The sequence below is a fragment of the Macadamia integrifolia genome, chromosome 5, assembly GCF_013358625.1.
Source record: "Macadamia integrifolia cultivar HAES 741 chromosome 5, SCU_Mint_v3, whole genome shotgun sequence".
Classification (NCBI taxonomy): domain Eukaryota; kingdom Viridiplantae; phylum Streptophyta; class Magnoliopsida; order Proteales; family Proteaceae; genus Macadamia; species Macadamia integrifolia.
The window spans coordinates 39,205,951-39,276,508 of record NC_056561.1 but is presented as its reverse complement, the minus strand read 5'-3'; the positions used below and the strand labels follow the sequence as shown (position 1 = coordinate 39,276,508).

General features: G+C 38.4%; 5 protein-coding genes across 12 annotated transcripts in view; 2 read left to right on the top strand and 3 right to left on the bottom strand.

Moving 5' to 3' along the window:
• Positions 1-3,554, bottom strand: part of LOC122079387 (protein kinase PVPK-1-like) — a 4,330-nt gene extending 776 nt beyond the window's left edge. The window contains exons 1-4 of one of the 3 annotated variants that reach the window (XM_042645807.1): positions 3,138-3,554; positions 2,853-2,909; positions 1,482-2,745; positions 1-283 (exon numbers count right to left, since the gene is read on the bottom strand). The exon at positions 1-283 is cut by the window's left edge and continues 776 nt beyond it. In XM_042645807.1, coding sequence (XP_042501741.1) covers positions 1-283; positions 1,482-2,698 — 1,500 coding nt within the window. In that variant the 5' untranslated portion in view covers positions 2,699-2,745; positions 2,853-2,909; positions 3,138-3,554. The remainder of the gene's footprint in view (positions 284-1,481; positions 2,746-2,852; positions 2,910-3,137) is intronic. The other 2 variants (XM_042645806.1, XM_042645808.1) reach the window with 2 other exon arrangements.
• Positions 3,555-5,114: 1,560 nt separating this feature from the next.
• On the top strand, positions 5,115-6,557 carry LOC122080230 (RNA-binding protein 1-like). Its single transcript, XM_042647170.1, has 4 exons — positions 5,115-5,386; positions 5,966-6,006; positions 6,102-6,265; positions 6,372-6,557. Exons 1-4 carry the CDS (start codon positions 5,268-5,270, stop codon positions 6,540-6,542), a joined length of 495 nt encoding a protein of 164 aa, XP_042503104.1. The 5' UTR covers positions 5,115-5,267; the 3' UTR covers positions 6,543-6,557.
• A 13,115-nt stretch (positions 6,558-19,672) lies between these two features.
• On the bottom strand, positions 19,673-26,790 carry LOC122078734 (aminopeptidase P1-like). The gene is made up of 7 exons (XM_042644836.1): positions 26,542-26,790; positions 26,187-26,250; positions 22,081-22,220; positions 21,196-21,480; positions 20,954-21,076; positions 20,517-20,822; positions 19,673-19,840 (listed from the first exon to the last, which is right to left on the bottom strand). The coding sequence occupies exons 1-7, from the start codon at positions 26,632-26,634 to the stop codon at positions 19,688-19,690; spliced, it is 1,164 nt and encodes a 387-aa protein (XP_042500770.1). The 5' UTR covers positions 26,635-26,790; the 3' UTR covers positions 19,673-19,687.
• Positions 26,791-33,748: 6,958 nt separating this feature from the next.
• Positions 33,749-53,634, top strand: LOC122079537 (aspartokinase 2, chloroplastic-like). Of its 3 annotated transcripts, none has more exons than XM_042646081.1 (14): positions 33,749-33,958; positions 34,299-34,928; positions 35,012-35,094; positions 35,204-35,244; positions 39,106-39,260; positions 44,671-44,820; positions 44,953-45,048; positions 45,222-45,338; positions 48,050-48,169; positions 48,258-48,350; positions 48,447-48,569; positions 52,456-52,572; positions 53,082-53,144; positions 53,252-53,634. In XM_042646081.1, exons 2-14 carry the CDS (start codon positions 34,524-34,526, stop codon positions 53,396-53,398), a joined length of 1,710 nt encoding a protein of 569 aa, XP_042502015.1. In that variant the 5' UTR covers positions 33,749-33,958; positions 34,299-34,523; the 3' UTR covers positions 53,399-53,634. The 3 variants fall into 3 exon arrangements, with proteins under 3 accessions (XP_042502015.1, XP_042502016.1, XP_042502013.1); XM_042646082.1 differs by lacking the exon at positions 33,749-33,958 and adding an exon at positions 33,965-34,122 and having other exon boundaries at positions 48,447-48,563; XM_042646079.1 differs by lacking the exon at positions 33,749-33,958 and adding an exon at positions 33,965-34,122.
• A 1,372-nt stretch (positions 53,635-55,006) lies between these two features.
• LOC122079441 (auxin response factor 2A-like) lies at positions 55,007-61,245 on the bottom strand. 4 transcript variants are annotated; one of them, XM_042645921.1, is made up of 15 exons: positions 60,750-61,245; positions 60,521-60,633; positions 60,188-60,283; positions 60,021-60,077; positions 59,763-59,918; positions 59,578-59,662; positions 58,876-58,966; positions 58,617-58,781; positions 58,232-58,351; positions 58,048-58,123; positions 57,777-57,948; positions 56,690-57,636; positions 56,049-56,239; positions 55,710-55,923; positions 55,007-55,410 (listed from the first exon to the last, which is right to left on the bottom strand). In XM_042645921.1, the coding sequence occupies exons 1-14, from the start codon at positions 60,904-60,906 to the stop codon at positions 55,743-55,745; spliced, it is 2,607 nt and encodes an 868-aa protein (XP_042501855.1). In that variant the 5' UTR covers positions 60,907-61,245; the 3' UTR covers positions 55,007-55,410; positions 55,710-55,742. The 4 variants fall into 4 exon arrangements, with proteins under 4 accessions (XP_042501855.1, XP_042501856.1, XP_042501857.1 ...); XM_042645922.1 differs by having other exon boundaries at positions 55,714-55,923; XM_042645923.1 differs by having other exon boundaries at positions 55,722-55,923.
• Between the last annotated feature and the right edge of the window lie 9,313 nt (positions 61,246-70,558).

Genomic DNA, 70,558 nt, shown 5'->3' with positions numbered 1-70,558 from the left:
TGGTACAAAACATGCTGGTTGTATGCAAGATGGCTGAATTATGCAAGTTGGTTCAATGCAAGAAGGCTGAGCACAGTAACCAGAGTTCTTTCCTGAGTTCATCTCTGTGTTTGAGGACTTCACAAGAGTTGGGCAAACTGCACATCTTAGAGAAAGATCAAAATCTGAAAGCATAATATGGCCATCATCCCTCACTAAAACATTCTCTGGTTTAAGGTCTCTGTAAATGATCCCAAGCATGTGAAGGTACTCCAAAGCTAGGAGAACCTCTGCCACAAAAAATCTGCATGATCATGATTGCAAGATTAGAAAACTCAATGAAAGCCAATACTGCCTCTTCTACTCTATCCTTCAAAAATAAATTTCCATGTTGTAACAAATAACCATTGCTTGTGACAGCAAAAAAGCATGAAATTGTGCAGGTTCAACTAAATAAAGATTTTGCTTTTCTTTAGGCAATATACACATTCATCATACAGCTGCAATGTACCAATTAGGAACATGACTGTTTAGTGATGCTTGCCTCAAAGGGGTCAAAAAGAAAAGGTGAATGTTAAGAATGAAAAGGATAAAAGCAGATCCAAGGGCAAAGTTCCAGAAAATTTTATTCTTCTACAAACTGGAATTTACGACTTTGCACGTAAAAAGTCTAATCAGGTATCACCACGGATCACTGATAAAGGAACCGAAATTCAATCAACATATCAAAATAAGGTGTTGATATCCCATATTGGGTTTAAGTATCAGAGATAGAGGAAGATGACATGGAGGAAGATGATATGGGACTACTATTTATAGCCTTTACAGAAGTAAGAAGTAAGCAATGTACGGATTTTTGGAACATATTCTAACTATGGGAGGAACAGCAGGAGTTTTGTAAGGGTTTCTAGTGTGAACTTGAATGAAATTAACAATGTTTGGAGATTCCATAACATGGACTAAACCCAAGTTAACAGGCACAAACAGGAAGCAATTTAAAAGAATTAACAAAAAGGTAACTGAAACCAGGCAATTAGAAGGAACTCAGAAGAAAAGGTAGTGGATACTTGTCAGAAATTATTTTTTTAGACGAAGTTTTGCCCCTAGCAAAGGGAAGAACAAGGTAAAGATTGTACCAGCTTCATATCTTGCATAAATTTCAAAATCGTACGTATTTTATGATATAAATTGGCACGAAGGATCCAAATTAGCAGTTATAGAGGTTCTAATTATATTACCATCACATTTCCTCAGGGCCTTGGTGGCAGAAAGTTATTCTTCCTTTTCCATCACATGTGAATACAGATGAAGGACCTTCAAGATTAGCGAAACTCATAGGCACTGGATAGAATTGATTCAGATTTACGTGTTTGTAATACACTCCTCTTCAGCAGAGAACCCTTAAAGCAATGACCACTTTTATTTGTTTCAAGAGATTTCTGTTACTTTACCAGCAATAAGATAAAATTATTATAATGAAATGACAAGACTTTGAATTATACCTAGCTGCATGCTCCGGAAAATATTTCCCTGGTTGTCTCTGCCGAAGTGCATGCAGGTCACCTCCAGGACAGAACTCCATGACCAAGCAGGAAAATTTTTCCGTCTCAAAGTGTGAATATAAAGTGGGGAGGAAAGGATGATCCAGGGACTGCAATATCTCTCTTTCTGTTTGAGCTCGCAGAAGCTTCTTCCTACTCACTAGTGCTGCTTTATCCATAACTTTCATGGCAAAATAACTTCTAGTCCCGCTCAACTCTGACAGGTAAACGCTGCCTATATCTCCACAGCCCAACTTCCTCAAAAGCCTGAAGTGGTTCAACCCCAACACCCCATCACGAGCTCGAAGCCGAACAGCTTGAATTGCTTCCCATCTCGTATCGTTTGCTTTGTGGGGTTTATTCATTCCACTGTTGAAACTACTTGAGCTGCTTTCCTCACTAACATCACTACCCGTGCTGCCTCTGTATATACTCGTCTTCCTACTCTCCATAATATCACAAGAGTTACTAACTTTGGCGCTTCCAGTAGATTTCTCCATACTGCTGACACAGTCGCTAATTTCCGTGGCTGCAGAACTGTCCTTGGCATCTGGGTTTTGAGTCGCAGTGTGGAAACTATAATCAGGACTTGGGCAGTAAGCGGTGGGTGATTGAGATGTTAATGATAGGTCCTGTTGCTCCATACTTAGTTTACTAGGAGCCGAAACAAATTCTGTTGGATTCGACGAACAATTACACGGGGAACTCTCAAGATCGTCAATTGGGTCTTTGACGCACGGTTCTGGCTCCGTGGAAGATTCAGTGAATACCTTCCCGGGAGAAGTTGTTTTCACCGTTCCGGTAAGAACATCGTTTAGGGCGACGACTGCATGTTGCTCCTTGTTGAATCTGAGAGATTTCTTCAAAGAAACAGATAACTCTTCCTTTGACGCCTCGTGACGCGGAGCCGTGGGATGGGCAAGAGTGGTCATGCCATAAATAGAAGAGACCCACTCGTCGGTGGACTGCTTTGAAGAACGTGGTGGAGGTTGAACACGGCGAGGATTGCCAGATAAACCTGTAGCAGAAGCCGAATCGTGAGGCTTCGACAAAGAACCTATTCTACCTCCAACCGATTCTCTTGAGCAGTTGGGAGCACGCACGGCCACACCGTAATTGAATTTGCCTTTGAGATGTTCCGGGCGAATGGTGGTCGATACATCCGATGTCGTAGCCATCAATCGCAGTAAACTGTCTTCCGACCGGAGGTCTCAATAAACGGATTCTGCTGGGGCAAAACCATTCCAACGCAAGAATTCAGATCAAGCACATCAAATCAAATCAAATATTCTCCCCAAAATTCAATTCTATGAAATCGGAGAGAGTCGTTACAGTGGCCACCGATTCGGACAGTGAAGTAAAATCCCGCAGATTACGGAACCGAAAAATCTCCAACCAAAACAAGACAAGATTTAGACAGGAAGATCCACAAGAACAATTAAGTGAAAATAGAAGCAGAAATTCTCAGTCAAAGAAGAAGACCAAAAAAACTACAGGATAAAGAAAGGAAAAGTAACAGTGAGGGAGGAATTAAAGCTACATTCATATAAGAAAAACTTTTAAGAAAACCGAGGATAACAAAGAAGCTTAGGAAGGAAAGAAAATAAGAAAGATTACCTAATCACAAAACGCACAGAGCGCGATCTTACATGACTAGAAAAGCAATGACGGAGGTTTTGGTAATCTTTTCCTACCTCGGATCCAATCTAAGGAAGAAGAAAGGGAGCTTCGCAGGTCCTGAAATATCTGTTATTCCATCGTTTATCGTCTCGAAGTTGAGACTTGAGAAGAAGCCAAACTGAAGCTCGCAACCAAAGCAACTCGTCTTTTTCTTGAATATTCCCTTCTTCCTCTTCTTCTTCTTCTTCTTCTTCTTCTCAGTAATCTAATCCACACTTTTCATACTCTTCTTGTTCCGCCCCCTTCCACTTCACTTCTCAATTGCAGAGAGAGAGATGTTTTAATGGAGGTTACAAGAACCACGGGACGGTAAAACAGCAGAATTCCAGCTCTTTCTCGTTCCTCCGTTTCTTTTCCGAGGGATGGACTGGTAGAAACCAAATCTACGATGCTTAAACGGTCGGGATTATAGTTAGAAAGATTCTGATTCAACAGTTTTGATTTGATTGGGATTATAGTTTTTCACTAAATAATAATAATCAGATCCACATGAGGACTACGAGTATCCCAAAGTAATTTATCTTTTTCTTTTTTCTGGGGTTATCGGGGAGTGGAGGTGGGTCACATGCGTGCACGTGAACAGGAAGGCGTGCATGTGGACTGCTGTCATGGGTTGGCGCAATATATTAACTTTACACTTTCACTGTATACCATTATTTTGGAATCTTCATTCTATTATGATTCAGATTGAATGAACCAAAATGATAAAAACATGTATAATCTTGGTCTCGTGACTCTCGTCCCAAATATCTTAGATAGAGTCAATTAGGGCAAAGATCCATGTAGTCAAACTCATTTAGCTTAGTTTTCGCTTCATTTTTTTTCAGTTCTGCACTAATGTTTGTTTCCTTTTTCATGTTTTGCATCTTTTAAGGTTAATATGAGACATTCCTGATTAGTCTCATATGAAGAGAAGAAGTGAACCAAACAAAACTAAATAAGTTAGATCGACCCCAATCAATCCATATTTGGGAGGATAAAAACAGAACTCAATGTATACATGGCAGATTATACTGGTTTGGTGAAGATAATCAATCACCCAATCTTGTAGATGATTAAAGGTTATAATAAAGGTAGACAACCCAGATGGGTGATACTAGTTTGTAGTGATTAAAGGGAGACAAGCAGGGACTTTAAATATCCCATCCTTAGAGGAGGTCGATAGAAGTATAAAAAAAATGATCTAATCAGGTTGTAATATGGATTAAGGTATGAAATAAAAACATGTCGGATGGTTTCTTTATGCTCACTATATAAAAAATAAGAGTCATCAATAGATATCAACTGTTTACAAAAAGTAAAAAGAAGAAATGGCACTAACTACAGCTAGACAATAAACCTAAAAAAACACAAAATGGCCTTTAGACCTAAAAAACGAGCCATTGGCAAAACCTATCACGTCTCGCTTCTGATTCTAAAGCTGCAGCAAAAAACCTTCAAATTTGATGGTAGATAAAGCAGAGGATATAAGATTACTTCATGAATCACAGCAATGCTCAAAAAAATCAAGAAATACAATAGGCCTCGAATATAACCCTGTTCAAGTTGATCATAGGTTTTAAACATATTAGATATCTAATAAAGCTCAACTCATATGGAACAAGATGAGACATCTGACTTGTCTATCCAGCTCTGCTTAGGGTGTCAAAATCCAATCCGAATCCGTTGATCCAAATCAAAACCGAACCTTTTACAAATTGAAGCTGACCGGTTTGATTAAAAATTGAAAACAGCTGAAATCGAAAACTGATAAACCTAAAACCAAACCGAACCAAAATAGATTACGGTTTCTATTTGGACTGATGTATCTCAAAAATCGATTCGGACCGACCGAAACTTCAGGCTTTGGGGTCGGGGACCCATTTTTCCCATATAATATATATATATATATATATATATGTGATTTTGTTAGCTAGGGCATCGTTCGGTCCTCTATGTATTTTCTCATCTTCGATTTCGAAGCTGTCTTCTCTCTTTCTCAATATCAGTTTCAGTCTTACAGTTCCGTCGCCATTAAAACTTAGGGATTATCTGCTCTGCAACACAGCTCTTTGACTGGCCAAAACGATGGCCACAGATTCGAAGGCTATGGATGCTTCCCTCGACGAAGAAACTAACGAAGTTCAAACCTCTGAGCACACTGAGGACACCAAGTCTCAACCTCAAATAGGAAGAGCTAGTCCTGGGTAATTCATTCTCTCTCTATCTCTCTCTCTCTCTCTCTGTTCCTTCACCCTTCCGCTTCTCTCTTCTTTGTCTTTGATCTGCTAGTGTATTTTCTTTAAATTTTTGTTGATAACAGAAGAAATGTTTTTTCTTGATTAAAGCTCATTTTACCATCTCCCTCTTCTTTGGGTACTGCTCATTTTGCGATATTTGGCGCTTTTTAAATGATTCATCTTGAATTCACTTGACGATGAAAGAAACACCCATTTTTCCTTTTAATTTTTTTTCTTCTCAATTTTATGTTTCTTGTATGCGAGAACCCATTTTTATTCTTCCCTTGTAACTGGAGATATTTCTTGGAAATGTCGTAACTCATCTTATTGGGGAGCCCATCTCTCCAAGTTTGCTTTTGGCTTCTGTTTGATAACCGAAGTTATTTCCTGTAGTTCATTTTTCCTTCTGATGATTTTTATCATTACTGATCTTATTTTCCCTTTTAAACCTTATTCACATGGTCAGCTTTTCTGGTTTGACCTTTGGAGATCTTAGTATTACGTGCCATTGCTCTGTTTCTAATTTTGTTACATCTGTATTTGCAGAAAGATTTTCATTGGGGGTTTAGCAAAGGAGACAACTTCTGGTTGGTTATTGACCTTATGCTTTAATTTCATTTTACCACCATTTTGGTCTCACACTCCTGATTTTGTTTTCATTTGTAATTGAGTGTTCCTACAGAACAATTCACCACGTATTTTGGTAAGTATGGTGAAATTACGGATTCCGTCGTAATGAAAGATCGGAGAACAGGGCATCCTCGTGGGTTTGGATTTGTGACTTATGCAAATCCTTCTGTAGTAGATGAAGTTATTCAAGAAACTCATATTATCAACGGGAAACAAGTACGTATTACTTTTGTTTCAAACATCTGGTTCGGTTATTGTTGTTGTATATTTCAGTTGCTTCATCTTCAATTGTCTGCTTTGGTGCCTATGATGGAAAATTTAGGTTGAAATCAAGCGGACAATACCAAAAGGAGCCATTGACTCAAAGGATTCTAGGACAAAGAAGATCTTTGTTGGTGGACTTCCTACAACTGTGACAGAAGGTGTGTTTCTATTTTACTTGTCTCAGTTCCTTTTTTTCTACTTATGGGACTTTGTTAGCAGAGTTCAATAATAGGAATCATGTTCATAGACTGAGTGCTACAGACCTTCCCCCCAACCCCCCCCACCCTAATGTAGGGATAGATTTGGCAACCAAACCAGACCCAAGACTGCAGGATTTTATAAACCAGAGAACAACCAATAATCACCCAAAATTAGGCAGCAAACAACAGTCCAGAAGTAAGAGTCAAACAGTCCTTGTAAACCAGAATTTTCAAACCCAGAATTTGGAATTTCTGAAATAGAGATTACACCAAACAAATAGACTAACCAGTAGCAGGTATAAAGTACTAGATAAGCCACAATCAGAAGCAAATACCATAGGAGCAGGTAAGTCGAACCAGATCTGAAATCTGGTCGGCCAAAAGTATTTAACACCTCAGATCAGACAAACCCATGGTTTGATTGGTCCCAAATTAAGGTCAAACCTCCCTCTTAATAAACCCAACAATCAATCAAAAGGGGAGGGTCATTGGCTGGCTGGATCTTCAGAACAATATAGGGGCAGCAGGAGAGAAACTTGAGATTTTAAGAACCAGAAATCAAAAGCAGTTCAGATTCCTTACCTAGTTTGGAGAACCTTGCAATTAACTTGGAAAAGAAAGAAAGAATAGTTGAAGAGACCTCTTTAGACTTCACGCCCCAAAGAGTCAATTGGATCAAATACCAATTCCTTCAGCCTTGATCAAACACAAGACAACTCTTCATGAAGAAGACAATAGCAACAACCATTATTTTTTTATCAAAATCATTCTAGGCTTTTAGGAGCGTCCTCTTATTTATTTATAATGTTAATGGGGGAGGGAATTACAAAATAGAAGGCTCCTCAAAAAGGAAACCAAATATTCTCCTAATACAATAGTTATTAAAAACTGAAATTAGAAACTAGTTGAAAAAGGAAACTAACTACTAATGACTTAACTCAATTAATAACTTGACTCATAAGGAAACAAATATAACTCAAATCAAACCTAACTAAAAAGGAAACTAATGAAAATGGAACCCGTATTCAATCTTAGACCCCCACTTTTAGACCCATAAAAGTGGTTTATTACACTCAAAATACGTGGGATCAAAAGCCCAACATGTATGGAACCCAACCCTAAGCTTATTCCTAATAAAACAAGTCTATTTTGGTAATTAATCTGCATCAACTCTCCCCATCTTGAAAAAATTCGTCCTTGAATTTTGCAGTGATAAGGAGGAAACATGTGCATAGCAGCTTTAACCATTCCCAAACAAAATTCTGGTTGCTTGTAAACTTTTGGAAGGTAGTCTTCAAGGTGTGGAGCTTTCTCTTTAAAGAACCATGATGGTATAACAAACTCTATATGCTCAACCTCTGAATCAATACCAACTGTGAATGTCGTGTGCATAGAGTCGTCAATGTTGGTAACCTTCTTATCAAGGATTGGAACAAACGCTTCATTTTCATCATGAATCTCAAAGACTTGTTGTGGAGTTCTTTCAATAACTACCTCATCTTCCACATCTTTAGTCTTGTCTATTATGCTCTCTTCAATGTAGAATCCTTCACTGGAGTCTTCTTCCATGCTTTCAGTCTTGTCTACTATGCTCTCTTCAATGTAGAACTCTTCAGTTGAATTTTCCATCTCTTGACCTTCTGTCTTTGAAGCTTCAAGAACCATCTCTTCAATGTGAACCTTGACTTCAAGTTCTTTTGGTTTGAATAGAGGTATTTTCGCTTCACATAAAGGAGTTGTGGCTCTTGGGGGTATTGAAGTGTTAGGTTTAGTGGCTGAAAAATTCTTCTTGACCTCCCTAGCTTGGTAACCAAACCTTCTACTTGGCTGTGCCATAAGTTCCTCTGCTCGAAGAGCCTTGTCAAAGCAATCTCTCATTGTATACACATCAACAACACCAACAACACCAATTTCCCTATTGATTTCAGCTCGTAATCCCAGTCGAAACTGAGAGAGTAATTGTCTCTCATTCTTCCTAATGCCTGTGCAAGAATAAAGTGCATCAAACTTATTCATATACTCCACCACAGTCATATTTCCTTGACGAAGAGAGTTCAGCTGGTCTTGTTTACGAGCGCTGAAATTACGTGGCAAGTACTTATCAGATAGTTCTTGTTTCATCTCTTCCCATGTAGTAGGTTCTCTACCACGGTCCTCCAGTTCATACTCATAGGTTCTCCACCAATCACGGGCAGCCTCAACTAGCTTAGCACGAGCTAGTTTCATCTTCCATTCCTCAGATAACTCATAATAGTCAAAATAGTCGTCTAGTGCGACTACCCAATCATAGAACAATTGGGGGTCATATCTCCCATCAAACTCCTTCAGATCGAGCTTGACCTTCTGTGAATCTCCAGAATACCTCTGTTGCACGGGACGCTCAGTCTCAAAATATTCTCTTCCATGCTCTTCAAAAGTAGGTTGTGCTACCGGAACCCTTTGTGGTGCTCTCAGATTAGGGTTTGCTCTCCTGTTAGTCAACTGAGCAACTACATTCAATGGGGTTTCTACTTCGGGTGTTGTACGTGAATCGCCAGTAGGCGGTTGTGGTGGGGTCTCTTCATTCAACAACCTGGCATCAAATTCTGCCTTAAATTCAGCCTTTAATTCAGTTTTCCATTTTTGTAGAAATTCCATAATAGAAGTTAGGGTGGGGGTGTTGTTCTCAGCCATGCTCTGATACCACTTAATGTAGGGATAGATTTGGCAACCAAACCAGACCCAAGACTGCAGGATTTTATAAACCAGAGAACAACCAATAATCATCCAAAATTAGGTAGCAAACAACAGTCCAGAAGTAAGAGTCAAACAGTCCTTGTAAACCAGAATTTTCAAACCCAGAATTTGGAATTTCTGAAACAGAGATTACACCAAACAAATAAACCAACCAGCAGCAGGTATAGAGTACTAGATAAGCCACAATCAGAAACAAATACCACAGGAGCAGGTAAGTCAAACCAGATCTGAAATCTGGGCTGAAACACAGTCAGCCAGAAGTATTTAACACCTCAGATCAGACAAACCCATGGTCTGATTGGTCCCAAATTAAGGTCAAACCTCTCTCTTAATAAACCCAACAATCAATCAAAAGGGGAGGGTCATCGGCTGGCTGGATCTTCAGAACAATATAGGGGTAGCAGGAGAGAAACTTGAGATTTCCAGAACCAGAAATCAAAAGCAGTTCAAATTCATTACCTGTTTTGAAGAACCTTGCAATTAACTTGGAAAAGAAAGAAAGAATAGTTGAAGAGACCTCTTGGACTTCACGTCGCAAAGAGTCAATTGGATCAAACACCAATTCCTTCAGCCTTGATCAAACACAAGCCAACTCTTCATGAAGAAGACAATAGCAACAGCCATTATTTTTTTATCAAAATCATTCTAGGCTTTTAGGAGCCTCCTCTTCTTTATTTATAATGTTAATGGGGGAGGGAATTACAAAATAAAAGGTTCCTCAAAAAGGAAACCAAATATTCTCCTAATACAATAGTTACTAAAAACTGAAATTAGAAACTAGTTGAAAAAGGAAACTAACTACTAATGACTTGACTCAATTAATAACTTGACTCCTAAGGAAACAAATATAACTCAAATCAAGCCTAACTAAAAAGGAAACTAATGAAAATGGAAACTAACTAGTAATCCCGTATTCAATCTTAGACCCCCCCTTTTAGACCCATAAAAGTGGTCTATTACACTCAAAATACATGGGATCAAAAGCCCAACATGTATAGAACCCAACCCTAAGCTTATTCCTAATAAAACAAGCCTATTTTGGTAATTAATCTGCGTCAAGTAGCTTATGTGTTTTTCATGCTTAGACTATTATTGATCACTGCTGCCTTGTTAATTAGTCCATTATCTTGCATGCTAAATCTGTACTTTTGCTGAGCAACTTTGAACCCAACCCAATTCAAGACCTATTGAGTATGTCTTATTTTAGTGGAGTAACCCTTGTAGGAACCCTAGTTGTCTAGGCACCCTCCTACATCATCTTGGTATTAGAGCATTTTTTTTTTTTTGTTGGTCTTGTTACGATTGGGTGTCGCTGTCACTGTTTACATATCTTGTCTGTTGAGATCTAATCTCCGTCACAACCTATCCGTAGTTGAGTCTGAGTTAAAGGAATGTTACCTTAGGTTAGAAGATACCCTCTTTCTCCTTGGTTTGGCGGGACCAAATAGCATTAGACTCTATTCCCACCAGAAACATATTCTTGAGAGGGAGATTTCTGACCTTTGGATCAAGAGGGTCGACTACGTATCTCAATTGGAGATTCTGAGTAGTCCTTGAGTTATTGTTGGCAACCACACCTTGGCTGCCCCCTTTCTTTATGTCCACCCGTAGTAGTAGAGCATACCAAGACATGTCTAACCCCTCCTAGTACCACCATTCAACCAGAGCAATGGGAAAGAATCCTCCAACGGAACGAGAAGTTCCTAAGAAACCTCCAAGCTGAATTAACTGCCAATAGGGCTGAACGGGAAACATTGTTGGCTGATAGGGAAGCACAAGCTACTCTTCTCCAGACCGTCACCACTAGGCTTGCCGTCCTTAAGACAAACGCCCTAAACTCAGATAGACGGCAAAGCCACAATACCTTAGGCACTGGACCTAGAACAAGAGCCCCTAGCCCTAAGATGGAGAACAATGACAACCACACTGATGGTTATGACCGGATAGGGGATAATTTTCTAGGCACAAGGCGTGGTCGAGGTCGGGGTAGGGGTCGAGGACAACCTGCTCTAAGCATAGTTTGAAATCTCACCGAAATCTCGACGAAATTTTGGAATTTTGGTGGTTTTTTTTTTCGTTAAAACGAAATAAGGCCCAAAATAACATTTGTACAAAATTTCGGTCTTGTTTCGGTATCTCGGTCATCTCGGTACATTCTATGTGTTATAAATACCATATCTTGATTGAAATTTCGATTCTATGACCCATGGTTTAAAGTATCTCCGATACGTATCTTAAATTTAGCTGACCGATATGATACACACTGATACGATACATAGGAATTTTTAAAATCTTTTCGTTTTGATATATATCCTATGATACATACCAATATGCACCGATACATCACTGATACACACTGATACAATACGATACGCACCGATATGTACCGATACTCTATGAAAAATATAAAATCAAGGTGAAATGTACGTTTCAGTATCTATCGATCGGTACGTATCGGTGAGCATCGGTATGTATTGATCGATACGTATCGATCGGTACGTATTGTTGAGTATCAACACATATCGGTGAATATCGGTATGTATCGATCGGTATGTATCAATGAGTATCAGTACGTATCGGTACATACCGATACAGTGCGCTACGGTCATATAATTGCCAACAGGGGTAATTTTTCAAAAAAACAAAATTTTTTGAAGGGTTTTTGTTCCAAAGTTGCTGCCAGCCATATTTCTCTCTAACTAAAGTGGAATTAAGGTTGGGAACAAGGACTTTACATTTATGGGACAACTGTAAACCTTAAATTCTTAGTGTGATACCCTCAATTTAGCGTTTATGCATTATAAATGTTATCAATAGATTTTTTTAACAATTTTTTTATGTGAAAGTGTTTAAAAAAGTGTTTCCCAAACATTTATGTACGTATCTTTAATGTATCTTAGCATATCTCCGATACGATATGATACAATACCATCCGATAAGTATCTTAATTTTGGCCGAACGATACAGCGATCGATACCGACACTTTAATCCTTAAGTCTCTGTCTCGCCTATCTCGGTGGTTTTGGTTCCATTTGCATATTTTGAAGGGAAAACACTCCAAGTCTCCAACAAGCCTCTAATTAGCCACATCATCACACATTTTAACTTCCATTGGATTCCTAGAAGATCTACACATTCAAAGCTTAGGAAAGGTAAAATTCTTTCTCCAAAACTAGGTAAAATTTTCAGAACAGTTTGACAGTTGCTGCCAAACAAAGGTGCAACTCTAAAACAATGTCATGTCCTAATATTTTTGCATTTTTATGTTCTAAGCATGTTTATTAACCTTAAAATAAGTTACCCACCAAGTTTCAAGTCAAAATATAGCCATTTGACCACCAAAAAAGTCAACCAAAATAAATAAAAAAATGCACCATTTTGGCCAAAATTTCGCCGAAACGAAACGAAACGAAACGAAATTGGTGTTTCTGAACCCATCGAAACGCCGAAACGAAAAGAGATTTCGAACCTTAGCTCTAAGGCACCATACCCAATATGGAGATGGTTAGGGTTATGAACATTATGATAGGGGCTTTGATGTCAGGCGGATGATTAAAGTAGATACCCCTACCTATAATGGTCAGATTGATGCTAAGATCCTTCTAGATTAGATCAAGCAGATGGATAGGTACTTCGATTTTTATGATATGTCCAAGGAAGTCCGCTTCAAATTTGCTAAGTTCAAGCTTATCGGAGCTACCCAGGACTTCTGGACAGACCTAGAGTACCAAGAGGCCAACCTAGGACTTAAGCCAATCATAACATGTGTAGAAATGCAAGAGAGACTCAAGAGGGAATTCCTACGTATCACCTATAGGCTACAGTTGTTGAATGACATAAATACCCTAAGGCAAGGAAAACTGACTGTGACTGAATACATGAGCAAATTTAATGAGTAGAAAATTAGAAGCCGTATTTGGGAGGATGTTGAGCAGACACTTTCTAGATTCCTTATTGGGCTCAACTCCAAAATCCAGTCACGTATGGCACCCCACCTGGTGCGAGACGTTCCACAGGCCTTTCAGGTAACCCTTGAGGTGGAGTCCTCAATGAGAACTTATTCTCAGAGGAAGAGCTTTCAAGCTGGGGAGTCCCACTTTAGGAAACCACCCCAAGGCTCAACCGGATTCCCAAAACCCCCTGCTGCACCACAACGTCAATTTGACAATAGGGGTAAAGGAATCTTGGGAGAAGCACCCAAGAGTACTGGGCAACAACAATGCTTCAAGTGTCGAGGGTATGGCCACTTCTCCAGAGCATGCCCCAAAAAAAATCTTTATGTGGGGGAGTAGACTCCTAAAGAAAGTGACCAAGAGGGCTTTCAAGACCATGAGTATGAGGACCATAAGCTATATGAGACCATATCTGATGAGGAAGCCGAGGAGGCCGGTGACCTCAAGCTCGGTATTGTGCAATGCATGGTATCACAACCTAAAAGTAACAATGATTGGAGGCGAACTAATATTTTCATCACTTACACATGTCATCAGGGCAAGAACTGCCGCGTCGCCATAGACAGCGGGAGTTGCATGAATGTGGTCACCAAAAGCACTGTTGCTCAAATGAGCCTCAAACACGAGCCCCACCTGAAGCCTTAGAAGGTTGCCTGGGTAGATCAATCCACCATTCCCGTTAATCTAAGGTGTCTAGTTCCCATACATTTTGCAGGATATCACGATCGAGTGTGGTGTGATGTCCTAGAGATGGATGTTGCCCACATAATCCTAGGTAGACTCTGGTTATATGACCGAGATGTCACCAATTACGAGAAGTCTAACACCTATGTCTTTAAGTTCAAAGGGAAGAAAATTAGACTGACCCCCAGTGCCCCTAAGGAAGTACGGGTTCCAGAACACAAGGGAAGTACCTCCAAACACACCCCCACCAAAACCCTCAACATTTTAAATCAACAACAATTTGAAGGAGTGTCAAGAGTCAGGGGTGATTTATGCTCTAGTTGCTATACAGAGTAATACCGATAGGTCACGCTTATTCATTGAGGTTCCTAGAGAAGTACAACCCTTATTGAGGAAATTTGAGAGGTTATCCCCTAAGGAACTACCCGATAAGTTACCGCCTACGGGTGACATCCAGCATGCTATTAATTTAGTTACAGGATCCTCTCTCCCGAACTTACCCTATTACCGAATAAATCCCAAAGAGCATGCCCAACTCAAGCGGCAAGTGGACAAATTGTTACAGAAAGGATTAATTAGGGAAAGCCTTAGCCCGTGTGCAGTACCTGCCTTGCTCACGCCAAAGAAAGATGGCAGGCCATCAATAAAATCACTGCCAAGTATAGGTTCCCTATCCCTAGACTTGATGACATGTTGGATATAATGGCCAACTCATCGATCTTCTCAAAGATTGATCTCAAGAGCGGGTATCACCAAATTCATGTTAGGCCTAGAGATGAGTGGAAGACAACCTTCAAGATGAAGGATGGCCTTTTCGAGTGGTTAGTCATGCCTTTTAGCTTATCAAATGCACCCAGCACCTTCATGAGAATAATGAATCAAGTGCTTCAACCATTCATTGCCAAGTTCTTAGTGGTCTAATTTGATGACATCTTCATCTACAATAAGACTCCGTCTTCCCACTTGGATCACTTATAGAAGGCTTTTCACGTGCTTCTACAAGAAAAACTCTATGTCAACCTCAAGAAGTGCACCTTCATAAGTGATCAAGTCATCTTCTTAGGGTTTGTTGTGTCAGCCCAAGGAGTATCTGTTGACCCTGAGAAAGTGAGCGATTGCAGAGTGGCATGAGCCAACTAATGTCCATGAAGTGCAAAGTTTTCATGGCTTAGCCACTTTCTACAGGAGGTTCATTTACCGGTTTAGTTCCATTATGTCTTCTATCACGGATTGCATGAAAAAGGAGTTTCAATGGACTAAGAGTGCTACGAAGGCCTTTAATGAGATTAAAAAGCTTATGACTAAGGCCCTCGTCCTGCGCCTCCTAGATTTTTCTAAGGTCTTCGAAGTGAACTATGATGCATCTAGTATTGGAATAGGTGGTGTCCTAGGACAAGGACACCCTATTACCTACTTTAGTGAGAAGCTTAATGAAGCTAGGCAATGGTATTTCATATACAACAAAGAATTCTAAGCGGTTATCCAATCTTTGCGCTATTGGTGACATTACCTTATACCGCAAGAATTCGTGCTATTCTCTAACCACCAGGCTCTGATACCTGAGCTCCCAAAAGAAACTAAACCAAAGACATGCTAAGTGGGTCGAGTTTCTCCAAGAGTACACTTTTGAACTCAAACATAGACCTGGTGTGTAGAATACCGCTGCAAATGCACTAAGCCGAGTAAACATGCTCCTCAGTCACAAATGCTAGGAGTTGGACTAGTGTGTTGCTCCAAACCATGGGTGTAGAGGTTGTAGGATTTGAGTGAGTCAAAGACTAATACCTCACTTAACTTAATTTTAGTGAGTTGTTCACTTCCTTAAGTGGAGGCAACCTTGTCAGTCGCTCAGACTACCTACTCCAAGAGGGCTTCCTTTTTAAAGGAAGCAAGTTGTGCATCCCCAAGACCTCACTCCAAGATTTCTTGATCTAGGAATTGCACGCTAGGGGAGCCGCTAGCCATTTCGGTCGAGATAAGACCATCACCATCATTGAGGACCGATTCCTTTGGCCAGGACTAAAGAGGGATGTTGCTAGAGTTGAGTCAATGTAAGACACGCCAAACTGCCAAACAACAAAAGCAGAACACGGGATTGTACACTCCCCTACCCGTTCCCCATACCCTTTGGCAGGACCTTAGCATGAACTTCGCGCTTGGTCTACCAAAAACTTTGTGGCTGTAGATCGCTTCTCGAAGATGGACCATTTCATCCCATGCTCTAAGTGATGCAGTTTGGCGATGGATTTAAAATATCTTTTACTTTCCTTTTTCAGTTAGAAATTAGTTTGGTAGTATTTTATTTAGATTGAATTTTTATTTTCAGTTGCCAAATAGTTTAGTTTCCAATTTCAGTGAACTTCCAATTTTATTGCTTTGGTTTTCTTTTATAAGCCATGTAATACACTAATAACGGATAGATTTGAAGCTTTTTTGAAGAATTGAAATTTGGTTTGAAAACCATGGCTGCCGTGAGTTGTTTTCCCCCTCCCTGACTCTCTCTGAAATCCCTTCCTTTACTTCTTCTTTGTTTCTTCTCTTCTTCTTCCTAATCCATCTTATTTCCTACTAATTATTTTCCTGATCTAAGAAAACTCTGTTATGGGCGGCAGTTACATCCCTATAGAGGTTGATCGATCTCCCTCAGGGTAGATCAGTGTGGGCTGAAGTTTTGATCGAAGATTCCCCCTCCTTGGGCGACATTAACCCCAGAATCTTAGCCGCAACAGATCCTTGTACTAAGAGAATCGAACCCAGGTTCAGACCTAGTACTAGACCTTGCGACAACTCTGAATAGCAAGGATTTCTGTATTTCTTTGCTTGCTGTTTGATGGATTTTTCTGTCGGAATCATGAGGGCAGCAGGTGTCCAAGCTTCGCCAAAGATTTGGCGCTGAATCGATGACCCTGGAAGGAGCTCTCAACACTACCAGTTTTTCCCTCTTGTTGTTGGTTCTATTGTGAGTGCTGAAGGTTGAAGAAGCTGATTCCTTAAAATTACAAGGACAATTGTTTATATTTACAAGAAAGACCCCTATCTTAAAAATTGTGTTCTATTATTTCCTCCCTTACTTTAGCAATTGCAGAAGACCCCCTATTCTAATTTCCTATCTCAGCTACCCCTGTCACTTGTTATAACTTCAGTAATGCACATGGTTGTTTCTGAATTTACAATATTGCCCCTCAATCATCAAATTGAGATGTTTAGTCATCCTTGTGGGCCCTAAGCGATCCAATCTCAGTCCTTAGGATCCAGATCCACATCACTAAGACCTCTAATGCATCCATAGTAGCCAAGCTTTTCCTTAACGAGGTTGTCAAGTACCATGGGTTGCCCCTCACCATAGTGTCCGATATAGATGTTAAGTTCACCAATCATTTTTGGAGGACCCTATGGAGAATGATGGGTACCAAGCTCCGTTTCTCTTCCGCCTTCCACCCTCAGATCGATGGCCAGACTAAGGTTGTTAATAGAAGTCTGAGAAATTTGTTGCGTTGCCTCATAGGAGAACACCTTACCAGTTGGGATCGAGTCCTTAACTAGGCTGAGTTTGCATACAATAGCTCTAAGAACCATACCACTGGTCTGTCACCATTTGAGATCTGTTCAGGATACCAACCCTGGGCACCCATAGACCTTATCCCAGTTGTGTCCAGCTCTAGGACCTCCCCGTCAACCGAATCTTTTGCTCAGCACATACATGATTTGCATATAGGTATAAGACAGATAGCACTGAGCAACGATCAATACAAGTCAAAGGCAGATATGCATAGAAGGCTATAAGAATTTCAAGAGGGAGATATGGTGATGGTTAGAATCAAGCTGCAGCGTTTTGTTAGGGAAAAAGGTTAGAATCAAGCCGCAACGTTTTGTTAGGGAAAAAGTGAGCAGACTACATGCTCGTAGCACAGGTCCTTTCAAGGTACTTAAGAGGATAGGTGCTAATGCTTATGTCCTTGATCTACCAGCTAGTATGGAAATAAGTAATATTTTCAATGTGGAAGATCTTGTCCCATACCATGGTGCCTCTACCATTACCCCTTTTTACCTTGATGACCTTGAGGACTTCCCTTTCACCCTTGAGGAACCCACTGCTGATTTTTTATTTTAGTAGTTTATTTCCTAGTATCTTGTTTATTTAGGTATTTGAATTAAGTAGGAAACTACTTTATTTCCTATTTTTTTTTTAGGAAACTTCTTTATTCAGAGATTATGTTCCTGGGATTAACCTTTTCTTTTTTAGTAATTATTTCACTATTTATGTAAGGCCATTGGCCACGATAGGGGTTGATGAAAAAAAAAAATTTATTTTGAATGGAGAAAAGCGATCGCCCCTTTCGCTCATAATTCTCTCTCGCCTCCTCTTTCTTGACTTTTCTCTCTCTCCCTCTCGTTAGTCTCTCCCTCTCTCTCTCGCTATTCTCTCTTTCTTCTCGTCTCTCTCTCTCTCTCTCTCTCTCGGTCACTGCTGCTGCTGTATCCGTTGTTTGTGAGCTGCTGAAAGCTCCATCACCCACACAAGCTCCATCGGCAACAACAAGGATCACTACACAGTAGGCTGGATTTTTTTCTCCATCAACCAAAGTGGGCTGCATCTCTGCATTTTGGAAGACCTCGGCCTCTTCTCTTCTCCTCAGATCTGGACAGCAATAAGGTATGTAAATCCCCTCCCCATTCCATCTCCATTGACTCCTTGTTATCCTCTCAATCCTCTCATTCCCCCCCCCCACACTGAAATTTGAAATTGTTCTCTGTTTTCAAGCCATTTATTTACTGTTATTCTTTTTTTCTTAAAAAAAAAAACTAGCTGTTTTACCTTACTAGCTGGTTGATTTTAGAGAACTATATGGTTTGCTTATCTTGCTTTGTGTCTTGGCTGATTTATGCTAAACCTAACATATACATGCTGCCATGTTCCTTTCCCCATGTCCCCATTTGATGCTTAAGTAGGTTATATGATTTTCATGCCTAGACTATTATTGATCACTGCTGCCTTGTTAATTAGTCCATTATCTTGCATGCTAAATCTGTACTTTTGCTGAGCAACTTTGAACCCAACCCAATTCAAGACCTATTGAGTATGTCTTATTCTAGTGGAGTAACCCTTGTAGGAACCCTAGTTGTCCAGGCACCCCTCCTACATCAAAAGGCCTAACCTATAATATACCCAAAAGGTCAATTTCAGCCCATTGGACTGCTAATTGCTACTTGAGGGCCTTCCAGACTTACAAAATTGCTACTGCCAGTTACATTAATGTCTAATGCAACTGCATCACGCATATTTAGAAAGAAGCATTGAGGAAACCTAGCAAACATGGCTTTGAAATGGGTACTCATACAACATAAAAGGCCACAAAATAATAATTTCTAGTCCACTACTTTTTGTATCAGTATATGTGGGGGGGAACTGTAATAGAAAAATCTAGTTAACAAGGAGGGAGACGAGAAAAATCCCAAAAGCAGCAATATAAAAGTAAGCAATTCACGTGACACTTTGAGTAATGACTAATGACTACTCTGCCAGCATCTTGCTCCATAGAGAACGTGTTTATAATTTCATCCTTTCCCACGGGGTATTACCAGCTCCTGACACCCCTCCCCCCCACAAAAAAAAATCCCGCCCAGGCCCAGGATCAATGGAAGGGGGGTGGGTGTTCTAAATAAGAACACAGTGCAATGAAATTGGTAATTTTAGGCTAAGAATAACCACTGTGTCATATCATTAAAATCTAAATCCCACAGCAATTTTGATGTGCAAGTTACATAAAATATATTAATGCATTCAAAGCAGATTTGAGATGTTAAGACAATATTGTTATTGTTACCAGAAAAGATACAGTTAGAGCATGTGAACTCGATAACCATACCTGTTTATCCAGCCAGACAAGATATTGCACAACAGCTGCACCATCTCGGATATGTGCCTTTCTTAAGCCATCCAACTCAACCGGGTTCTAAAATATTAGATAATCAATAGGAAAAAAATTAGCATATAAACAAGCTACCAATCAATTGATATTTAAAGAGGAAACATAAAACCATGGAATAAAAATGCATATCAAAAGGAAAGGATGAAAAAAGCAACAGCAGATCCAAAGAAAAGAAAAATAAGAATGCTGCTTTGATGTGCATGTGATACAAACAATCCAGCTAGCATAGCCTAACAGTCTGGAAAATAAGTTTGTTGCAGATTACACCCATCATTTGAACATAACAGCATGAAGTATACAGACCCTCCATAGAGTAGTTGATATGATCTCACGAGATATGCAAACAAGGAAAAGTGAAAGAGAAGCAATATCCACAACAGACTATAATAATCGAGCTTATGAACAATCATCCAAGTAATGTGATGTGCGGATTTCTTCTTGGCCAGTTTCTTCTGAATGTACTACTCTTATTTCTTTTGCGAATAAATTTATCCCACTTAAAAGGGGGATTATTTATATTCACCTATTACAGGAACCTTTACTTGATAGTTCACAATCCAAACAGCAGGAGAGCAACAAAAGGAGTAAATCCAGTTTTAAAAGATTATTATGATTTTCAAAAACTTTCCATAACAATTAATGTAACATTTTGTTATTCAACCCCCATAAAAATGTAACCTTTTTTTAGTTATTAGTGTACCTTGATGGCTTTTGCAAGTGCTAATGGTGACTGCTGCAGTAGAACCTCATCAGAATTCAGTTTAGAGTACAGCGCATAGCAACATGAACCAGGGTCAGCCCATATGATGTTATGGTTGACTTCCTCTGCTTCACTTTCAGCATTTAAAGTCTCAGTGGAACTGAGTCCAGCACCATTTAGAACTTCAGTTTGAGTTCCCTTGGTTGCTAAGGAGTTGAGCTGACCAGATGCAAGCAACGCAACATCTGAGCTCACTTCATCATAATCTCTGACTTCAATTCCATTCTCCTCCATATATGAGTATACCTGCATTGTGAACATTCACCAGATAAGTTAAAAAGCCAAAAAGTGTGTTTATCCAGCAAATAGCTTACAAATTAGCCAGAAGACATAGAACAGTGTTAGATGAGATTCAGAGCTTATTTTAAGAAACTGACCTCAGCAGAAACCTTCTTCTTGTCCACATAAAAGAAGGCTGAGCTCGATATTACAATAGCATATGCATGAACAACAGGATTGTAAGACACATCACTCCCACGAACATTATACAACCAAGCTACCTGCATTGGTAGCGAAGTTAACAGAAATTAACTTCAAGCAATAAGAACCAATGACAGATCCAAAAGGAGTCCAAAAGCTATCCACTTGGGCAAAATGTTTAAAAGGGAATCAGATTTACTTCATCAAGAGCTGCAATTATGATACCACGAGCTTTCTCCTTTGCAAGCTTTTCTCTCAGATCCTTTAACTTCTCAGCTACTGCCCACCCAGCATATTCCAGCGGATGTATAATAACAGGTTTAATTTCTGGTGGAGGTCTGCTCTTCCAAACTTCATCTACTAAGTTTGTGCATGTTTGAACTAGCCTTTGTTGTTTTTTTGTGAAAGCATGCTCCCATCTTCGTGCAGTATCTATGGAGATGCACCAAGGATCGACCCCAATAGAAGCATCATTTGGCAGATTCTGATAACAAAATGATAGCGGATCAGATATTGAAACTTAAGTAAGGGGCGTTGCAATAACAGTCAAACTCTCATAGATATCATTTTGGACATCAGTCGGTACCTGGATAATTTAAAAAATTCTGCCTTTCTAAGGTTTATCAAGAGAACTTTTTTAGAATATTAGAAAATGGCAAGGGAAAGAAAAAGGAAAAAAAAAAACACACACACACACACACACAGAATACTTTTAAAATCTGAGTCTCATTAGGAGGGGAAGAAACAGTAGCTTTGATGAAAGTTTTATTTTGAGTGTAAAAAGTCAATTTCCCATAGAAAAAAAGTTCTTTTTTTAATTTTGTATTGATCAAAACAAATCCTAGATATCTAAGACACATTTCAAGAACATCAACCTCCATAGAAGATTTATTATAGAAATGAAGAAACTGATAAGAACATCCTTTCTAGTCTAGCATAATGAATAAATTACTGTGTACCAAATTACTGTAGCAACCCTAAGACATTGAGAAGGTGGTGCACAAAGTTCAATTGAAAATATGTTTAAATTACATGGCTACATTCAGTTTATTGTTTTGCAGGACCTTCAGTAAGAATAACTCACCTCAGATATCCAAGCCTCCACAGCTGGATCTTCCCCTATGCGCATAAGTCTCCACCTGTCACTTAGTTGCTGTGTAGCTTGCAAGAAGTACCTCCCATCCGTCCATAGTCGTGCCTCATTCATTGTTATAAGTGCCAAGCCTGGATAAAAGATTCAATTATTGACATGAATAAGCACGTTGGAAAATATTTAATTTATATAATAAGAACTAGGAACCCTGTGGATGAAAAAAAGTCTCCAAGCAATGACAGTATAGAGCACTAAGACTTGTGGCTTTGTAGAGACGCCTCCAATACTTTCTTCTGGAAGCAAAAGTAATATACAAAATGTTTTGGCTTTGATCAGGCAATCATTTAGTCTTGGAGTATCACAAAAATAAAGAGCCAGTATTGGACTCCAACCAACATATAACAGGGCCCGGTCGTAGGCCTTGCCCAGACTTCAGGACTTCGTGCATGATATTTAGGCCCAGGCCTGTTCCAGATGCTGGACACGCCAAGCCATGGGCCTGATATTGAGTTATGGATAATAATATGATATGGCAAAATTTTACATCAAGGAAAAGCATTATACCTCAGCTGGTTAGTCTGCATTTGAAAAGTGAGACTTCAAACGTAATTTACTTAAAGCTGAATTTGTCATTGATTTAATAACATCGCAATTGTGTGTAGCCAATTTCAATAAAATATTCAAACAGTTGTAGGTTATTTATAAATGTCTAAACTTAATTTTGACTTTTGAGTTGTCACTATTTTATTTTACAAGTCAAGATTGACAATAGATGCTATTTTTCTCTGGTCCATGTTTCACAGATCTAGACATGTGCTTTTTGCATTATTTGGTTCCATTTGAAGAGTTATCAAGTTACTTTCCTACTAGACCAAGACGTGGTAAATCCAATTTCATTTAGGAATTTTGGTCAAAAAATTGAAAGAATATTGTTTTTTCACTGGATTTTTTCTCTTTTTTTCTTATTTTTTTCTTTGAAGCTAACAACGAATATTTAGGCCTTTGGCCTGAGTAGTCAAGCGGGCCCATAAAACCGCATGAACCGGGTCATACCGGGGTTGAATGAGAACCATTCAACTTTCACCGAAAGCAGTGAAGAGCACTAAACAACCCCGTGTGAGTGGCCCCAAGGAGGTAAGAGGAGTCGAACTCAGAACCACACACATCCTGAGGCGAAGGTCCCTTGCCAACTGAGTTACCCCTTTGGGGTTCTATCTTGCTGAGTTCTAATTTAGTCAAATCTCGCAGATCCAATTTCATTATGAATTATTTGGACAAAATTGGAAAGAATGTCAGTTTGTGGTGGGATTTCTATCTTTTTGAGTTTTTATTGAGTCAAATCTCACCAATTGAATTTCATGTGGGTAATTTTAGGCCAAAAATCAAAAGGGTATTGGTTTGTCTAGGGATTTCACTCTTTTTGAATTCTAATTTAGTTGAAGTTAAAATCTAACTAAGGTATGCCTCCACTTTAAATATGGCATCCCTTTTTTGAATGCAATTTGAAATCTAAGTGAGGCATCCCTCCCCCTTTTAAACATAATATGCCTCAGAGAAGGGAATATTTTTTACTTGAGAAAGAAAAAATCTATCATGGAATTCCCATATGGAAGTGGATTTATGTAGCCAACCTCATTTAGCTGGGATAAGGCTTAGTTGAGTTGAGTTGTATTCCTTCTACCATCACTTGGTGTAGATTCCTATGAATCATATTTCTTTCTATTTTCTCCATTTAAAAAAAAATAGTATTATTCTTTGTTAGATCTATATACTGAATCTTTAAACTACGATGAATTTCTTTATTCGACCAGTCTCATCACTTCACCTCTAAAGTTTGAAATGTCATTCCTCTTTCTAAGTTAATAAAATCATAATTCTCCATATTATTAGTACTAATAGGGTAGTTAATCAAGCATCACAATTTACAACTAATAGGGTAGTTTATCGACTAGTTTGATGCTGGTTATCAAGCATCAGTACCCTAACAGGCCTAACACAGTACAGCGATCTTCCAAAGGAACAATCTTGCACTCAACACTGTCCATTTTCCATTTTTGAATAGATAAGGAAAACCATTTCTGAATATCTGCAATAATTTAGACATAGTTTATAGTCTCCGTTTAAGATTCATTACAATTTACAACTTTCTCAGCAATCAGATTCGCAACAAACTATCCATCGACTAAATTCTACAGGTACTCCCATGAGGAGGTTGTCTTTCTTAATCTCACAAATGGCCATTTAGATCTCTTCTTCCTCAAGCTCTCTCTTGAGCCAGTAGCCTATTCATTATTCTTTTTCAAACCGATACCTTCTCCCATTATGCCAGGGTTAGCGGATGCAGCATATAAATTCTCAGACAAATACAGGATGGCACTATCAACCACCTCTAGAGTGTTGGAATAACTCCTTCAAATTTAACTAGATATGAATATATCTTTTCAAGCTCGTTTCATCCCAAAGCTTTCCATATCTTCATCCTTCAGGAGATCTATGGATGTTTCTATTATACTGGATTTACTTCTCAAAAGATGACTGAAACATGTTTAGTCTATATTTTGAGGTTCAATCTAATAGACTGTAGTTTCTTCAACAAACTTCCACTTGAAAAGGACAGGAATATTTTCTTCTAGGCTATTCATTGTGTAGCAAGACAACAGGGAAGTGATTAAAGACTCTTCTCAGAAGGAAAGACCAAGTGAACCAACAAATGTTCTTCCCAATCAAAAGAAATTATGAGCATATCCAGCCTGGTAAACTTAATTTAATGCGTGCTGCATCCAGTGAAAGATTTTGAGCTATATTCATCAGCAAAGTGGTTGGAACTTTTCATGCTAGAAATAATTCTACAGCTTCTCTTTTAATAAACATTGAGCTTTCACAACTATTATGCCTATGAATTGGGTGTTAAACAACACTCAGAATCATCACTGGTTTGTTCAAGGCATTCAACTTACCCCTCATTCCACATAACAATTTCAGCCCCAAAGATCGAACAATAATGCGAAAATACATTGCCTCTTTCTAGCAGCGTAAATGATACTAGCCCATCTAGAATATGTCACAGCTATCTTTGAATTTATTATCAGGACAATGTCTGTAACAATTCCTAAAAGGTCTCCTTCACCAATCTTTGATTATTAGCCACTAATGAGAGCTAAATTCCAGGTAAAGTCTTTGTTTCCCATTCCCAAACAGCTATCTACCTTTAGTCAATCCAGATGTTGCTTAATCTTGACTCTTCGGATTTGAGAGATTTCAGGATTTATCTTCTTTATGAGTGTTCTTGAAAGCTAAACAAACAAAATCTCAAATTTTTCCATCCAATTTTTCTGTCCAATTTTCCCATCAATTCCATTAAAAGAACAAGAAGTTTATGGCAGTCAAAAATGGGAAGTTTAATTTAGTTTTTGTTTGTTTAAATTGGGGGTTCTACCGAAAGAGAAAGAATGTACAACAGCTTACAGTTTACACAAATAATTAAGTCCATCATTTATCCCTCCAAAAATTCTGAAACTAACCAAGATGTAGTTCAAGAATTTATCAACATGGTTTGACTAACCACTGTTTTCCCCATGAAAAATGTAGGACCTCAGGAATAGCCAATGACAAGAAGAATGTAAAATAACATTTTGCTCTCTAGCTAATCATTGACAACCAATGATTAAACCAAAAGACACTGTCGCCTGTCGGCTCAGTTTGCCTTAGTGACAAGATAAAATTTATAAGCGACATCGTTCTAATCTTTTTTTTTTTTTTTTTTCTTAGTAATGATCTGCAGTCGACCATTCCACGTTCCGACCAACCATTCTGAAAGGCCAAAAGTAGACATTTTGATACTTAAATTACCGGGTCAGAGAGAAAAGGGAAGTGTCTGGCGATCATTTCGAACACTCCAGTCATCAATTCCAACAAAATAGAAATGGTAGTCCGTAATTAACTGATCAACGTCAATAGAACTGCCTCTGAATACAATACCCTTGGAACCTCCATGATATACAAATCTCAACATACTGTACAACATAAAATAATAAATAACAATATCTATTTTGATTTTCAATAAGGAAGAGACCAAAAGTATCATAATTTAGACTCACCAGCACTTCCGGTGAATCCAGAAACAAATTGGCGCCTCTTGTCCCTTGCAGATACATATTCGCTCTGACATAACAATGTCAATAAACAATCAATAGATAGATAATAGTCTAAGCAAGTGATCGTTGTGATGATCACCATAGCATGCTTAAAAGATCTAAAGTTCCAGCACAGTTGCGACGGAACACCTGAAGATCTTACTTTGAGATGTTCACAATAAGATAATAGAAATAGAATTGCGAAAGATGCAGATTTTAAATGAGACCTCCGAATTAGGCTAGAACTCTATAAAGAAAATAAATTGAAGCAGGGTAAGTAAACGAGCGATACGAGGGAAAGAGGAGGAGAAAGGTGGACCTGATGATTATCTTCCGAAGGAACGACCAACGCATCCAGAGGAGGGGAGTGGGAAGCCATTAGAGACCTCAAGGCATCGAGAGGATCTTCCATTTCTCTCACTACTCTCTCTACTCGCTCTCTTTCTCTCTTTGCGACAATTTGTTCTGTAACGTTAATAACAGAGGAGAAGCCTACGGCTTTATAAGCGGAAGGTTGGTTGAACGGGACTGGGATGGGTCGGGAACGCCCCGGGAGGAGGGGTGCGGGGGGACGAATTAGTGAAGTTACCATAATAACCTCATTTCTCCCAATGGATTGATGTATATCTCGTGGATAATATCATGCCCTTTCCTTTTTCTTTTTTTCTTTTTTTGGCAAATATCTTACCTCAGGATTTCATAAGAATCATATAATGCCTTCCACCCAGAAGAATAATTAAATAAGATATTGTCTAATGGTTTGGATTAGCCACGTCACCATCATGTCTCTTTCTTTTCATAATAGATGCAGATGTTCTTGTTCTTGTTTTCTTTTTTTTGTTCTTATTCTTGTTCGTTGGAAAAAAAAAAGTAATCGTTCATGTTTCTTATAAAAAAAATATATTCTTGCTCTTCCTTTGATTTTTTTTTTTTTTTTTTTTTTTTTCTTGCTTAGTTTCTACGGGACGATAAAAAGGATCGATGCTTGAAGCTTGATGGTTCAAAACCGTGTCTTTATCCTCTTATTTAAATAATAGAAAGAAAAAATCAGTACCTCGTATGTATGACTAATAAACATCCACACTTGTTTAAGTAAAATTACAATAGAGAAAGCTTCTCTTCACTGTTCATGAAGGTTTACCACCTCATCCCAGGTTCATAAACTCCTATGGGATTTTAGTATGTTTCCCAAATATCCTTCGGAATACCCCTCCTAAATGTGCATTTGAAGTCATATGGGATTATATTCAATGAGGCTTATGGAAAACTTTAAAGTTACAATTATCTCAACTCTTTGACAATCACGATAAAACACCTTTGTTATTTCATTGCATATACATATCTTTGAGTTGTTATTGAGTCAACACTAACAAAATATCAAGGGGAAGTTCTCTTGTGAGGAAGTGTGGCCATGCACATGTGCAGGAGTCAATGACAGAGTGCACCAAAGCACCAAGCAAGTCATTATCGCATTTCATGGGGGTGGGGCAATTATTTTGCCCTCTATGTCTGGGCACAGCCCTACACTCGCCCATAAAAATTCTTGTAATTTGATCAAAAATCTTTTTCTTATATTTTTCATTATCAAATTTCTTATCACCCATGTTGAAGAGAGAAAATTTTTAACCACCATATTTGACTTTTGGATTTGATTGGAGAGTCTTAAACCATGGCATTCGATTTTTGGACCAAACTTTTAGACCATGTAAAGGATGGGAGTTAACGATGAAAATTTTTTAAGAAGGTGATAGATAATTTTGTGGTTCCAGGAGAGAATTTTCAAAACTGAACCAAGAATTTTCTCTTGCTATTGTTAGTACTAAACGCAAAAAAATCAATGGAACCAAAAAAATTGTACCAAATTTGCACTATTCTTTTTTTTATTTTTATTTTTCTTTTCTTCACAACCAAACACAGTAATGAAATAAAAAGTTCAATGGTTGAGATTTATGTGCTTAAATGATGACTACTCAATTAACTTGCAACAAAGTAATTTTTTCATCACATAGTATAACACTGATCCCAAGGAATAAAAAACAAACAATAAAGGATTCTCTAAGCAAGCGGTATAAGGGAGCATACTAATGAGGTGCATAAAAAACTTTAGCATACATTACAAAGCAGTGAGGCAATTTCATATGAAAAAGAAAAAGATAGACACGAGGGTGATAGAGGGGGTCTCTTAACCCTTCGAAGTGGGATGAACATCACCATATGGTCAAGGGAACCTTATTCCAAAGTATAATTGAAATAACCCTAAAAAGAAAAGTGAAGAATTTTTTTTTTTTTTGGGGGGGGTGGGTGGGGTGAGGGTATGAGGAGATATCTAAAGTTGAGAGGAATATAAGGAGGGATTTGGATCTCTCCAAGCCAAGGGGAGCTGGAGAGGGACTAGTGAGTAGAGAGAGAATCAAAGTAACCCTGGCTGGAGGGATTTAGAGTCTGAATCTTCTCCAAACCACTAGCCCATACAATGAAGTATTAGATGGCTGGGCCTGGCCACCGGGGTATGGGACAGGATAAAAATTGTATGTTTTTCTTCATCTCTGTTTTTCTTGTTTTGCTACTTGCAGAATACGACATGTGGCATTACTTTAAGCGAACAGCCAAGATTGAGTTAAAAACCAAACTCAAACAAAACCCGGTTTTAAGCTTGAATGAATCGATCCACTCATTTGAACCAAACCGGACCAGACACATTAGGTTTGAATCAAAACCTAAAGAAACTCCCATTGTTTTGCATTCTCTTGCCGCTCTCACCGCCTCTCACACCGCTCTCTACTCATGAAGAAGACTCTCCCACCTCTCTCACTGTCTCTCTCTCTCTCTCACACCTCTCCCTGTTCACGAAGGAAACTCCTCTCACCCCTCTCACCATCTCTCTCTCTCTCTCTCTCTCTCTCTCACACACACACACACACATCTCTCTCTGCTCATGAAGGAAAAGGAAAAACCCTAGCGGGTTTCTGCTCACGAAGTTTGCGGGGTGCTCTACTCACGAAGGTCTTTCTGCTCCCGGCCAATGTCACTCTCTCGCGAAGGTGAAGTAAACAGTGGCTGGGTTGAGTCAATCTCTCTTTCTCTCCCTGCTCACGAAGAGAGTCGTTGATACTCTCCGTTTTTCCTGGGTTAGAGTACTCCTCTGCGCCGAAGCCCATCTCTGTTACATCTCTCTACCCTAACCCGATTCAACCACACGAAGCTCTTGATCACTCCTTCTCTGCTCACGAAGCTATCAAACGCTCACTCTCTGCTCACAAAGCTCTTGATCGCTCCCTCTGTTTGGACCAGAAAGCCCTAGATCCCCTTGTCTTCTAAATATCTCGGACAGGAAAGGTTTGTTTATGTAAGTAACCTCACCTATTAGGTTTAATTGAGGGAGAGGGCAGGTTTTTTTTAGAGGAAAAACTGAGAACATTTTAAAAAGATGATAATGTCAATTTCATAGTAGTCTTGAATCTTCAGGCATTGATGGGTATGATTGTAGGTTTTTTTGAATGCAGGTTTTCTCGATTGCAAGTTTTTTTGGATGCAGATTTTTTTTGAATGCAGTTGTTTATTTTCTTATATGGTTTATTTTTTATTTATTTATTTATTTATTTTGTTTTTGAATGTTGTTGTTACTTGTCTGGTAATAGGGTAGGATTGCAGAGCATAATTTTTGTTAAGGGTGTTTGATTGGAGGTTTCATCGGGTTATTTTATGATCATAGCTCACAGTGACAAATTTTTTTGTGCAGGTAAGAAGTCTTTAGCTCAAATGGTAGAGCACCTGGGGTAATGCCCAGGTTATGGTGGTTCGAATCCACCAAGACTCTGATTTAGAGATGGGTTTCTTATGGTGAATAGAGAGGGGTTTCTTGTCTTGAATAGAGAATGGTGTCTCTTCTCACTTGTATATGTTGAGATGTCTTATAAACTGCCCAAGATGAAACTTTGTCCATTATGCATCCATTATTACAAGTTAATGATATGTAAGAGAAACTTTGTCCATTACAGATCAGCTTTAAGCCTCCTATGATAGATTGTAAAGACAGTTCAGATAAACCATATAAGAGAATTACTAGCCATGGCTACTTCTAACCAGTAAATTAATAAACTTGGTTACCTGAAATATGATTTAAGCTAGACACTAATACTAATGGTACATTGAGAACCCAATAAAAATTAAAGTAAATGAAGGCAGTAATGAAGGCACTTACACAAGCACAGAGTTTTGAAAGGAATGCTGAATGAAACATTACTATATGGTTGTAAAATGCAGATAACCATTCAAATAGGAATGACAGGTTACATACTGTTTACTACATGTAGAATTCAGCAACTCAGATCAAATGCATAGGAACCAAAGATTGTGACTCAAAGGGGCTTCATGTAATATCCATCTCATCCCTAAGCCTCATGTGCTGAAATTTCTGTTTTTTTTTTGACATCTCAAATATAGTGGTAGCAGTAATAAAGGGAATATAAAAAGCTTGTATGACTTGAGCTAAATGGGCACATGACCATGCTTCTCGGAGCCTCAACTAGAAAACTTTTCACTTTTTTAAGTGCAATAACTAGACAATGGTGGAGTGGATATTGTGAATGGGTAAACAGAAGATGCAATATATACAAAGGAAGTGGCTATATATGACAGGACTAAACAAGAAGATGTATACCGAGAGCATATGAGATTCATGCATTAATGAACAATTGGATTCAGTTAACCAGGTCACTATAAGCATATGAGGTTCAGGTTCAAACAAGTGTTTTCATCACAAGTTCAAACAAAATCCATCAAAATTATAGGCACTGTCATTTATAGTTATGAAAGTTCAAACAAGCGTCTTCACCACCCTAACATGAAAGTTCACAAGCATTGGCAACAATGCATGATAGACAACCCAATCTGAGACAACAACTATGTATGGGCCCTGTCATTTATAAATAAAAGCAGGCACAACTAGCATATTGGCCCTGGAAACTGGTTGTGCAGTTCCAGTCCTAAATAACACCAAACCTACATTCATCAAAAAAACAAGAAAGCATTAACAGTTGGCCATCTACATTCATCAAAACAAAAAAACGAAATCCATCAAAAAAGTCTCAATTCATCAGAAAACAAACAATTCCAGCCGAAAATAACAACAAGAACAGAACACCAAAACCCAAAAAAAAAAAAAAAAAAAAAAAAGATATAATAAGTTAAAACATGTTCGGTATTTTGTTCAAAGTTTTAGTGGATTCGAACCACCATAACCTGGGCATTAGCCCAATTGCTCTACCATTTTGAGCTAAAGACTCCTTACCTACACAAAAAATTGTTAGCACATTAGAGGCTAAAAAATCAATAAAAATACTTAAAAGTATCTAACCTACAAGCTTTTCATCATACATTAGAGATTTATTTCAATTAAACAAAACTCATATTCTAATGATAAGAATGACCAATCAATCTTTTCCTCCAATTTGTGTGTGCTATGCAGGGTAATCAGCAGTTACTAAACCACAAATTACTAAACTAAGTAGTAGCCATAGGCCACAGGGGTAAGTGATGCACAGACTTCAGAGTAGAATATTTCGGCAAGTGCAGAAACTTGGCAAGCTAATGCACCAAATAATTGAAACTGATACTTTGATACTTTGATCTCTTGCAAGCTAATGCACTAAATAATGCGCCCTTGAAACGGGTACTTTGATACTTTGATCTCTTGCAAACTTAGAAACTGGTGACTACATTGAAACTTGGCAAGCTATGCACCAAATAATGCGCCCTTTGGCTTGACCATTTGACTACAGTTAATATCACTAGGTCAAGTACACAGATAAATGATTCAAGAACTTTCACTACTTTAGTATCATTAACAGAAGTCAGTTTAGCAACAAAGATTTAACTGGTGAGAAAAAATCTTGATGCAGAGGATTTGACTACTACAGTCAAGTACACAGATAAATGACACTATCACAAACTACCAGTGAGGGAAGTAATATCAAAACTTGGGCAGAAGCTGATGGACTGATATGGTAATCCTGGGGGTCTGAAATCTGCTGCATTAAAACTCCTTAACAGAGCCGCAAGGTGTGGATTTGTGTCTTCAATCAGAACATGAGGGGACTTCAACAATTCAGTCTTCATTCCTTCTCAAGGGTGGTTATATCACAAAATAATAAATAGAAAATAGAAAGATAAGAAGAAGGGAATAGGGAAGGGGGATAGGGACTATCTCAGTTCAGGGTCCTTTCACCACTACTACATCACACCATCTCCGCATATCACAACTCTCATTTCAATAAAAACAAAAAAACAAAACAAAAAAAAAAAAAAAACAAAAAAAAACAAAAAACAAAAAAGAATATCACAGCTCTCATGATCAATAGATCAATTCTTCTTACCCAAATTGTTGGTTGTGGCTGTAGATTACAACCACGAGTCTTGAAGACACATAGCAAGCCTTTCTTGGGTTTGATTCAGCAGGTTGATAACCTTAATCTAGGGGGAGAAGGCAATAATAGTGTGGAGTTGGAACAACTTCATTGAAAGCAAAACCTGTATCCTCAGTATCATGATAGCAAAAAAAAAAAGAAAAAAAACCTATATCCTAAGATTAAGGTTATCTAGATAGTGAGACCACCGGATTCAGTTTAGTAACTAAGAAGCAGGTTTAGGAATTGAGATCAAGCAAAATAGAATAACCTGTGAGAAGAGATAAAAAGACCTCGTGAGCAGAGAGAGCCCGGCCTCAGATGCAGAGAGAAACCTTTGCAAAGCAACCCACGAGTTTCGTGAGCAAAGAGAAACCTTCGCAGAGCAAAGAGCAATGAGCAAGCTTTGTGAGCAGAGCCTGTAGTTAGGGTTTTCTCCTCTTTGAGCGATAATGACTCAAACCCAGCAAAAAATCCCCTTTAGCTATAGGTAAAACCCCTTCGTGAGCTTCAACCTTGACCGGGAGCAGCAAAAGAAACTGCACCGCCAGGTTTTCTCCTCTTTGAGAATGCAACAGAAGAACGCAGTGAGAGCGTCGGACAGAGAGACAAAGGGAGATTTTCATTTGTGAGCCTCAACCTTGAATCAGGAGCCTACAAGAGAGATGCAGCGAGAGGGTTGAGAGAGAGAGAGAATCGCGCAAGGCAAAATGGCAGTATGAGAAACTCAAACACAGCTTTTAGGGCTTCTGAAATTTAAATTTGAAATTCAAATTTCAAAACCTGTTTTAAACCTTACGGTTTGGGTGAACCGGTTATGCATGTTGGTTTGAGTCATCCACACTTGTAAACCGGTTGTAATAACCCTCACCCAACCGAATTAATCTTGACCGTTGATGATGAATTGGACACGTGTCATCTTCGGCAACTAACAAAACACAAGAAAAACAGGAAGGAGAAAAACAGACGATTTTTATCCCCTAATTTCCTTCAACTCTGTAAGACTGTAACGCGTCCTTCGCCTGGAAAAAAATCGTCTGTTTTTCTTCATCCATGTTTTTCTTGTTTTGCTACCTTTAGAAGGCGACATGTGGTATTACTTTCAGTGAACGGCTAAGATTGAATTAAAAACCAAACTGGATGTAATAACCCTCACCCAACTGAATTAATCTTGACCGTTGATGACACGTGTCATCTTCTGCAACTAGCAAAACACAAGAAAAACAGACGATTTTTATCCCCTCCGCCTCCCGTTCTCGCATTCGTTCAGAGCTCCCTGGTCCTACACTTAGCGCTCAAACAAAAAGGCAGAGCTCCTGAAGGAAAAGAGAGGTTTGATTCAACTTGTGTTTTTCCATCGCTTTCCGTATTCTCTGTTTTGATCTACTACGGTTGCTGTTTCTCCATCCGATTTTACCATTTTAATGTCTTCCAGTGCGTGTTACTATAATTAAATCCGTCTTCTCCATCTGCTTTTATGAATTTCGTCTCTGCGTGTATGCCTTTTTCCTTACCGTATTTTCATAGGTTCTTTGGAGATTTTTCTGTATTCCATTGAGGTTTCTGGTAGTTTTAATTGCATTTAAGCTTTCTATCCTCGTCTTGTTCTGTTTGTTTCCTTGTATACATTAATCACTTGTGAGGAGCTTGAAATCATTCGTGAAATGTTCAGGTACCGTGGCCGATCCCAGTGGACGGATATACTCTCGCCGGCGAATCTTTTGTCAGAAAAGATCTTTGTAGTTTACTGTCAGAGGCTCAGAACAGTGCCCTTTCGGTTCTTGTGTTTTCTTTTATTACTGCTTATAAACCCTAGGTTTCCTCAATTTGTCGAACTAACCAGATCTGAGAGGTTTTTTTTGGTAACATTATTCACAATTTTTTGAACTGCTCGAACATGGCGGTATCATTGCATTGTGCTGCTGTTAGGAGTCCTTATACGGGGCTTGAAAGGAGCTCCTCGCATTTCTTGTCTATCTCATCATGTCTCCTTAAATCTGCGGCTTCTGTAGCTTCGACTTCGGGCCTTTCATGTCAAATGTTTGAAGGTGCGTCTAGAAGGAATGCTTTGAAAATCAGTTGCGACGCAGGTTTAACATCTGTGATTTCTAAGGAGCACATGGAGAAACCCGTTTCTGATGGAAATGCTGGGCAGTTTACATGCGTCATGAAGTTTGGCGGTTCTTCGGTTTCCTCCTCCGAGAGAATGAAGGAGGTTGCTGACCTTATACTCAGCTTTCCCCAGGAAATGCCTGTCATTGTTCTCTCCGCAATGGGAAAGACAACTAATCATCTTCTACTGGTACGAATTAGTCTCATCTTGTACCTGCTGCTTATCTTGTTTCTTGGACGGGGCTCACGATAAATCAAATGGTTGAGTTTTAGGCCGGTGAAAAGGCTGTTAGTTGCGGCGTTTCTAATGTCTCTGAAATTGATGAGTTGAGCTTTATAAAAGATCTTCATCTTAGGTACGAAAATCTCTTTGAATTCCTTTCTGATTTTTAAGGCTTAACTCCCCCTGGTTTGCATTTTAGGAACTATTTTCACATCTGGTTTAAATGCTTTTGCCTTGTTCAGAACAGTTGATGAGCTTGGAGTGCATAGATCTACTATTTCTGGTGAGTACCTTTATTGTGCTTGGTGTCAGTTCTCCTCTTTAGTTTAATCGTTAATCGATCGATAATTATATGGTTGTATAATATGGTTTATTCTTTTGCTGCTCCATTTATTGCCTTATTAAATTGGCAGCAGGATATCGGAGCAGGTTTCATAGTTTTGTATACAGTTTATGATCAAGATAAGCCATGTTTCATTTTATGCTATGTTGCTGAATTTTGAGTTCATAGTGATGACACTTACATTGGTGCGTTAGGTTGCGGCCAGCACTTATTATAATTAGCCATAACCCGTCAATCTTTTCGTATAGATCCTTGCACTCGTCTTTGCTTGGAATCTCGATGTACCCGACCCCATTAAGTTGGGATACGGTTTTGGATGTTGTTGTTGTAATGATGACACTTATATTAGGGTCTTAAATGACTGTGGCTTAGAAAATACAAGACAAAGAATAGTTCCTAGGGAACATCATAAACACTTTCTATCACTTGCATCCTTTGGCAGTTCTCGGCCTGTTTTTTAATCTCTGAGATAAATTACATGTTAGGTTGTTGTGTAGTTACTGAATATTCATTACCTTTGATCTAGTCGCTAATCTAGAAGTCAATTTAATGAGTAAGAAGGATGCGTGGAAATCTGAAATTTTCAAAAAGAGAAAAAGAAGAAAAACCATAACTTTACCCACCTAAGTTAAAAAGTAGGAAAAGTTAGTGACCTTCTTAAAATGTAAATTTATTATTTGTTAATTATTTGTAATACTTATTACTGTGTTTAAATGATTTTTATTTCATTTCTTTTCTCTCCTGCTGAAGGAGTGGAGAAGTTTCCGCTATTACCTCCAGCATTCAGAGAAAGCTTAGAATTGATGGAAATAGTATTGTTGCCATGGCTGAACTGTGAATATATAAATAAATAAGACAATCATCTTGTTCTGAGTTTGACTTAGATCCTAGTTCCAGTTTTCAACCCTAGAAACTGTAGAGAGGATAGTATACTGAGGACATTAGTCATATTTTATAGATTAGTAAGTAGTGACAAATGTTAATGGTGGCAGAAGCGATTCGATTTCAAATCTCATGCAAAAATTTTAGGCACAAGGATCTTGATGAACACATCACAATAATCAAGAGGGAATGCATACCTAAAAACACTAATGACGTGCTTCTCCAAAGGAATGCAACACTTGATCATGATCACCAAAACTTGCACCTTCTCCAATGGTCAAATCGTTGAGGTTGAAGATGAAGGAGACTCTTCTCTCTTTCTTCACCCGCTCAACTCATTCTTATCTAACATTAATGAGTAGCATGCTAATTGAATTTGACCTAGGCCTTCTCTTTATATAGAAAAGACCTAATTAAGAGATTACAATCTAGTGGTCTAGATATTTCCAAGTGGTGTTATCCTAAAGGGTAGCCTTTATCCTTAATTGTACTGAAAGACGACACTACAAAAGATGTAATCTGAAAACCCCCGGTATTAAATATTTTCTTTACACTTTCTTCTCACACTACCAACATCCATAATAGACCTCGCAACTATGTAATATGAATCACCGCCATGATCCAAGTTCATTATAATTAATGGCGAGAATGTGCAAACATAGATTGGATTCAAAAAACATTTGAAACAATTTTCAAATATAATTTATTTAATAATAATAAAATAAAATACTTTTGCAAACTCTGTACAAAACAACTACCAAGACCTTGGATTTGGCCCAATCAGAATCCAACTCTCTCTTGGATCTTCTCCCTACACAGGCAGTGGAAACCTTATTTAGCATCATCCCTTTTCTATTTATATCGTGTACACCTAGTAGCCGTTATATAGTCAATCCTTTCGGTAGACATCAACCATTGATTCACCACAAGTGCACAAAATACAAATACAATGATAAGTGCCTCTCGGGTATGGAAAAAGTAACTACTAGAGATTCCCATTGCTAACAACAACCTGATATTGAAATATTTAGGAATCTCAGTGGATCAATGTTCAACACAATAAGTGTCCGTATTTATATTTTGGTTTAATCTCTATTGGATGAATATTCAATATGGCAACGCTATAAAAAATTGCCCAAGTTTGTCCATAGTTGTGAACAAGTAACGATATAAATAGGCCAGTTGCACCAAATATAACAATTATAACAAGCACACAATATAAAATGTTATTAATTAATTTAATCCAATTAAATTGGGTTTGATGGACACACATCAATATGTAAAATATCCAACAACAAAAGCCTCACTCAGTCTTCGAGATTTGTTTGAAAAACCTATACAGTTGCCAGAATAAGTTCAGGGACCCCCTCGGGATCTCTGTTGACTGTCTTTTTTCTCTTCTTTGTTTTGAGCACAATATCTTCAGGATTATTAAAACCAGAGAAAGAAACCCAACAGAATTAGGAAACAAAACTATCAAAAACAGAGAAAGCAGGGTCCCCCCCCCCCCTCTTCAATCCCTCTCATTCCTTTTCTTGTATGTTTGCTTTAGTAGAATCATGGATGATCCCACATTTTGCCTTCTAAAGTTCCTTCCACTTTTATATGGCAGGACTAAAATTAACAAACATTTTAAATTGTTAATTTATCTTGTCAATTAGGTTAATGTCTTAGAATGCAATGATCTGAGGCTACCTAGTAGATAATGGATTTCTAGGTTTCTTTCCTCTTAATGGTTGATATTTTCTGTATAATTATTGCATGTTGCTAGTTTGCTGGTTATACACTTATACTCCTGGATTTTTATCCCCGATTTTATAGATAAAAATCATTCTTAAACCAACGTATCCACTTTCAACTTTTTGATCTATCATTTTTTACCCTTACCATATTTTTAATCACATTATTGGATTTGAAGTCTGATTAATACCTGAATGTCCATATCCAAATTCTTGGGGAATCTGAATTCACTAAGTACGGAAACTAGTGATAGTTTCAATGCCTTGTAATTTCCAATGGTGCTCTGAATAGAAAATTAGCAGGTCACTTACACCACATTCGATAATTCTATTATCAATTCTAGACAATAATTATAATTGACCCACGGTGTCATGGCGTGACAAGTTTGGTTGAATTCTCAAGGGACAGGTCCTGAATGATTCCGTAATTGCCCCATAATTCAGAATTGGACTTTCAGACAATCTCCAATTCTAGGATAATTCTAGAGGGGCCAAGTAATTGGAATTTCTGTTGGAGTAAGATTGCAATGTGGGTTGTGGGCCTTTCTCACATTAGGGAATCGCTTGCACAATTGTCATCACATTCCCATGGTCAATGAGACCCACATTGGAGTAAGAATATATGCATGACTATTGTGCATCCAAACTTGATTCTCCAAATCTGATACAGCAAGAATTCAGATTTAGTATTGGCTCAGAATCGAGAGTTTTCAAAACTTGAATTGTACCCTTTTTACCTTAATATGTGTAACTTAAATTAATAGGTCTTCTGAATCTTAGTTTTATGCAGACTAGAGTACAAAACATTAGTGTGGCATGAAGTTGGAATCATTATGACTGGTGGGCTGCTTAAAGAGGTAGCAATAAACTTGCACTATAATTGGCTATTGCTTGAAGCCATCTCCTGTACTGTCGATGTTCTCTTTTTAATGATTTACTGTAAGAATTTGTGAATCCCTTTTTACATGCATGACCTCTATCTTTCTATTTCCGTGATTGATTGAAGTGTCTATTATGTGCATGATATTCAGGAAAGGATCTTTGCTAATCTGTGGATTGGAGTCCTTTAAACTGACCCTCTATTGCCTTGGGTCCTTCACACCTTTGCATTTTCAGTCATTAATAGACTATAGTGGTTCCTTACACTGTCTTGTGTTTCTTTCCCTGGTTAAATTTGCAGATCACCTTGAAGAAATGGAGCAACTTCTGAAGGGAATTGCTATGATGAAGGAGCTGACTCCCCGCACAAGGGACTATTTAGTCTCATTTGGAGAGTGCATGTCGACCAGGATATTTGCTGCACATTTAAATAAAATTGGTGCTAAAGCCCGCCAAGTATGTTCTTTCCTGATTATTACTTGTTTTAAGACATGCAATTGGGCTATCATTTGAAGGGCCCCACAATTGTGGTCATGAATTTTCCTTCAATTTATCAATTGGACAAAGGATACCTAATGCAGGAGTAGATTACAAGTAACTAACTCCGCAGTTTATAACCCCAAACAATACAAATAGAAGTAAGAAACAAAGAAATAATACCATCAAATAAATCCCCAAGGATACAATACTCATATAGGAGCAAAACCAGCCCAAAACCTAACCCGATAGGAGAGAGAAAGACTTGTTATAGAGCTGGAGAGAGAGAGGTGCGGCCAGGGCTGTAGGAGTCCGATTGAGTTGCACTCTTGGGGGTAGATAGTCCTTAGGGAGGGTACAAAAACCCCCAAAGTTGAGAGGATTCTGACGGCTGCTTGTGAAGTTACAAGCTTTCTTGATTTTCTGATCTAGGAGAGAAAACTTAGAAGAACCTTCAAGAACAACAGTTGAATGCTTCCAATAGTGACTAGGTAAGGATCGTGGGACCCTTCTGAGGCCTGGAATACCCTGATTGAAGACTTGGCTGAACAGAGTACAGAAGAGAGAAAGAGAGGAGATCAATCTCTCTTCTATTCCCACTAGGATTGCTGATCGGTTCTAATTTCTGGAGATTTTTATCAAAATCTGAACTATACCTCTTGAATATTACAGCAAATTAAATAAAAAAGAAGAATAAAACAGATGGGGGGATTGAGAAGGGTGAAAGAGAATAAAGGAAGTGACTATCTTAGCCTGGGCTTCTCACCCACAACTATCTCAGTTGCTTTAAGCATTTAGTTGCAAACTTTCTTTCATAAATGCAAACTTTCTTTCATTCAAATTTGTCCAATAATAAGACATATGATAGAGGGGAAGTTTACAATCATACTAATACTAGGAACTAGTTTCCCTATAGGACTAGACACTCCTACTACAACTATGAGCTAGTTTTCCAATAGGATTAGACACTCCTACTACAACTAGGAATTCAAAATAAGGCTAGGACTTGACTTTATGACTCCAAGATGGAGTATGACTAACTAACTAATAGTCCATATAGGACTTTACAACCAACTAATGGCCTAATGGGCCTTTATTGAATTAAATAGCAACTAATTAAACTAATGAATAAAATCCCATTTTTCTACCTTCTACCCATATTTTAGGCCCATTTCAAAGAAAACCCATGGGATCAAAGGCCCAACACATACATAACACAACCCAAGGCTTATTTGCAATAAAATAAGCCCAAGTGACTTATCTACATCAACTCGCCCTCTCTTAGAAAAAATTCGTCCTCGAATTTTGTAGAGTGTGAGGGTGATTATATCATGATGCACGTTCCTCTTCAAGCCGTAAAAAAATTCAGGTAGCTCTTTGATAAAAAAGATGTAGTCTAGAATGTGAGGAGCTCGATCTTCAAGATACTTTGATAAGATGACAAACTCCACATGCTGAACTTCAACATCTTCGGATGTATCCATAGGGTCATCTACATATGCACCTTTGATCTCTTCTAACTTCAATGCAACATAAAGCTCTTTTGATTCATCTACCTGGTAGTTCCTAATCGGTTCCATTGATGGTTCAAACACAACTTCATTATTGAACTCCTTAGGATCTTCCTCTTGGCTGTTCACAATCATCATAGTTGTTGTAGTCAAGTTCCCTAGTCTCAACCTCATTGTCCATTGTGGCAACCTTGTTGCTTTCTACTTCTCCCATATGAGTCTCGCTGATGGGAACATCAATGACTAGTTCTTCCTCAATAATAGGAATGGCTGAAAAAATTTAACACTAACCTCAACTTTTGACTCTAGTTCACTGGTCAGAGGTGTCTTCTCTTGTTGCTCTTTTGCAATAGAGGCCGATGATTCCTTTATGCTATTGTCAAGTGTGGGTGGCTTTTGGACATCTGGTGGAAGGAAGTACATGTTTCGTTCATGCTCAGATAGGTACATGCCTGCCAACTCATACTGCATTTCGTCCCACGTTTTAGGTTTACATTCTTGAGCTTGAAGTTGCCTTTCACGGACTCTCCATTGCATTTGAACACAATCACTCATCTGGGAACATGCATATTGGCGTTTTTGTATCTCTGTTAAGTTGTAATTGTCAAAGTACATGTCTAATTCACGCATCCATTCAAGGAATTCCCCATAAAAATAACGTGGCTAATCATTAGATTGGGCAGCAGTAGATGTATTATGATGGGAATCCTGTGGAGGGAAGAGCCTTCTTTGAAAATATACAAGGAGGTATTGTGTCACTAACTGGTACTTCATCTTTTCCCAAGTCCTAGGCTCATGTCCTCGAACTCGGAGTCGCTTTTCATGGACTCTCCACCAATCTCTAGCATGACCAATCAATCGGAAGCAGACAACTTGAAGTTTTTGTGTCTCTGTCAAGTTATAGTAGTCAAAATATTCCTCCAGAGAATCTAACCAATCAAAGATGTAGAATGTATCCCTTTGTCCAGCGAAGTAACGAATTGATGGAACCATTTTCGGTTAGGCACTGATAGATTGTTTAGAGCTTTCTTCAACCGTAGCTCTGATACCACTTAATGCAGGAGTAGATTACAAGAAACTAACTTCGCAGTTTATAACTCCAAACAATACAAATAGAAGTAAGAAACAAAGAAATAATACCATCAAATAAATCCCTAAGGATATAATACCCATATAGGAGCAAAACCAGCCCAAAACTTAACCCGATAGTAGAGAGAAAGACTTGTTATAGAGCTGGAGAGAGAGAGGTGCGGCCAGGGTTGTAGGAGTTCGATTGAGTTGCACTCTTGGGCGTAGATAGTCCCTAGGGAGGGTACAAAAACCCCCAAAGTTGAGAGGATTTTGACGGCTGCTTGTGAAGTTACAAGCTTTCTTGATTTTTTGGCCTAGGAGAGAAAACTGAAAAGAACCTTCAAGAACAGCAGCTGAATGCTTCTAGCAGTGACTAAGTAAGGATCATGGGACCCTTATGAGGCCTGGAATACCCTGATTGAAGACCTAACTGAACAGAGTACAGAAGAGAGAAAGAGAGGTGATCGATCTCTCTCCTATTCCCACTAGGATTGCTGATCGGTTCTAATTTCTGGAGATTTTTATCAAAATCTGAACTATACCTCTTGAATGTTATAGCAAATAAAATAAAAAAGAAGAATAAAACAGATGGGGGGTTTGAGAAGGGTGAAAGAGAATAAAGGAAGTGGCTATCTCAGCTTGGGCTTCTCACCCACAACTATCTTAGCTGCTCTAAGCATTTAGTTGCAAATTTTCTTTCATAAATGTCAACTTTCTTTCATTCAAATCTGTCCAATAATGGGACATATGTCTCTCTATTTATAAATGGGAAGTTTACAATCATACTAATACTAGAAGCTAGTTTCCCAATAGGACTAGACACTTCTACTACAACTAGGAGCTAGTTTCCCAATAGGACTAGACACTCCTACTACAACTAGGAATTCAAAATAAGACTAGGACTTGACTTTATGACTCTAACATGGAGTAGGACTAATTAACTAATAGTCCATATAGGACTTTACAACCAACTAATGGCCTAATGGATCTTTATTGAATTAAATAGCAATTAATTAAACTAATGAATAAAATCCCGTTTTCCTACCCTCTACCCATATTTTAGGCCCATTAAAGTGACCCATTTCAAAGAAAACCCATAGGATCAAAGGCCCAACACATACATAACACAACCCAAGGCTTATTTGCAATAAAATAAGCCCAAGTGACTTATCTACATCAATACCCTGTCACTTTACTCAGTTAATTAAATAAAATAGATGCAAGTGATGTTCCAAAAGAAATCACTTACAGTTTGCTCAAGGAGTTAGAAAAATGAAAGAATTAAAATGGCAATGGAACTGCACTTCACCATATGTCTCAATATTTTATAATTGACTAAACAGACTATAATATGCTTTGCTGTATTGCTAGTGAGCACTAGTATAAAGCAAGATTCTAACAATTGATGATTTGGTATCAAGGTGTATGTAACCAAGTAGATTCAGGACATTCGACGGTTTGGGAATCTCTTGGCTTTAGTTTAAAATTTGAATCTCTTTTGAGACCCATACACACTTCTCACTCCTTGCCAACAATTTGGGTGAAGGGGATCTCTTTGTAGGCCATTCTTTTCTTTGGTCAGGCTACCAATTGGGTGAAAGTGGGTTTGTCTTCCCAAACGCTTATGGGATCTTTGGCAATGAGGATTAGTAGTTCATCCTCTAGACCCTTTGGAGTGTTCTAATGTAGAACTTGTTTCAATTTTTTTTTGGTGGGATTTGCCAACAGGAGTATAAAATCTTTCGGAAGGGTATATAAGCTTTCAATGCCTAGACTAAAAAGCAGAAGATTTTGAGCTTAATCGAGGCAATGGGTTTTTGGAGCTTATGGTTGGGCAGACATGGCTCGTCTTTCAACATTATCTTCTTCCAGCATATTATGTAAATTCTATGGAAGAAGAGCGGGTTATTTATGGCCTTCATAAAAAAATTTAAGATGTGGACTTTTACATATACATTTGCAAAAGTGGCCTAATTTTTCTGGATAGTGATATTTGGTCTTTAGGACTTTGAGAAGCATAGTAAGAGATACCAATTTTGACCTGGATTTTTACCACCAAAATATTTCAGACTTCGGTTGAAATTCAGCATAAATCTGGTACATTTCAGTGGTCAATTGGTCGTATTTTTGGTCGAAACTTCAGTGTTTTTCATCATAGATAAGTGAGGGATTGTAAATGTTTGAGTGGTTGGTGAGTGGGTTAGGTTATGATGGAACAGACTAGAGAAAATTAAATGGGAACAATCCAAATAAGGTAGGGTTAGCTTTGGTTTATAGTAGGCTTGAAGGTGCTTAATAGGGCTTAGAAAGTGGCAGGTTTTTGGTATTACTCAGTGATCCATACAAGAAAGATTATGGAGGAATCGGGCTGGTTTAAGTGTATTAATTGCAAAAACAGAGAGTAGATAGTGGGAGAAAGAAAGAAAAATAGTGGAAGAAAGAAAAATACATCTACACTCGTCAACTCCACCATGGATCCACATGGCCAGGTTGTTGTTAATGGTAATTTTTTTATATTCCGCTGGACCGTTTGGTGATCTGTTGAGTCTCACTTGGAGATTGGCTCATCCCGGTGACAGATTTTTTAACTATATTGTTTCTCTGGTCAAGTCAGTTATATTTGTAATTTCAGTTCTCTCATTTCATGTTTTCAATTGCAGTTGATTTAACTAATGTGCTTTGCAGCTATTGTGTGCATTTTTAGCCATACTCCAACCATGCTTACATCACAAAAACATCTTGTGCTATGCTGTGGATGGTGGCAATTGTGATGGTAGCTAATTTTACTGTTGCACAATCTTTTGCAGTATGATGCATTTGATATTGGTTTTATAACAACAGACGACTTTACAAATGCGGATATCTTGGAAGCAACTTTTCCAGCTGTTGCAAAGAGGCTACATCATGATTGGATTAGTGATCCTGCTATTCCTGTTGTTACTGGCTTCCTTGGAAAGGTCCTTGTGGCACAATCCTTCATATATATTCTTATGGTCTTGAGATCATTCACATTCTCTCCTATAAGAAGCTGAAACTAATTCGCCAGTCTTCTTGATTGTAATAGATATATGTTAATCTTCTGATTGCAGGGATGGAAAACTTGTGCAGTGACTACCTTAGGTAGGGGAGGAAGTGATTTGACTGCCACTACCATTGGAAAAGCGTTGGGCTTGTGTGAGATTCAGGTCCAGTTCTGGCACTTTAGTACAAAGGGGTGCTTACACCCCAAAGAGTTCATGCATGCACATGCCCTTGCTTGTTTCTATGCTAAACTGATTTTTTGACATTCATGACTTATTTTCCTACATTTATGCATAAATGATGATATGTAATGGTTTGCATTTTCAATTCATAACAGGTCTGGAAGGATGTGGATGGTGTTTTGACTTGTGATCCCAATATTTATGCACGCGCAGAGCCTGTCCCATATTTGACTTTTGATGAGGCAGCTGAACTTGCATATTTTGGGGCTCAGGTATGTTTGGACTGATGGATTTGGTTGCCTCTTATTGCATTGTTGTCGAGGACGAACTCCAAAGGGCTATGCTTCTTTGTAGAAGTAGATTCAGTTAGTTCATCCTGTTAAAAACCTTAATTGACATTTTTTTTTTTTTTGGGAGGGGTGGGGGGGAGTTGGGTGGGTGGTGCTGGTTCTAATCCTTCTCCAATTTCAGTTCTTACAGTTCGTTTTTTAGAATATGACATATGACCTCTGATCCAAGATGTATGACTAAATTTTGCTAACATTGCTGCACTATAAGTTTATTGTGAAAATTGCATAATTTGAAATAAGGGCATAGCTCTGTTATTGAACTTGTTCGAATTGTCTTTGTACTGTTTGAATAGTGAGAAATCACATCTTTTTTTCGGCTCCTTTTAATGCCCTCTCTCTCTCTCTCTCTATATATATATATATATATGTATATATATGTGCCATTCCTGATTCTTTTAACATTAGGACACACCAATAAATTTCTTATCTAGAAGTATACTTTTAACACGAGTCAACTTTTTGGCCATTTATCAATGCTTTATTCATCTTGAGTAAGGTCCCTTTGGACTGAAATTTGGCTCAGGGAGGAGGGGGGGGGGGAAACCTTGGCATGGTTTTCCACTGCTACCTAAACTGGCAAATGGCAGATATGGTACCCATCTCTAGGGTTGAGGTGCAACTTTTCCTCTATCCTGTTCTGTTTTCAATCCCCTCCAAACTAGAATTACAGCCTTCGTCAAACATTATTCCAAACACTTTTTATTTGTATCCAGTTGTGGTTGGGTTGTCATTTCTTATCCTCAGAGTGCAGCTTAACCTGAAACATCGACTTATTGGGAAAAAACAGGGTAAAGAGATTCTACTACTATGGGTTCTTATCCTTAATCTCTAATTGTTTCTCCATATAGAGCTAAACAGAATCTTAGATCTAAATCAGAGAGAAGAATAGCAGAGATCAGATCTAAGCAAGGCAGGAATAAGAGCAGAAACAGATAACAAAGATGAAATAGACTGACAAAAAAGGGAAAAGATTCCTGCCAGGCTGTGCGTAGCCTATGCCCAGACAGAAGAGCGCACGAAATGACTGGGCCCGCCCCCCTGAAATGAAAAAATCCCCCACCACTGTTTTAGCCCCTGTGCAAGTGCACCACACAGCCTGGCAGGGATCTTCTGCCTGGAAAAATATTTCTGGTTGACCAGAGAAGATGGATTTGAAAGTGATTAACAATTCTGGAATCAGGTATTCAAAGAGATCAGTTACTCAGTAGAATGTGAGGTAGATCAGGTCTGTTCCAGCACTGCAACAGCCATTAGAATGGGAGAAAATAACCTTGCTCCGTCTGGATGATGCACAGAAAAGGGGGAAAACAGAGTATCTCAGAGAGTAGAAAACAGAAGGGGGGGGGGGGGGATCCCTCTAGCAAAAATAGCAGTCAGAATGGGGGAGTAGAATATCACAGCAGAAAAGGGAAGAGGAAGAAAAGCAATATTGGGGAGCGAGAAGTATAGAACCGTGGGGGAGGAGCTGTTGGGGCCCTGCAGGGATGCCCTGAGTTTGAGAGAAAAAGCCTAATAGTTCAAGGTGGCCAGATTCTTCATCTTATGCCTTAGAATCCTTAGAGAGTTGGCATTAGTGTTTGAGAGTTACTAATTAAGACTCCGTTCGAACATAATAATTCTGAATTCATTCAGTCAATCAAAGGGGGGTGTTTACAAGCTTTAAATAAAAAAGGTAATAGAAGTCTAGTCAGTAGACTTTCTAACAAGTATCAATTAAGAACCATAAATTTAGACTCTTAAAATAATTAAAAGGCTACTTGACTTGCGACCATAATTGGGCCCCTTAACTGATTGACTGCTATCTAATAATTTTTAAATAAAACAACTTCCTAACTAATATCTAATGGCCCCCACTACTAATGCTAAATAGTAATTAAAAACTATTTTTAATACCCCTATAGAGTATAGACCCATCTTTATGTCTTATAATTCAGCTCATTATGATAAAACCCAAGGAATTGAATGCCCGGACCCTATAGATAGTAAAGCACGACCGATTTGGACTGCGCCTGCATCACTGGATTATTGGACTATGAGTCTATGCATTAAACTTGCTTTCCCCTCAACTATTTAGGTGTTGGCTCAAAGTTCTACTGTTAGCATTGCTAATTCTTCCAATTTTTATAATGTCTTGTATTTATGTCAGTTATTCAATGTACCTCTGTGATTTTCTGTCTCATCACAGTTCCTATTTAAGTCATAAACTTTGTCAAATATAATTATAGACGGGGGGTTGTATTTACAGGCAAGACAATGTATCAGTCAAGGTACGTCTATTGTTTACCTTATTTTTAGGCGGTAATATGGGAATTAGTGCTTGGGTCCAAAATGACTATAAATTTCCCAGCTCAAGTGCTTGCTTTAGAAGCCAATTGAGCTCATCCTATTTCTCTCAGCAGTCTTTTGGTGGGTTGGTGATCAGGAGTCAAACAGACCCATATGTAACCCCAGCACTGTCCCATTCTCAGTCTGTTTTAGTGGGATCTGTGGAGTGTAGAATATTAAATAATTGTTAATGGAGTTTTATGGTTGGTTATGTATAAACATGGTCCCACCCAACCCCACCCCCACACCCCCCCCCCCCCCAAAAAAAAAAAAAAGGGAGTTATAAAAATGCTTTTGTGCCGTTGCAGGTCTTGCATCCTCAGTCAATGAGACCAGCTAGGGAGGGTGATATCCCAGTTAGGGTCAAGAATTCTTACAACCCTCAAGCTCCGGGAACCCTTATCACTAAGTCAAGGGATATGAGTGAGGTTTGTAGTTGCAGACTTTTCACTAGTAAGAATCACTGTGGTAAACATCATATGACCCAGCATTAAGTTGTCATTTTTCCATATCCAGGCTGTACTCACTAGCATAGTGTTGAAGCGGAATGTGACCATGTTGGATATAGTTAGCACCCGCATGCTTGGCCAATTCGGCTTTCTTGCAAGGGTGAGACTTCGTTAATGATTTTTTTTTTCTCTTTCGCCCCAGTTGCTTCTGTAATCTGTACAGTCTAATGAGATTTGCTTGGTCCTTTGCATCCAGGTCTTCTCTATCTTTGAAGATTTGGGCATATCAGTTGATGTTGTTGCTACTAGTGAAGTCAGTATTTCTTTGACTTTGGATCCATCGAAGCTTTGGAGCAGAGAACTTATTCAGCAGGCAAGTGTATGAACCTTAGTCTCCTGTGTGATGATTTGATTGGTTTCTTGTTTACATCAATAAATGGGTTCACTTCTTGGGCTCTTAAATTTTTTCGCTAGATATCTTTGCTAGAGGACATCTCTAATTTGGGATGTTGAGAGGATAATGTTACCAATCCGTACTATCCATTTGGGAATCTTGTAGTTTCTGCTGATCACAAGAAATATCTAATTTAAAAATACCCATGGAAAGAGGATAGATGCTTATTGACTAAAAATTATGGGTAGAGAGTGGTATGGCCACTAATGCGGTGTTCAAAATTTTAGTCGAAATGACCAAAATTTCACAACATATTTCGGTTTCAACAAAGGTTGAAATGAATCCAAGTGCAATACTTGGGTCTTACGAAGTTGCGGGCGAAATTTCACCTATGTTTTAGGTTTCAATATCATTTTGGCACCCTTTGACACCGATTACTAGTAATCGTTGGGTTATTGCCCAATCGATTGATAATTAATCTTTCAATGAAAAAAATATTCTTTTTTTTTAACCCTCTTTCCTTCTTTATTTACAATTTACATTTACTTTCATTATACTTAGAGATCATGACATGCATCTAGATCATTAAAACAGAATATGTGGGAACAAAAACAAATAAAATATGCATGGTAATTTTGACACATTTTCTGATATTTTCGACTCCAAAGAGGGTTACTTGCTAGTATTCTTTACTCTTCAGAAGGTTTTATGTATAATATTTGATACATGTATAACATTTGAAACCATGTATAACATTTGATAATTATGAAATGGTTCCTAATTTTATATTTATTCATTCCTGATGCATATTTTAATTTTTTTAATTGAATTATGTGTTGTAGTACTAAATTTTGTATAGAATATGTTATATTTAAGAAAGTATACAGCAACGGTTAAGTTGTACTATTGTAACATGTTGGTCATTTGGAAACAGCATCTCCTGCGAAGCAGGGGGTAAGGCTAATTACATTTGCCCCTCCAAAACCCTGCAGTAACAGGAGCCTTGTGCACTGAGTTGCTTAAAAAAAAATACAGCAACGTACAACGTACAACATACACTCTCAACTCAGGGTCCGAAGCTAAACTACCATTATGGGTGTGTTTTTTTTATAGGGCCTCAAATAGGGTTACCCAGAAGTTTTAGGGACCTAATTTAGACATTTGGACCTCGAAACCAGCAGTCGCTGAGTCAAAATATTTAGGTTCTGAACCAGGTAGAAACCTGGCTCGGAATCCAAACCTTGCACTAGTGGAACGTTATAGGCTACCAACTAAGTTGTGACATGGAATATTCTGCAGCCACCGAAATTTCTTTGCTTTGCAGCTCACTTAGCGATTGTTAAGATGTTGGGAGTTATAGAGGTATCTGGGAAGTGGAGTTTGGGGTTGATGGCCTTAGAAGAGGAATAAGTTGGCCTATCCCACTTCTTTTGAAAGCCATCAAGTCAAATCTTGAGTTCAATTGGTCAGGATTTAGAAGCAGATGGCACTGATGCAGCTTGGGGGATTTCTCGAAGATAAGTTTGGCATAGACAATGGAACAAGTTCCTTTGAGGCTGTGAGCGGACTTGATTGAGTTCCTAGTGCTGTATAAGGTTTTGGAAGTTCATAAGCCTCAAACCATAGACCATGGTTAGAAGAGTCATGATGGCCTTGACTCCTAAAATTACTGACATTAGACATCCTCGATGGCTCACTATCAGGGATGTAAGGCTGAGCTCTTTTTACCAATGCCTCCTGAACAGGAATGGAAGGCTTTTTATCTACATCAATGTCTCCACAACTAGCATCTGATGGTATTGTACTATCAACAGCACGAGTATCTAAACCCATGACAACTTTTAGTTCATATGCATATGCATGCTGCTGTAAATCACTTGGCGATTGTTGAGATGTTGGGAGAGGGATAGTTTCACATTGGTTATCCAAGACCTTGGATGTGACAATATCACTTGGGCCTTAAGGTTTTGGGTTGAATCCCTAAGAGGTATGGGTTTTCCGTTTTCCCACTTATTTAAAATGGTATCAAATCCGAGGGGTGATGCGGATTCGAGGGAATCGGATCGCTTAGGGCCCACAAGAATGATAAAATATCTCAATTTAATGGTTGAGGGGGGCATCTTATAAATTCATGAACACTCAAGTACTTAAAAGAGGAAATAAATAATAGGGACAAACTGGAATAGAAAAGTAAAAGAGGATTGGTATTCTAGAATTACCAAAGATAAGGGAATAGTAGAACACAAGTTCAGGAAAAGAGGGGTTGACTGTAAATGTAACAAACTAGGTCACTTTAAGAATAGAAGAAGAAATCTTCTTTCTTCTTACGATACTAACCAGCAAATGGCGGAAGAACAAGCATGCTTCGACGGAGGGAACTACACCAATTCTGGTTGGCTGACCAGGAAACTTCAGGCGAAGGCTCTCAAGGAGGTCTACCAAAACCACCAGGGCGATGCTCAGATCAGCAGGCCAGCATGATGTGGGAAGCTCCTGAAACTGAAGTTAGCGATAGATGTGGTTGCAACCCAGTTGCAGGTTTTTCTCTTCACCACAGGAAGGGTCTTTGGGGCTGAAGTGCTAAGGCTCAAGTCGCCTAGGGGAGAGCTTCCTTCGATCAAAGGCTCGACCCAAACAGATCTCACATGAAGGAGATCGATCAATTTCAAGAGGGCTGTAACTACCACCCAGAAACAGGGGCTAGGAGAGACAACCAGAAAAATAATAAAGAAGAAGAGAAAGAAATAGAAGAAAAAGAAGGAGAAGGAAAGAAGAAGTAAGAACAGAAGGGAAGATCAGAGGAGAACTTTAGAGAGGGAGAAAAAAGGGGACGGCAGTCATGGTTCCACGCCCAGAAATTCTTCAACCAAGTGTTGATTATTCAAAAACTAAAACTGGAATTTCATATTGTCTTACATGACTGCTTAAAGGGAAGTACCATCAATTAATGGACACTAAATTAATTGAAAACTAACCTAAATAGAAACTGAAATAAAATCTCCTACCGAACTAATTTCTAACTAAAAAGGAAAGTAATAAAGATCCAAATCAAAAGATTTTTTTTTTTCTAAACCCATCGCCCAACTGCATCAAGGGGGCTTGGATGTGTCATAATATACTCTTGGGCCATCTCCACCTAATGCCCAAATGGTATTTCGTGGGTTTTCCCACATTAATTAGCAGCGATCTTGCATCATTTGATTACATAAACAATGAGAAAGATTTTTACAAGCTTTCTAGGTTGAGGGAGGTGACATATTCAAAACCCAGATAATGAGGGTGATTTCATAGAATTACTTAAATACCCTAATGTTGCCTTTTTTGTTTCTTTTGGTGGTGTTTCATGTCTTGTGTTAGATATATGTATTATGACATATCTGTGGACTTAATTTCTGTAAATAAGTGGCACCTTTTGACTCATCATTTGTTAGATGTCAAATAGTCAATGCTTTGCCTCTAGAGGTTCAAGTTAACTCATCTGTTAGAAGTCAAATAGTCAATGCTTTTCCTCTAGACGTTCAAAGCCTGCGGATTGACTTGCTACCCTGAGAACCTAGGCCAAATAGGTGACTGAGATGAGGGAATGTTGGCGAATATAGTCTATTCTCATCTAAAAAAAAAACCAATTATTTTTATCTAGGTTGAAGTCACGGAAAAAGATTTTATTTTGACAATTGTCATGGCCCTTTATATGGTAAGATTATAGGATTAATGGGGTTTGAGTTAGTCATGGCTCTAGTTTGGGGCTCATATTTCTTTTATTTCTTTTTTTTTTTTTTTGGGGGGTGGCGTGGGCGGGGGAGGGGGATTATTTATCGAATTACTCTGTTGTGCCAATAAGTTTATTTGGAATTGGATGTTCTTTGAACAGGAGCTTGACCATGTTGTGGAAGAACTTGAAAAAATTGCAGTCGTGCATCTCCTTCAACACAGATCAATCATCTCTCTCATTGGGAACGTCCAAAGGTCTTCGTTGATACTAGAGAAGGTTTGTTATTTTATTGATAAAGATGAGATCTTGTATTTATTTATTATTATTATTATTTTTTTTTTTTTTTTTGGTGATTAAGTACATGTATTAAAGAAAAAGGGGAGGGAGATTACAACCTGAAAGGTGAAACGAACTCTCGAAGGGTAACAATTTCCCACATGAGCTTAAAAACATAGCAAGGTAGCCCATCCAAGGGTAACCAAGTACCCACATGGGCTCTTGTATTGTTCTTCAGTTTTAATGTACTCAAAATATGTTTACCTATTTTGAATTGCTGGCATGCTTCATCTCAGCAGCTAAACTACGAGTTCTCTCTAAAATTTCATTTCTTTAGTTGAAGATTTACTGAATTCTTCATTATCATTTGCTGGGCTGAATTACACTGCATTTTCTTATATGTGTGAGGATTAGAGCATTTTTAAATGTTTGTAAGTCTTTCCCAATCTCTGGTTGTCCCGTTGTTTCTTTTCTTCCATATTTCACGTACAAAATGCATGTTTTGGCAGGCATTTCATGTTCTCAGAACCAATGGAGTCAATGTCCAAATGATCTCTCAAGGGGCATCTAAGGTCTCTCCTACATGACTTTCCCTCTCTCACGCACGTGCGTTAACAGGCACAGATGCACGTAAACTTATCTGGATCTAACACGTTATTTCTATTTAATTGCTGTCCAGGTAAACATTTCATTAATAGTAAATGACGATGAAGCAGAACAATGTGTCGGGGCTCTTCACCAGACCTTTTTTGAGGGAGGTATTCTCTCTCAACTAGATTCAGGAAGTAGATCCACAAATGGTTCTGCCGCGCCATTGTTGGATTAATAATTTGTTCATTTTTATTTTCTATTTGATCCGTCATTGTAGGTAGAACTAAATTGTCTTTTCTTTCAATTATAATTTCCTTGGGTTGTGAGGGTAATCCATGTTGAGTGATGTGAAACTTTATTTTTTAAGGTTAAAGTTGGGTGTTCTCATATTGGGGAACCAATATCTTATTATTTATGCTTGGATCCATGTAGCCGACCTCATTAAATTGGGATAAGATTTTGTTGTTGCTATGGTTGATTCTCATATTGGGGAACCGATATCTTATTATTTATGCTTGTAGTTGTACTCTGGTAATTGATCCATTATACAGCAATTTTGGTCACAGATTGCTCCAGCTTCTATGCTGAATTTCAATTTTATCTATCTTTGTAGTTTGGACCTTAGTAGCAACAGGCCAATGTGGTTTTGAAGTATTATGACGAGATGTTTTCTTCTTGAGAACTCGATTTTGATCCGTTGAGTGCTTTTTTTCTTATCTTTTCACCTTTTACCCAATTTTCTCACATTTTCCCCCACTTTTGGATAAAACAGTGGAAGTGCTCTTCATTTCTCTTTCCTGAACTCTTTATTAATGTAAGAGCTGCGGCTGTAAAAAATCAAGAAAATTGGTAGGGCATCTGGAAAAGGCGGACTGGACCGTAGGCATGAGAATGATTGTGGCAAAAACCCAAGTTTACGATTGCAATTCTCCAGAATCAACAGTTATCTTTTTCAGCAAAAAAAAAAATTCAACAGTTCTCTCTTTTCGAGATGTTAAATGGTTGGTCGATGATGGGTGAAATGGATAAGATATAAAATTTCCTATATTAAATGCATGAAAGGGACGGTCATTGGATGGTTATTTGCACTTGTCCTGCTTTACCACTATATGTTTTTAAAATTTTAGGCAGTATGATAGTCGGCCTTGACTCAGAGGGGTCAATCGGTTCTGTTTTGTCATGTTTAGGTCCTATTTTTAAATGTTTGGGTCAATTTTTTTTACATCTAGTCATAACCTACCAAATTTTTTCACCAAGCATTAAAAAAGAACAGAATTTATGATTTACGTTGATTGAAATAGTAAAAAATGATACTTTTTTTATGTGCCTTTTTATCCGATTCTTCCTCTAATTATTTTTCATAAAACCAAAAACGAGACAAACAAAAAGATTGCGGCATTGGAATCAAAAACCAATCCGATGACCTCAATTTGGTTTGATTTGATTTGACATCGGTTTCGATTCTAAATCGACACACTTTGGCTTGGTTCTAAATTAAATTGACACACTTAGCCTTGACGGTGCCCAACTCCAACCGTTCAGGCCTCTTGAAAAAGCCAACCATGGGATAGGATGGCCTACAAAATGGGAAATGGTATAAATTGCCTGTATATCGTATGGCCTCCTGGAGTTCCAGCTGCTCTTTCTTTTCCAACAGAAAAATACAAAACTAGTTGAATCAAGCTTCTTCAAAACTAACCTCATCGACCAAAATCGAGTTCAAGGCTCCAAAAATTCTCAAGAAAAACTGAACATAAAAATAATTCCCATTTCGAAATCATTGTTCAACGGGCATAAAAATCTCAGAAATCTCATCCAGCAGGCCATCCATATGTAAGAAAAGTTGTAGTCAATGAGCCGAGCGCAAGGTCCTGATATTCTACTACAGTAAAATGCTGAGGGAACAGGAGAATGATACAAGGTATCAACTGCAAAAAGGAGACCATAATAAACAAAAAAGGAACTATATACACTGTTGGATGATGCAAGGTCACCTAGTCTTGCAGAGAATATGCATATACGTGTGCGTGTGTGTGTGTGTATATATATATATATATAAATATATGGTATCATATACTAGGACAAAAGCATTGCAGTATTTCTATTCTAAACACACCAAAAAATCACACTACATCAAAACTGGGAGAAATGATGCGCCCACATATCCTGCATGAGTAGGATTACTTTGCATCAGAGAAAGTGCCCTCAATATCCTTCGCTGGTAAGTCTCAAGTGCAGCCTTCAAACCTATGCAAGGACAGGTAAAACCACATGACTGATCACATAAGTAGCGTGGAAACCTATTGCAAGAGAATCTAATGGCTAGCTTGGTAATAAGATCTACTCTTCCAATTCCTTGCAGATTGCCAGTATCAATGCTGAGACTATAAAACAGATGGCATTTTAAGAAACTCTGCTTCAGAGGTCTCTGGAACTCATTTTTTGCTTTTCATAACCACCACAGGGTATTCAGACCACCGTTTGAGACCAGTGCATAAGTTCAACTCGGCCATCACACAAGGGCTACATAATAGGTAGTTACTTACCTACCTACTTACCCACAGCCATGCAAGTCATGCCTAACTATTATCTGAACTAGCTGCAGAAGCAGGCGGCAGACACTTCACTTCTTTAGCACCCAGTCTTTCTTGTGCTACAACTGTGCTTTCTTCCACCTTCGGGTTCAGATTCCCAGGGTTCATTTTCTGAACCTCCTCTCTAGTGTAAATGCAGATCTTACAAGCCATGCTACAAAATTCCCTGAATTAAAAGAAAAAATATATATACTTCAGGCAAACAGATCCAAAGGGCAAACCAACATATGTGTACACTGGACTATTTGAGCTTGGAAGGACGATGGTAATTGGAGTTGTTTTAATACTCACTGCCAGGGATCATCTCCTACAAGCATCATATCACCCTCATTATCAGTATATACAATCAGCCAACTTTTTCTGGGAGCCATTAATTCGCCGTTGAACTCAAACATCTGATCCAGTTCAGCTATCAGCTCATCATAACTGTTATACTTATTCAAGTCTACAGACCTCCCAAGAGTAATACCCTGCTTGTGAACCTGAAATCAGATGATTCAACAAAATTAGTTACAGACAAAATTGCATGATAGACTTTGAATAATTAGTCATCTATAGAATTTGAATAATTAGTCATCTTGGCTTGCGTTCTGTCAACAGTCCATCAAGATAAACTCATCCACAAGGCCTTGCTATTGCCGAGTCATCAATTATAATCCTTGACTAGTGCAAAATATCAACCTAAATATCATCCCTCTACAAGACAACCTACGGGGGGCCATAGGCCGTGCAAGTAATATATACTAGACAAATAGTAGTTGAAAGAATTATTAAAAAAATTTAATATTAACTTTTCAAAAATATCTGTTTGAACAAAAATTCTATTTGAACAGAAGCATTATATACCTACACCATAGTTGAATATCAGGAAAATGCTAGCAAAATCAAATTAAAAATAATAATCAAATGTGAGAATATTAGAGAAAAACAACCTTGGTGCAAGTCCTCGTTGAACCTTGTCGTTTACTCTCTGCATCTCTAGAAAGCTGCTGACAAGCTTCAATAGGCTTTTCTTTCTCATTACCCACAAGAGCTGCATCGGCTGACTTTGAGCCCTTTGATCGCTCAGAATGTTGGTCGGATTCCAAAGCCTGTGGCTGATGCAACACAGGATGGACATGGTTTTCTGTTTCATACTTGCTTCTCGAATGCAGCAGCACTGGTTCTGATGGCACAGGATTACTAACGAGGGGTATACCAAAGAGCTTGCAGCTTCCAGATCCTTTGGATTTCGCAGTCTCATGCTGTTGCAATAATGCAGACTGTGGTCTTAGCCCCCTTGCATGATTATTATCCAAGTGAGAAGCAGGACGAAGAGGTATCACCCAGTTCCCTTGATGCTGCTCTGCTCGAAGATTCTGCAGCATTGGGTATCCACTCAATTCATTGCATCTACCATTCCCTGGTTTCTCATAAGGAAGATCACCACATTGTGTATTAATCTTGATACTAGACTCCAACATGTTCAGGGATGGACTAGATGGCATCATGGACCATGTGTCTGAAAATATGCTTAATTTGCCTTCCTGGTCTCGGAAATGCTTCTTCATTGCATTAGAATCATCTGAGTTTTGGTCAACAATTTGTTGATGGAAACTATGAGAGGTGTCATTAGGTGTTCGAAAACCTGACAGTAGATCTGTATAGGTTAAATCATGCCTCACCAGAGGCACCCAATTCTCTACTCCATATCTTCGCTGAGCAGAAACCATGTCAGTTTTCTCATTACCCTGGGAAGGTATCCATACAACTGGCTTTTGAGCAGTGTCTGATTCATTATTCTCAGAAAAGGCACCTCGCAAGGACGATATTTCTTGACCTTGCAAGACCCTTAAAAATCCATTTACTGGCGAAGGGTCTACTGTCACTCGAGATGAACCTGGGCAAATAAACAAATAAGTTAAGAGCATATTTGACACCAACAGAACACTATTAACCAGATCCTATTTGCCCTTTCCTCTTCATTTCCTTTATTTTTTTTACATATATTTCAGACAGGGAACATCTTATGTGCCATACCTTCCCTTGTGAGAACAGAGGAATCAGAAGAAGATGGCACCATGTTTGTACGTGGTCTTTTCGCCCGAGGTACAGGAGGGGGATTCAGTTGGGGAGGGGACAAAGCAGGTTCTATTTTCCAGGGAGAAACTCTATCTGGTCGAGGAATGGAAGAAGTCTCATCCCATCGGACCTAAGCAAACATGAATAGATGGCATTAAGCATACCAATGGATCAAAAGTATTCAAGCATCAAGGGAAATCACACGTGCACAAACACTCAATGAGACTACCTTGAGGCATCTCCATTTTGATCCAGCCCACCTGTTCGGATCAGCATCACCAACGCCTACTACGGTACCGGTAAACCTTCAACAGGAGCAAAAGTATTGATCAATAAACCACAATCTCATAGCCAAAAGATCCACTCTCAATAGGAGTAACTTCAGTGAGAAAGCCAAAGTGAAGGAATTATACCTCTGCTCCGGAGCTTCTTCACCTTCAAATCTCATTTTGAACCTCATCCCTACAGAATAGTTGTTCTTGACAGACTCCATGTATTGATCAAATGGAACAATAAACCCTGCAGGGCTTGACCTAGATTTTAAACAGGGATGCAATTAGAAAAATAACTAAGACCTATAAAAGATGCCTTTTTCAAAGAAGCAAATTTCAAGATATTTTAAATATAACCTATTTTGATTTCTGTTCATCCAAATAATTACATCTGTACATTATCAGTTCCCAACCAGATATTACTTCAATGAGAAATTGGTATCAGATATTCTGTTTTCCACAGAATTTTAACTGCTAGTTCAAAGTATGACATAAGGGCACTATATTATGAGCATCAATGACAAACCTAGGTTTGTAATACACCGTGAACATGGTTCCTGTTGAGACAGCATGCCATGCCGTTGCAAGGACTCCCAGGTGCATGCTGTGACTAGATATGACTGAAGAAGGAATGGTACTTTGTTGTCTCATAGCACGTCTAACTCCAACACGAAGTTCCCCATTTTCACCTCTGTAGAGCCAGAAATAGATACAACATGTCAACATCAGACACGAGCAATAATTTAATAAGCATCAAACAGACAACCATTGAGGAGACAGTAAACCTGAGAAAAATGAAAGCATCCCCAGCAACAAGCCTTTTGGAGCTTACAAAGACGCTCCAACCACTTTGAAGCAAATGCCTCCTGGGCTGACCTGGCATTTTCAAGATTTATGAATCAACTTAATAACACAACTCCATGATAATACTGTCTGAGGACTACTTCCATGAAATTGACATTTCTAGATTAAAAATGATTTCACGGACGACTGAAATGCATGACCAGAAGGAACACATGGATTCAAACTCTGGTTTTACACAAGAAAAAGTATCCAGTTGATTTTCCTCAAAACTTAGTGTCGCCTACATATTTGATTTAAATGCCTTCGTTGCAAGCAATAACGCCAGAACTCGACCAATTCCTGCCACTCCAGAGACATCTGTCTCAACACATAAAAGAGAGTGGAAACTCCAAGGAATTTCCACCAAGCACCATGCCCAAGGTGCTAACAGGAAAACAATGAGTAGCAACTACCCAAAACCCACAATCAAAGCAATGGGGTCAACCTCTGTATCATCCTTTCCCCACCTGCACCTCTCAGTGACCGAAAATTCTCCCAACTTGACAATAAGGAATCCCTCGGTAGCAGATGCAAGTATTCATCGAGGATACTTTTGAGAAAAATTAAGATCTCCTTTAATTAAAGTAGCAAAAGAGAACTAGTGCGGCTATTAGTCAAAAGGAAGAAAAGGGACGGTTGTTTACCACGAAATATATGGCGGAACCGCCACTCAACCCCATGCAAATCCTTGGCCACCAATTCCTGGGTTGGTGGTTGCCGGCCCATGTCCTGTCGAGGTTCAAAGATGAAATAACTCTCAGAACCACTTAAAACTGATGTAGATAAACGAACAACAGGCAATTGTAAGCGCGATAGAAGGAACCCTAACCAGCGGTGGGAGGCATTCATCTGCATGCCGTCTCAGAACCGAAAATCCACCATGAGTGCTAGTATCAGAGGCCGTCAAGGTCTTACAAAACGAGTGTACATGAGGACGGGGAGGAGGAGGAGGCAACGGCTCCTTCTCTACTGCGTTTTCATCTTGCTGATCATAAATACATCGAGATTGTTAGGGCCATATTCCTGAATTTTCTGACGTGAGAAGAAAAGAAAAAGAAAAAGATGGAAACCCTAATAGAAGGCATACATTCGCTTCAGGAAGCAAAGTTACTTGAGCGAACACTTCGTCAGTGTCAGGTTCCGCCTACAATGAAGAAATATTGACATCAATACGAAAACCCCAACTCATCGGCAGAGGATCATACGGTAACCCAAAAACCGAAGACCTTCTAATTGATGACGACGAAGGAATACCTTCAAATGGACGTTAATCACATGGCAGAGGATCTTAGGCGACAGGTTATAAATCGGCATCTGCTGGTCGGCGACTTGATTCGTTGATGCCTCAACCTGGATTTTAATTCAAATATACATAAATAATAAGCGAATAAAGAAGAACAAGGCAAGAGACAGAAGTAGCAAAGCCAAAGCAGAGCGTCCATATGCAAAAAAAATTGAATACTGGGGCTGCGGGGAAAAGAAGTGCGAACAAAAGCCAATGACTAACTGGGGCTGCGGGAAAAGACGAAGATTGCAACAGGATTGGAAGAATTGCAAAATGTTCAGGCGATCTTACTTCACACGCACCTGCTCGATATGGCCCTGAGGAAAGTAGAAAACTCTCTCCCCTTCGCGTGGCACCGTCACGAGCGGACCAGCACAAGCATGCCAAAGCTCTGTATAAAGCGCGTCTTCAAAATCTATAACAACATCGAAAATCACAAAAACAAAATTAATCAGAATCAGACCCCTCGAAATAGGCCGCAAACAAAAATTTAGTCGTCGCCATCAATAAGCAAAAACCCGCCGGAATCACCTCTTCCACCAACCGGAAAAGTTGTATACACTTTCGGGGCCTCCGACACGCTGTTATTTGCGATTCCGGCATTATTAGGCTCGCTGCAACCGGAAGACAAGCTCTCTCCACGGCCGTTACTGCAATTTCCTTTAATCGAAACCTCTGAAGAAGCCATTTCTTACAAACTTCAGCACAGATCTCTCATCTGCAGCTCCTCAGGCAAATATATCTAAATACTAAAACCCCTAGCTACTCGAAAAAACCAAAACTACTTCTAAAAGACCCTAATTCCACAAAACTCCACCGGAAGAAGAACATCTTCAGAAACTCTAGACTGGAAACGGAAAGCAATCTCTATCTCTGCGAGCGATTTCTCTCGATTTGACTATTTCTTCGATTTCTTTCTCCTCATCTGACTCCTGCTCTCTCTCGTTCTGTGTCTTTATCTCTCTCCTGCTGCTAATAGCAAATGCTCTCTCTCTCTCTCTCTCTCTCTCTCTCTCACTGATGAGTGTGAGGGGCACTGGGGACTGGGAGGTCCAGCTTGCCACAACTATCGTACAGTAATCGTCTCAACTGCAAGACCTTAACCAAGGGTCAAAATCAGCATTCAATCATTTAAACCACGGTCAAATTGTAACCGGTAATCCCGGTCACTCGAACATACCTGTCCGACCAATGACCGCCTTTGCCTTACCGTGTACGGTCTCCGAAAGTTGAACTACACAAGGGCGGCTCCGCTGTAGAAGACTAGAAGCAATGAATAATATCATTAAAAAATATCTAAATTCCAACGCCGTTATGACCACTTAACGGCCGTTCCCCTCTTTGTAAAGTCTATATCAGTTTGTGTTCTTTTGGGAAAATGGGTTTGTCGTGCCATATACAGGCAGGTTTGGAAGGTAACTGGGGAAGGACTGGAAGGGTCCGTGGGTTGGTTACTTTGTTTCAATCTTTGACACCCGTTGTTAAACCATGGTTACTTTTATTTTATATATTTTGGTGGATGCCTTTTGCTACAACCCGGCAGCGTCTTTTACGCTCTCTTGTGCTCTGCTTTGTAGTGGTTGCGTAAACACGTGTCGATGAAGCAGATAAGAAAACTGGAACCTCAATCCTATCCCTCTCCGCTCCTGCTCCTCCAATATTGGCTTTGTCCATTTTTTGTAGTCTCATTGCTCCTCCGAAAAAAAAAAAATTCCACCAAAAAGTCGCACATCTCCTCGTCGTCTCGTGTAGGGTTGTGAACTGATCAGGTCCGGTCGATTTTGATTGGACTTCGATAAATGATACTTATCCAAAACAATTGGTAAAGATATATATTTTCATAGTTAAAACTCCAAATATTCATATTTGTATCTGTTTAGCAGTATTTGTATTTGATTAGAAGTATCAATAATCAAATTCAAACAATTCGAAGCATAAATTATCAATTATTGGTCAATCATAGTATCCGGTTGATCCCAATTGAGCTGTGTTGGAGCAATGACTTGCATTAAGATTGCCTGATTATTAATTAATCGGTGCATGAATTTGACACGCTTTTACTAATTGGTTGAAGTGATCTTAAACTTCAATTGATCAGCTCAGGACGTGCCTATAGGGATGTGTTAACTTTTGACATTCTAATCTTGTTGATATAGCTCATGGTATTAATTACGTTGATACTTATCAATATTAGTTTTGAGAAATCAACACATATCGACATAGTTGATCCAATGTCAATTGATAAAATTGTGCTTAGTCTCTACATTTTCATGCACACTCAATGCTCACTTGTTTGAGAATATTTGGATCCCATGGTGCAAAATTTGGCTCAAAATGCAATATGTATCCAAAGTTCACAGGTAATGAGATTCCAACCCAAGGGCTTGAACAAAGACAAATATGTATATATAAGTTTATATGGCATGATCATTAATTATAGGTATTGATATCGTGGTTGTATTGATCATCGCCGATATCAATGCATGGATGAAAATGTATTGTGCCTAGATCGATCGTACATTCAGAATACTTAACTTTGTTAGTAATACCCCCAGTCTACATTAATGTCGTATTAATATCGGTCATCAACTAGACTATTACATATCGGTTGATACGTTCCTAGTACCTTTGATCTATGCATCACTTCACTTCTCTCTCACGCAAACTTAATTTAAAAAAAATAAAATAAGGGGGAGGTGTGGGGGTAAAGGAATGGAATTAATGAATATAAGGAGAATGGAATAAAAGATAATAAATGATAAATTGATGATAAGTAGATGAGTGGAGGACGGAAGTTTTTTTTGGAGGGTGGTGGTGTTGGAATTCGAAAGACGCAACGGGCTTGACGGCAGCATGGAAGAGGCCAGGCATTAGAGTGAGCTTGTTGGGAAAAGCAATACGAGTGGTAAGTTACTGGGGACCCACTTTATTGTAGTTGTGATTATGGTATAAAGCAACTCAATGGGGAATCTTTGTCCCAGAGAGTTATTAAAATTGAACGAGGTGACTCTTCTTCTCCCATTGGTACGTGAGGGAAAACTTTAGCCTACATAAATTATATTTAATGAGGAGGGTTTTGATGGGATCGAGATCCTCTACCGCGTCATTTTTTGGCGGAGGCTCGCCGCGATATTGACACATGGCCGATGCCATGTGTATGGTGAATCGACACTTGTTCTAGTTTAAAATTTGCATTTAAAATTGAATCGGGTCGATCAAAACCTCAAAACGTAGAGGTTTTCGATCCTGGTTGGAGTTTCATATGTTCTTCTTCCTCCATTATCTCTTTTGTTCGATTCTTCTCCTCTTCCGCTTTCTCATAGACCAATGTCACCTACACGATCATCAACAATAAGGATGACCAAAATGCCCCTCTGTCACCAGCCAAAACCATCAAGATCCATATTCCAATCGATGTCCATCTCCCGACCTCTCTCCGACCACTAGAATCGATAGCCGCCATGAAGATACAATCGGCCTACCGAGCACACATGGTTCGAACACTGATCAAGAGGATCAGAACCGTCAATTCGGAGGTGGACAGGTTGTAGAAGCTCATCCAACAGTAGACCATTGATGCCATCCGGAGTGATGAATGATGCACTCATGGTTTTGCTGTTGTGGCTTGATTCGATGCGGGGGATAATTCCGGCGGTACGTGAGCTACGAAGAGTGGCGAGCCATCGGGTTGTGGGGTTGCAGGAGATCTTAGATGCAGTGGCAGAAGCTAGAGTTCCCGTTGATGGGTTCCTCACCAACTGGGATCCGATGATAGCAAATATAGAAGTCTTTTTCTTCTTCTTCCAACCCTCTCTAAGATGATTGCAGATATAGAAGTCTTCTTATTCTTCTTTTAGCACTCTCTAAGGTATTTCAAAGAGAAGAGAGAAAGAAGGGAGAAGAAGAAGATATGAAACTCCACCAAGGATTGTTGGTCGATCCAGTTCAATTTCAAAACCAAGTTTTAAACCGGCATAGGTCTCGATCCACCATACATATAGCATTTGCCACGTGTCAACATCACAGCCAACCTCCACCAGCATTCGCCAAAAAATGAAACCATAGAGGATCTCGATCAAAGTTGGTGTAAGGAAGAATTTACACGTTATACTAATAAAGGGTTGAAAAATCATATCTTTCATATGGGGTTCACTGTTCACACAGGCTAATATGAGAGAGAATGTCACTGAACTCTTATTACATGAGAAGGGTATAAAGGAATATGTATAATGACAAGTTAGTAATATTTTTTTCTTAAATATTTTATGGGGAGAGAGGATACTACCTAGCTCTGTGGTATCTACATCAGTGCAAGGGGAGCAATGTAAGAACACACCGAGGCATCCAATAGGGAGGGCAAGATGATCATTTTACCATCCTTGAAAGAATTATCTTTTGTAGGAATATGGGGTATCGCTTCACTATATAGGATGGAACCCCTTCTTCAATTAGAAATAGAAAGAGAGGTTTCTCCCATGTCATATACAAATTCTCATCGAAAAGATAACTATTTTCCTATGAAGAAATTATTTTCGTATAATTTTGTACGTATACGTATAATATTTCTATTGCAAGACGGATGAAAAGGACAATATAGAGGATGGGTAGACGAGGTTGTGATCCTTGAGTATTATTTTCACCTATTTTTCATATAATATTTGAAAAGGAAAATCAATTTAGGGCCATATGGTACAAAATCAACAAGACCCTTATTGTTCTCATTACTCAACACTTTCAAATACACCTCACATGGAAGTAGTGTTGATTTCTTCCCACGCCCTTTCATGTAATAAACCACAAGGTTCACATTGGCACATCATTTTTCTGTCGACAAAATGTAGTTTTACTAACTAATCCATCAATGGTGTGAATTTTCACCATATCATCATAGAAAGCCTCTAACCTTTATTCATTTACACACTCCACCCACCTTTATTCATTTACATCACCCCACCCAACCCCGGCGATTAAGATGAGGATCCTAATATGCTTATCTTTCTTCCATGTCTCAATTATTGTTTGAAAAAAAGTGAGAAGCTACTTTACATTGCAAGTATAATGATAGCATTTTTGGCCTATTTACAATTTTAAGGGGTCTTCCTTTCCCCTATGAGTGAGCCTACAGATATCATTTTTCTTTGATGCTATGTAAAATACAGTTGGATAATCAACAAAATATCACTTGGGTTCTAACTTAAAAGCGAAAACTACCAAGTGGAGATAATCCAACAATCCATCTCTAGTTTCCTGTAGGAGGTTCTTTACGTTTTCCTTTCAATAAAATTAAATTTTGACAGAAAAAAAAAGAAGAGATAATCCAACGATATATATATATATATAAATATACATATAAGGTCCTAAATCAGATATGTGAGACTATATCTCTATAATGTCCAATATCTCAGTACATAAATATTCAAATCAACTTAATAAGAGAGAGTGAATTGAAGAATAAATCTTTACCCAAAAAACAGTGCATTGAAGAATAAATTACTAAGGAAATACGGATAGAATTAAGGCCCTCGTGTAAATTAGTGGGTAACTCATTAAAAAAAAATAAAAAAAAAATTTCTATTTAAAGAGAGAGTGAGTTAAGGTCCCATATAAAATTACCTAAGTACCCCCATAATAGCAAGAAGAGTACATATCATATTTTTTTTTGGGTAAGAAAAAGAGTACATATCGTTCGGCACAAGCAAACGACATTTCAACTAATTTTTTTTTTTATCACCCAAAAAGCATAGGTGAATTGCCTTTTCTTATAGGCATCAGTACCATCAAATGGCCAAAAGAAGAGGGTAGAATCAACGGGTGGGAGTTGATGAAATAAGATTCTCATCACGACATGATCACATCATGGGATTCTACCTCCCCTGTTGGTGAAGGAAAACTTTATCATCGCAAAGTCATGAGTTCCAATCTTGGAGATCGGCATGATCGAGGTTCCATGGTTGTCATGGGCGAAGTCTTTCTTGGTCCATGAGAGTTTGTTGTGGTCTTCTTGGGCATGAATATAGGGTTTGTCTGGACCACAGGTTGGACCGTGGCTCCTACTTCCTACCGAGAGAGAGAGAGAGAGAGAGAGAGCGAGCGAGCTTTTTTCTTGGTTAGGTCTACATTGCATAGGAATGGAAGGAGCATATTTAATAGATGATGGGAGACGGGTGGTTGTTCTAAATCCGGGGCGGACAGTGAAAAGCAAATCCTCCAATGGAGGACATGAAGCATTTATATGGAATGCTCTAATAAGCACAATAGTCAAAAGATCCCCACAGTATATGCAGTAGGGCATAAATGCTAACACGAGCACACGTCGCATGCATTTGTTTCGAATCACTGAAATGGCTCAAACAATATTCCAATTTTTTTTTTCTATAATATAATTGCAATTTCTATGAAAAAGAAAAGGATTACAAAAGGTTTCGAGGAAAAATTTTCGCTACTGCTTCAAACCCATTATTGTGAATTTTTCATCCTTATATCCCTGATATTTTATTCCCGTGGCTGGTACCAGGGGTTACAACTATTTGGCTGCAACCAAGTTTCGTCTAGGTTTCTATACTCAATATCAAAAATCAATGAGTGAAATATGGTAAATCAGTTGGATACTTATCATTAATAGGGGTTTTAGGTAGAAGATGGGCGAAATCAATAAATTCCCTACAAAAAGAATTGTAAACACGATTTTCATATTTTTCAATAAAGACATGTAAATTATATCCTTCAAGCAAGTGAGGCAACATTGCAATATTTCGAATTACATGCAATTAAAACGAAGGATAAAAGTCGTCTGGACTTTAGGGAAAGATCTCCGTTTTTTAATTATGCTTTTCTCAATATTGACTTGTTCAATTTCGAATTTTGTCAATACTGATTTCGCTTCTAACATCGATTTTGTTTCTTTTTACACCAATGCCTCACACGCTTTATATTTCTCACCAGCCTACACTAGGACATGTGATTCGAATTGATTAGGGGTTTATTTGTTTAGGTTATTAGGAGTTGAGATCATCCTTGAATTGTTACTCTTAAACTAGTCGCTCTTCTGCTATTTCTGCTACTCAAAGGTTTTTAATCAAGGCTTAGTTCAATATAAAACCTAAACAACAAAATCCATATCGTATCAATATTGATGGTGACTGAAACAATCACCAATATCGATACCTATAATCTTGACAAAAGGCCACAAACTTGACTAGAAAATCATTTGGCATCTTTAATAATAAAGACTTTGAACCTTAGAATCATATTGCCAAATGATGACTCCAACAAATTGATACTTAGCACTTGGAGTGATCGAAGCATCAATTTTTTAAGTGTTGTATGATGGAAAGAAGTAACATATGTATTAGATCAAAAGAACCATTAGATCCCTTGCAATTTTGGAGTTTAGACTCGCTATGAATTAAGGGTGTTAATCGGTTTGCTAGTTTATTTGCATGTTTACTAAAATTTGCTTTTGACGATAAATTATTCAATCTTGAGAATGTGAAATACAAACCATTATGTTTTGTTAAAACAACCAAACAACTAAGCAAATATTTTGATGGAAAATAGTCTCAAGCGCATCTAACAAGTCAATAAGTAATGCTTACAACAGAGATTTTTTTATTCTCCTCCCCCCCCCCCCAAAAAAATAATGTATTATAATATTAAAAAAAATATATATTTAATATGTCATGGTATAAACAAAAATTGCATTATACCATTGCATTTTTATCAGTATACATTCTACTTAGTGCGTTGGATTAATTTAATCAACATTTCAAACAATGAGCAAACTACCTCTATAATTACTTGCAGGCTTGCAATATTCAATCTTTGAATTAAATGAGATACTAATGATATTTTGCTACCATCTTATTTAATCTTTAAATAGGTTAATCTGATCGATTTTGATGGTTTAAACGGGTCAATTTTTATGATTTCAATTCGGTTTAAAACTAATGGGTTAAACGGCTCGGTTCGGTTTCAACTCATTTACCTAATTGACCTAAAACTTGAAACCATAATCCAACCATTTACTAAACGATTTTGCAGTTTCGGTGTAAATGGCAATGTTCGATTTCGATAAACGATTTTGATTTCAAATTCACATCTTTATTATGAATAAGGAAGGCGATGGAGAAGAAAAAATTGATTACCCATCCTTTAGAAGGCACAACGTCGTAAGTTGGGATCACCTAGATGTATCTCAACGTTATATAACTAAGCTAGCAAATCTTAGCATCTCCACCTAAATCATTGGTAATCATCACCATATTTTTAGAAAATTGAACTCATGCCAAGACACAACATGCAAGAGGATGACTCTACTTAGACTTAGTTTATCAAATTGAAATATCGTAAACGTGCATGATTATAGATAAGATCCACGTCAATACAAGTGAAGATATTTGACTAAATTAGATTATAAAATTTGGCAAATAACCAAAAAAAAAAAATTTTGGATGAAAAAACCCCCATAAGGAATATATATATATATATATCCATTGTAAATTTACTACACCATTATGCTTTACGGTATAACGAGGAGGATGGACCACTTTGATATCAAAGCCTGCTTTTAAAATTCAATATCTGATCAGGTGATTTCGATTCTGGTCAATTTGGCTTAATCAATCCCCTTCTTAAAATTTAGGGTTGGCGCATATTTGGGCCCATTTTTTCTGATTTCTCACCGATGTTAACTGATTTCGATCCAACCCAGATCAGAATCGTCCGAGATCTAAATCGATCGGATCATATACATACATAATGGTTTGAGTTTGAGGTATCGGTTTTGGTTCAGTATTGGCACGTAACTCATTCTGTGTCGGTGTGATACTACGGAGCAAGGGTCTAGTTTTTATAAAAAAAAAAAATCAGAGCAAAACCATCCGATTCAGGCCGGCACGGACTAAGTATCACATAGGCCGATACTGTGATTCCAATTCTATTGTCGTATATCAACGCGGCGGCGAGCGAGTATAAGAGTGGAAGGATAACGCCGTTACGGCCGGGTCGACCCTGATGGCTCGAAAAGTCCCAGTAGAGAAAACGATAGGACCCACAGGTGTTCCTTACTTGGTGGACAACACCGACTGTGTTGCTATTTCACGGGGTCCTACCTATGTCCCCATGAGGTGAACAAGCCCAGCTCCACTGGGGCACACCTGATCTCACCCCCTGACAACCCTGACCCTAGGACCAAAAGCATGTATCTCTCTCTTCTTTCTCACATCCTCTCGTTTTTTTTTTTTCCTAGACATTCTCTCACATCCTCTCATTATCTTCTGTTTTTAGGTAGACCTCTCATCAGGGAAATTATTGACCTATATTAATTCCTATGAAATATTTTTTGGGTTTTTATTTTTTTTCAAGAAATTAATTTTTAATAATTTTAAACTACTCAAATTATCCCTCAATGTTTTTTTTTGGGTGAATTTAATTTAATGGTCAAGTGAAGAATAGTAAAATATGTTATCAAGAGCTAATCTTGGTATTTAAAAATTCTATTCAAGACAGGGATGCAAAAAATTATTATTATTATTATTTTTTTGGTAATGAAAATTATTTCATTTAGAGTAATAGAAAAGAAGTGCGTAATAATTGCTTTGGAGCCTTACAACTTACAAGTATATATGTTAAATTTGGGACTAATTGAAAATTCTCCTCATCCGTGTCTATTAATTGGTTCGTCCAACTATCACCTATCCCTGGTCTACCCCACTCGTGTGTCTTAATATGTTAACATGTATTTTTTGGAATTGGAATTTATATTGAAAAAAAGAAATACTGATATTAGGATTCATAATAATGATGGAGTCATGAAAAGATGTTTTTTATCCGATAACGTGGCTCATATGCTAGTACCTCGGCCAATGAAAATGTATGTTCAGACATCAATCAAGAGGGTGTGGTGGTCATTTTATACCCCACCCCCCTTTGGGCGTTAAGACTTACGACACCCTCTTAGGTCTCTATGCCCAGATGAGGCCAGATTCCCTCTTGGACCATGACCTCTTGGAGTGGTTATTTGGATGGTTTGAAATTATTGCAAGAGGTCATGATCCAAGATAGGGATGTCAATTGGTCGAGTCGGTCTAGTCTTGCTTGGGCCTATCCAGGCCTAATGGGCATTTTACTTTTGGACCATGACCTACTTATTTAAATAAATAGTCGATCTTGTGTCGGGTTCGATTGAGTTTCAGGCTTTAATCGGTCTTCTCATAATCGGACTATAATCGGGTATTAAATGAGGTAATGTATCAATAAACACTTAAATGAGTCTTAATTAACCGTCTTTAATTGTCTTAGATTTAAGATACTTTAATATATTTTATTAAATCATCAATAAT

Excerpts from the sequence above, each read along its gene's own strand:
- LOC122080230 (XM_042647170.1), top strand. The coding sequence starts at position 5,268 with ATGGCCACAGATTCGAAGGCTATGGATGCTTCCCTCGACGAAGAAACT. Across the intron at positions 5,387-5,965 it reads ATAGGAAGAGCTAGTCCTGG|AAAGATTTTCATTGGGGGTT; the intron begins GTAATTCATTCT and ends CTGTATTTGCAG. Across the intron at positions 6,007-6,101 it reads AGCAAAGGAGACAACTTCTG|AACAATTCACCACGTATTTT; the intron begins GTTGGTTATTGA and ends GTGTTCCTACAG.
- LOC122078734 (XM_042644836.1), bottom strand. The coding sequence starts at position 26,634 with ATGGAAGATCCTCTCGATGCCTTGAGGTCTCTAATGGCTTCCCACTCC. Across the intron at positions 21,077-21,195 it reads TAATTGCAGCTCTTGATGAA|GTAGCTTGGTTGTATAATGT; the intron begins GTAAATCTGATT and ends CTACCAATGCAG. Across the intron at positions 19,841-20,516 it reads CACTTGCAAAAGCCATCAAG|AACCCGGTTGAGTTGGATGG; the intron begins GTACACTAATAA and ends CTAATATTTTAG.
- LOC122079537 (XM_042646081.1), top strand. The coding sequence starts at position 34,524 with ATGGCGGTATCATTGCATTGTGCTGCTGTTAGGAGTCCTTATACGGGG. Across the intron at positions 45,339-48,049 it reads TTGCATATTTTGGGGCTCAG|GTCTTGCATCCTCAGTCAAT; the intron begins GTATGTTTGGAC and ends GTGCCGTTGCAG. Across the intron at positions 48,570-52,455 it reads AACTTATTCAGCAGGCAAGT|GAGCTTGACCATGTTGTGGA; the intron begins GTATGAACCTTA and ends TTCTTTGAACAG.
- LOC122079441 (XM_042645921.1), bottom strand. The coding sequence starts at position 60,906 with ATGGCTTCTTCAGAGGTTTCGATTAAAGGAAATTGCAGTAACGGCCGT. Across the intron at positions 59,919-60,020 it reads CTTTGCTTCCTGAAGCGAAT|CAAGATGAAAACGCAGTAGA; the intron begins GTATGCCTTCTA and ends ATTTATGATCAG. Across the intron at positions 56,240-56,689 it reads CAACGAGGACTTGCACCAAG|GTTCACAAGCAGGGTATTAC; the intron begins GTTGTTTTTCTC and ends ATCTGATTTCAG.